We start from the raw sequence: 72,089 nt of genomic DNA on the forward strand, positions 1-72,089 counted from the left end.
GCAGAAATGTTTCAGTTTCTCATCTTGGAAATCTAAAATTGGCAATGCAGTCGACTACATTAATTATCAACTAGCAACTTCCCCCTGTGGGTTTCTCCACTTTGAAGATTCCTCCACAACAGAGAGCAGATTTAACCATTCAGCAGACGAACAATCCAATGATCTGATCACAATGCCACACGCTGTCTGATGGCAAAGAGAGATAATATCATAAATACAAAACCGCCTCATGGGAAAAATCCAGAGGAAGAAATGTGGACAACTAGTCCGACTCTTCTCCAGTGATTGGAACATATTTTTTTTCTCCCTTTGCTCTGAGACAGAGCGCTGTTTTAATCCTCTGCTCCTATTGTTAGGCTGTGTGTGGGACTTGTACGGGGAAATGACTTTTTGATGGCGGTGGTGGGGACAGTGAGCTTTGCCAGAGAAGGTTTCAGAAGTTAATGGCCCGGTTTCTATGTTGACAGTAAAACCTTGGCTGGAACACCAGGCTGCTGGCTCTAAGGGTTATCTATTTCAGTGGTTTTGAAGATTACGTCTTAAAGGAAAAAGGACAAACCACAATATCAAGAGCAAGGGAGATTGTTAAAAGGAAAAGGTTTAATCAAAACTTACACAAGATGTAATTCTCATACATCTAAAGCTGATTTATATAGGCAGAAAATAATGGTTTGGAATCATTTGTCATCTTCATCAGAGAAGTGTATAAGCTGTAATCATCTCAGTAGCAAGGCTTATTCTCAGTGTCCACTTCAACAAGAGTTCAAGTGCTACAAGAAACTACTTGTTTTGAATTGTACAGTCAAATAGAACCTGTTGGTCAGTATAATAATATTATCATAACCTAATGTAACCTGATATGACACTCGTGTACACAACACTATCCTTACTGTAAAGAGGCAGGGATAAGGGAGGCGAGAGCAGCATTGTCAGTCAGCTGAGCCAGCCGTCCCTTTTTATCTAATAGAGCGCGAGAACACTGAGGGTGAACTTCACAGTGCTGAGAAGGATTCAGACAGGACAGGCAGGCAGGCAGGCCTCAGGCACGCTGGCTGGACTGTCGTGTGTGTGTGTGTGTGTGTGTGTGTGTGTGTGTGTGTGTGTGTGTGTGTGTGTGTGTGTGTGTGTGTGTGTGTGTGTGTGTGTGTGTGTGGGGCGTAGGGTGACCCTGCCTTTCCCAGACATGTTATGGGGGCAATGGGGGGGTGAGTATCCGTCTTCAGCCAATCTCACACCTATCTTAATTAATCACTAAATGTCATTGTGGAGTGTGAAATGATCAGACAGTGGAGGCAGTGAAAGAAGAAGCAACAAGGGCATATGTATGCAGTGTGTGTGTGTGTGTGTGTGTGTGTGTGTGTGTGTGTGTGTGTGTGTGTGTGTGTGTGTGTGTGTGTGTGTGTGTGTGTGTGTGTGTGTGTGTGTGTGTGTGTGTGTGTGTGTGCGTGCGTGCGTGTGTGTGTGCGTGTGATCTGCTGCACTAGAAAGAGAGTGAGACCCACTAGCTAGCTGCAGCCAGGTCAGGTTACTGCTATGTCGTTGGCCTTTGAGCTGATAATCCTGCAATGACTGGCATTTCCCCACCACCTCACCTCAGCCTTCTCACACTTGTCAGCTGTGGCCACCAGCAGGCTGATAGGGCCTGTCAATTAGCAGATAATGGTAGGAGGGCCTGGATGTCAGAGAGCCGGGGATCCCAGCAGAGATACATCAGACATTCGTCTCTTTACCCTGGGCTATGATGTTTTGTTAGTGAGGAAGCTCTGAGGGGGAAAACAGCCGTGAGGACTGAGGAAACTTGACAAAGACTGGCACATTTGTCAGGGGCTCCCTATAGCTCCTCTTAATTCAAAGAGACATCGCAGCCCAACTCTGTATGAGGACATCAACGAGACCAGAGACATCGCAGCCCAACTCTGTCTGAGGACATCAACGAGACCAGAGACATCGCAGCCCAACTCTGTATGTGGACATCAACGAGACCAGAGACATCGCAGCCCAACTCTGTATGAGGACATCAACGAGACCAGAGACATCGCAGCCCAACTCTGTATGAGGACATCAACGAGACCAGAGACATCACAGCCCAACTCTGTATGAGGACATCAACGAGACCAGAGACATCGCAGCCCAACTCTGTATGAGGACATCAACGAGACCAGAGACATCGCAGCCCAACTCTGTATGAGGACATCAACGAGACCAGAGACATCGCAGCCCAACTCTGTATGAGGACATCAACGAGACCAGAGACATCGCAGCCCAACTCTGTATGAGGACATCAACGAGACCAGAGAGATGGCGGCCGATGAGGGATGAGACAATATGCAGAGCATAAACTCCAGAGTTACGAAATTTTGAAATACGTCCTGTCAACACAACCTGTCAGCCTTTCTTATGCATTGTTTCAGGAAGCTGCTGCGAACGTCATTCAAATTTTCCGAAATTGCGGCAACGTCAGTGCCCTCATTCACTCTTAAAAATTCTGAAAGGAACTCTAACTCTTCACTTCTAGGACACAATATCCTCAGGGGTTTCGTTTTGGTATAACCTCTGTATGGTTATGGTTATGGTTAGGGTTAAAACAGAAAAACTATGCAGCCTAATGTACTAGAAATGAGAGCAAATTGTCACGCCCTGACTCTGGGGACTCGTATTTGTTGAGTCAGGGTGTGTATTTTCTGTGTGGTATGTTCTATGTTGTATTTTCTACGTTTAGATCTAGATCGTCTAGATCTATGTTGGCCAGTGTGGTTCCCAATCAGAGGCAGCTGTCGCTCGTTGTCTCTGATTGGGGACCATACTTAGGTAGCCTATTGGCACTAGTGGGTTGTGGGATCTTGTTCCGTGTTAGGTATGTTGTTTGTGTACCTTGGACTTCACGTTTCGTAGTTGTTTATTCGAGTCAAATAAACATGTATGCTTATCACGCTGCGCCTTGGTCTGACCCGTTCATCAACGATCGTGACACAAATGTCTTTAGTCGTCCTCTCAAACAACATTCTTGACTTTGAGCTCTACTCCGGCTAAACATTCTCAGTTATGTTACGTTAGCTGACCAAAGTCACAGTTAGGTTTCTTTGACAACATTGTTCTGCAGAGATGCTTTGCCTCTTCCCCAATCACCATTTCATAACAGCATTATCAACTTTTTTAAAATAACACTAATTACCTTTTTCTTTGGGCAACAGAGACAAATACTCCCCTGGATATGATTAGTCATATCAACACACATCACTTCAACCTGAGTGAGACTGAGCCATGTCCAACATTACCTTTAAATTCAAACCAGACTACCAGCACTGCCAAATCTGCTTATTGGACTGCCAACACCAGAGGAGTTTTGCAGAAATACTAATGTCACATTCAATCAATCATTATTAGGTGTAGCGGTATTAGTGCTTTGAGCTTTGGGAAAAGCAACATATACCTTATTAAAAATGTGCCTCGTCTTTGGCTGCCAAAATACTTTTGTCTTGTGATATCACCCCAGTTCACTATGCTCCTCCTGGACTAGTTTGGTCAATGCCACTTTACAAAAAAGCAATGTCTCCCTCTAAGGGTATGCATGTAACATAACAGTCTACATATTGCCCTCAGCATCAGTATCAGACATACACATAGCATATTACAGATACTTGTATGTGTTTGTGAACACTTCCACATCAACAAATAAAGTAAGATACACACCTTGCCACCTTTCTAGCTAACACCATTCATATTTTTATTACATTATAAAAACGAACAAGTTGTAAAATACATGATAAAAACGAACAAGTTGTAAAAGACATGCCAAACACATGATTTAAAACTATACATCATTGGGGAATTGACGTCATCGGTTCATTGGGTTGAATTGGTGCATGGGTGCATTGCAAAATGTGACATCAGCTATAACTGGCCTAGAGCATGGTCTGGCCTGGGGCCACAGGTGTAAATGTAGTCAGGTCTACAGCGTGTTCTCTGCTCAGGTAAGCCAATAATACATGCTCTCTAAACAGAACAGGTCAAATAAAGATGGTGAATAAATAAATCATTAAACATCACTAGTTACTACATTTGTTCTTTGTTTATTTCCCAGTAAACACAACAGTTTGATTGAGTAAGACAGCTGAACTAATCTCATGAGGCATATATAATTTATATTCTTCAATATTCAATGGCTATATATAATTAATTTTAAATACCAAAAATTGATGTATCAATCATAGATTGCCCCTTTAAACAACATGTTGCCATGTTTTAAATGAGGAAAAACAAAGCAAGATTATTGTTAATCCTAAATACACTAGTCCTGAGTGGCTTAGTAAGCATTGATGATGCTAAAATATTAACTAATACATTTGCTTAAAAATGTGGATGAACTAGATGTAGGCTATGTTTGCTGCTATTGTTAATTTATTGGTGGTGATTTCATTTTTAAATGAACTGTTTGTTATGACTGTATTTTCTTTCTGCTTGAATTTTGTATTTCTTTCATTTCTGTTATTCAGGGCTCATCTGTAAAAGAGACATTGGTCTCAGTATGACTCCCTGATCAAATAAAGACTCAATAAATACAATTAAAATAAATCTGAGGTTCCAACAATATTTCTGGCTGCTCTAACTGAATATTGTACTTCTGACTGAAACGATTCTTAAAAATTGCTCTACCATCTTTTGTTCTCATCAATCATTCTTCTCTTGTCTTCTGTTATGCATGGACTGGGAAATGTGGGTAAGACTTTAAATTACAGTGCCCTTATTACAGTGTAATTATTCCTGGTACTACAGTGTAACAAGTATTGCACTTACCCATTATTACACTTTAATACTGTACGATAGGATTGGTTAGGTAGGGTTACTGCTGTAAGTAACATTGTAACACATTGTAGCAATGAGTAATTACAACACTTATTACACTGTAAATACACAGTAGTTACAAAGTAATAAGGTCACTTATCTTCTCATGTCCCAAAGTCCTTGGACAGTTGCATTACTTTTGTGTGATGCACCAGGGGGCGGCAGAGGCTTTATGTGTGTTTTATATCCCTCAGAAACTACAGACAGTCCCCTACACCAGTGTTTCCCAACTCCATTCCTCCAGTTCCCTCACCAGTAAACATTGTTGTTGCCCGAACAAGCACACCTGATCCAACTCGTCAACTAATCATCAGGCCATCAACGAATTGAATCAAGTTAGTTTTTCTGGGGCTACAACAAAAATGTTTGCTGTTGGGGGTACTCGAGGACTGGAGTTGGGAAACACTGACCTACACACCTACGCATCATTCTGAAGATGTTCACCACTGCTACTCTTTGGAAATACCGACACAAAGCAAACAACAGCAGTATAAAAAACCCACAGCAATACAGAAATTAGCACTACATGTTGATATGTGAATTACCATTAGTGAAGACTGACCCCTTTATTGATCCTCCCCACTACAGTTGCATGCTAGTCACACAGTGGAGGCTGGTGAGAGGAGCTATAGGAGGATGGGCTCATTGTAATAGTTGGAATGAAATAAATGGAACGGAGTCAAACATGAGGTTTCCATATGGTTGATGTGTTTGATACCGTTCCATTTATTCCATTCCAGCCATTACAATGAGCCAGTCCTCCTAAAGCTCCTCAGATCAGCCTCCTCTGTCCTCACAGTGGGCTACTGACTCGAGCCATCCTCTGCTTGACAAAGATCAAAGTTAAGTGCTAGGAGTAGGAAAATGACCCCTGGTTTTGAGCTGAAGTTAATTGAACCCTTTTCCAGGGGTTCCAGTTAAAAATGCATGACCTTCTTGTCTGCCGTATATAGTCACATGAGAACATTTTCATTGAGGAGGAGAAGAAGACCAACTGCGAGAGACTGAGGTGAGGTTTACATGTATAACAGGAGATCATCCTAGACAACAGTTTGGCCAGACCATGTTGTTATTATGACAGAATATGAGAATGACTACAAGAGGTAGACCTGTCTAAGGCAGGATGATGATGAGGTGAGAGGCCTCTGGTTTGTGGCACGGAGTAGCGACCAATTATGACAATGTTCAGTGTTGAATCGGAAGAGTGAAGACATTATCATTCATTGTGAAAAAGATCTCATGCTTTGAGTTGTTGCAGACTCTGGCCCTTACCTTCAAGACATTTCTCTCTGACACAAAACTATGATAAATACACCTACTGTACATTAAACAAAGCCAAAGATTTGCTGTCCACCAGTTCTTGTGTTCAAACTGAGTCTGTCAATCAGGCAAATCACCAGCTCTCTTCCTTTTGAGGCAAGTAGCGGACAGACAGTCTTTAACTGCAGTGCTGTTTTGTCATTTGGTGTGGAGCTTCCAACATTTCCATGAGGAATGTGTCAACGGGTGTATCCCCTATCAGTTTGAAGAAGAACAGGTGCTCCAGAAACTTGAGGCCAATGGAACGTAGGGCTGGCAATCGAAGTAACAGTTTGGCAAATCTGTATAAGACAAGAACATGTAAAGATTGATTATGATGATAACAAAACTATTATACATCTGGCTGAATTGACATATGTCACTAAGTACCGTAGAAGTAGGTTCATCAAATATTTGGTGATGACCAAACAATGACCAGTACCTTCCTGGTTGGTCGGGGTATTTGTGTTTACAGTATGCCTCCAGTGAAGCATACACCCCTTCTCTGAGTGCCTCAACCTCCCCTGGGTTTGACAAGCCTTTGGAGTCTACACATATGTAAACAGAACAGAATGTGTTACTGGTGACAAGGTCACCAACTCTGTGTTCCATATCACTTTTAGACCAACACACAACACACATTAAAAGTCCTGTGTAATAAAAATGTCTGCCCAGGAGAGGGCAGTAGTAAACTACTTAACAGTGTACTGGTCCAACCCAAACAATGGTTTAACTTTGCAAACTGATGTTAGCTTTAAGGTTTGGTTGAAAATAAGCACACTGAGCGTGTAGCGTCTGAGGTCAATGACGTGGACTTTGAAGGCAAATATTACCAGACTTATGAACAGTCTTATGTAGAGAGAAACCAGCAAGAAAATGGTAAATTAAGATGTTTGTTTGACAATAGCCTATGAATGAATTCATCAGAGAAACTAAACTGAGTTAACATAGGCTTCTGTTTATATGAATCCAAACCATTTGAGGTTTAAGTCATTGAGATCAAGTACCGAACTGAGTACTTAAGTACCGAACTGAATACAGTATCTTAGAAAAAGGTTGCCTTTCACACACATTTTAATGAAGGCCTATACAGTGCATTCAGAAAGTATTCAGACCCCTTGACTTTTTCCACATTTTGTTACATTACAGCCTTATTCTAAAATTGATTTTAAAAAATGTTCCCCCTCATCAATCGACACACAATACCCTATAATGACAAAGCAAAAACATGTTTTTAGAAATGTGTGCAAATTTATAAAAAATAAAAACATAACTATTCAGACCCTTTACTCAGTACTTTGTTGAAGCACCTTTGGCAGCGATTACAGCCTTGAGTCTTCCTGGGTATGACTCTACAAGCTTGGCACACCTGTATTTGGGGAGTTTCTCCCATTATTCTCCGCAGATCCTCTCAAGCTCTGTCAGGTTGGTTGGGGAGCGTTGCTGCACAGCTATTTCCAGGTCTCTCCAGAGATGTTAGATCGGGTTCAAGTCCGGGCTCTGACTGGGCCACTCAAGGACATTCAGCGACTTGTCCTGAAGCCACTCCTGCGTTGTCTTGGCTGTGTGCTTAGGGTCGTTGTCCTGTTGGAAGGTGAACCTTCGCCCCAGTCTGAGGTCCTGAGCGCTCTGGAGCAGATTTTCATCAAGGATCTCTGTCCTTTGCTCCGTTCATCTTTCCCTCCATCCTGACTAGTCTCCCAGTCCCTGCCGCTGAAAAACATCCCCACAGCATGATGCTGCCACCACCATGCTTCACCGTAGGGATGGTGCCAGGTTTCCTCCAGATGTGACGCTTGGCATTCAGGCCAAAGAGTTCAATCTTGGTTTCATCAGACCAGAGAATCTTGTTTCTCATGGTCTGAGAGTCCTTTAGGTGCCTTTAGGCAAACTCCAAGTGTGCTGACATTTGCCATTTACTTGGTGGAATGCTGCAAAGATGGTTGTCCTTCTGGAAGGTTCTCCCATCTCCACAGAGGAACTCTGGAGCTCTGTCAGAGTGACCATCGGGTTCTTGGTCACCTTCCTGACCAAGGCCCTTCTCCCCCGATTGCTCAGTTTGGTCGGGCGGCCAGCTCTAGGAAGAGTCTTGGTGGTTCCAAACTTCTTCCATTTAAGAATGATGGAGGTCACTGTGTTCTTGGGGACCTTCAATGCTGCAGAAATGTTGTTGTACCCTTCCCCAGATCTGTGCCTCGACACAATCCTGTCTCAGAGCTCTACGGACAATTCCTTCGACATCATGTCTTGTTTTTTGCTCTGACATGCACTGTCAATTGTGGGACCTTATATAGACAGGTGTGTGCCTTTACAAATCATGTCCAATCAATGCACCTGAGCTCAATTTCGAGTCTCATAGCAAAGGGTCTGAATACTTATGTCAATAAGGTATTTCTGTTTTTAATTTTTAATACATTTGCAAAAATAACATCCACATCAGTCTGCAGCATGCATGCAGGCACACATACACACACATTCTCACACACACACACTCACACCCTCTCTCACACACACACACACACTCACTCACACACACACACTCTCTCACACACACACACACACACACACTCACACACACACACACACACACTCACACAGGCACAAACACATAAGCACGCAAACACCTGCCCGGGGCTACTGGGTTTGAATCAGAGAGAGCCTGGTTTATACTATGATGTGGGTGTGGTGAATTAACAGTAAATATAACCCTGCTCTATTCACCTCATTTTATATAGTGCTTTCTATATTTTATATTGTGCTTTATATATTTTATATAGTGCTCAGTAACACAAGTCATACTGTCTTCAAATTCCTCCTCTTCACATTTACAAATGAATATGCATTGGACAGGTATATACTACATCATTATTACTATGTAAACAACACAAAGCAACCTTGACAAAGAATAGGCCTGAAATAAGAGTCTTTGTCCTTGACAAAGAATAGGCCTGAAATAAGAGTATTTGTCCCATTCATGTACAGTCCAGCTTGATGAGTTGCTAGCCAGGATGGAGTGTGTGATGTACAGCAGACCTACCTGGGTTGAAGAGAATGATGGCTCGAAGGCACCCTAACTCAGACCTGTCCATCTGCATGTCTCGCATTTTACACACCAGCTCAGTCAGCACTCTGTGCAGGTAAAACAAGCTACTTTAATACACTTCCAACATTCCTCTGATAGCCTTGGATGTATCTCTGTTTAGAATTCATGAGCCCAACAACTCTTCAGAGTTAAATATTCAAAGATTAATTCATCATTCTGCGAGCATCACAAATGCACAAAATGTTGCATGTCAGATTAAATCTTAGGGAAATATTCATCATCCTACATCAAACCTTCTCAAAAGGGTTGGATTATAAAGCATGCAGGCATAATTAGGACAGATTTTGCGATAGAAAGGCAATGAGCAATGAGCATGTAATGCACTTGAAAAACCCACAGTACATTTAGCAGGAATGTGGAGTAAAATTGGGTTTGTTAACAGTAACACTTTAAATCTTACTTTAACTGTAATATTATGATAGTACTCAATCCACTATAGGGTATATTATTCAAGTATCCAATGGTACCAATGAATGGACTAATTATGATGATATGGATCTGTGGGCCAGGCTGTTATTGGTTACCTGTCAAAGATGGCCCCCACTCCTGCACTGTGGGCGCTGTTCCGATGCACGTGGAGGCCGGTGGCCAGCAGAATGCTGTCGTTCACAGTGATGGAGCGATGGGAGAAAGAGGCTATGAGGAGCTCATTCCACCCTGAGGGGTAGAGAGGGAAACCTCTAACTGGGTCGTATTCATTAAGGCATGCAATGGGAAACGTAACAAAACATTTTACAACGGAAAATGTAAATGAGCATTTCATGTTGGACAAGTTCAAACATCGCCTCATTGTTTGGGTCCGTTTGGTGCCTAATGAATACTGCCCTGTATAAACAACAAGAAATCAAGTAAAAGACGAGTAGATCCCAGTTGACAGAGCTGCTCTGTTTGGATTAATTATTTCCCCTCACAGGTTTGACCACAGCAGATGAGATCAGACGATACCTGCTCTTAGGAGGATGACCTGGTCATTCAGGGCCAGCTCTGAGAAGTGGGGGATCATCTTGGCCCACTCCACCAAGGAAAAGAGCTGCTTGTCTGTTGCCTGGCATATATTGGTCACAGGGTCGTTGGGCTGGGGAGACAGAGTGGAGGTCAGGGGGTCAAGAGGTCATCAGAGACCTGAGCTGGAGGGATTCAATGAGCTTGGGTTAAATATGGCCTCTACCAAGAGCACTTTTCTGTGCTGGTTTCTAAAGCACATTGAAAGACATTCAGCTTGTGTCTCAGCTATACTTCCCCCCTAGGCAGTTGTCATAAGATGGGGGAATGAGGTTGTTGTGCCAGTATGTAATATACAGTGTAGGCTACTCTACAGTCATAGAGTATAGTAAGTGATCAGTAATAAGTTATGTTGTGTGCAGTGAGCTCACTGAGTTGGTGGGCAGGCCCAGGCTCCCCTCAATGTATGTGTTGGTCTTTGGCTCCACAGCGAGCTCCGCCTCCTCAATCCTCTCCACAGGCATGTCCTCGTTAGCACAACCTAACGAGTCCGCCTCGCTCTCGCTCCTCTCCTTGGCTCGCTGGCGCTCCTCCTGCACAGCTGGGGTCAAAGCATTGGGATGTAGCTGCTGTTTTAGCCAGCCCCTTACAACACTGTCCAGGGCCAGCTCAGAGAAGTAGGGAATGCTCTTAGCCTACTCCACCAAGGTGAAGAGCTCCTTTTATAGCATGACATTTGATATGAATGGCCTTATGAAGAGTTTATGAAAGGTAAGCTTTAAAAGTTATATTTTGTTTACAATGGTGTCTCAGTATATGAAACTATTGGCTAAGATCCAATCAAACATTAAACATGATAAATAGTACAATAAGCAGGAAAAGCACCCCTATTCTACACAGTAAGTTAATTTCTTCACCAGCCATGCCCTGAGGGTAGATACAGGAACTGTACTGACAGACACTGTACCCATAAACACTGTGGTGACAGATGCTGTACCCTAGACACTGTGGTGACAGATGCTGTACCCTAGACACTGTGGTGACAGACGCTGTACCCTAGACACTGTGGTGACAGACGCTGTACCCTAGACACTGTGCTGACAGACGCTGTACCATAGACACTGTGGTGACAGATGCTGTACCCTAGACACTGTGCTGACAGACGCTGTACCCTAGACACTGTGGTGACAGAGGCTGTATCCTAGACACTGTGGTGACAGACGCTGTACCATAGACACTGTGCTGACAGACGCTGTACCCTAGACACTGTGCTGACAGACGCTGTACCATAGACACTGTGCTGACAGACGCTGTACCCTAGACACTGTGCTGACAGACGCTGTACCCTAGACACTGTGCTGACAGACGCTGTACCCTAGACACTGTGGTGACAGACGCTGTACCATAGACACTGTGGTGACAGACGCTGTACCCTAGACACTGTGCTGACAGACGCTGTATCCTAGACACTGTGGTGACAGACGCTGTAACCTAGACACGGTGGTGACAGACGCTGTACCCTAGACACTGTGCTGACAGACGCTGTACCCTAGACACTGTGCTGACAGACGCTGTATCCTAGACACTGTGGTGACAGACGCTGTAACCTAGACACGGTGGTGACAGACGCTGTACCCTAGACACTGTGGTAGCACAGCAGAGGGGTATCCTATGAAGCAAGCTAAAGCTAAGTAGCTTAAGTTAGCTTGACATTCCAACTCAGGCTTCATCCGTACTACGACGGTGGATATTGCTAGTCTGCCTGCCGCTAACTCTAACAGGCTTGTAACTGTGCGTGCATGTCACATGTGGCTAGTCGAACGCCAAACTCTTCATTGAGACAATGCTGAAACATCAATCCATGGGCAAGTCAGAGCCACATTTTCATTTGTGCCAAAATCAAAATGAAGAAAAGTTATCCTGCAAATTCAGCAGGCTATGGTGTGAAATAGGCTTTCAGAAAGCTTTTTATTGTATTACTTATCTTTGGTTTTGCTTATCAATGCATGAGCACCTTCTTTTCCCACTCCTATCGATAAAATAATTTAATCATAATTATAAAAAATGTATTTGTCATATAAACGTGTCCGTGAAGTTTCAAATGCATTCTTTCATTACTAAATAATGTGATAGGTATTTTCACTTTTTAAACATTTTTAACACACAAAAATGCATTTGATTAATAAAATATTTAATCAGTCTTCTTCCTCAAATTAAGGGGATAATGACGCAATCTTTGCGAGAGGGAGGGAATCTGATTTCATTGGTCCTCAACTTGTGGCTCAGACACTTCATTCAGGATAAATGGAGTTAGCCCTGAGTTAGCCTTCCCTGGATCAAGTTAGTTCTGAAGGATTTGTGGCATAGAAATGTACCTGACAAAAATGTACCTGACTGGTTATCCCGAGTTGAACTCAGAGTTGACCAAAGTTACCTCGCTAACTCCTCAAACCTGCTTCGTAGGATACCCTTTTGGTTGGTACATTGTCGAGGAGGTCAGTCATGTGTGTTTGCGATCAGAGGACCACTGGTTTGAGCGCAATAAGGGGACAGAGAAAGTGGAGGAAGCAAAGCTGTTAGCAGCACACTGACTGATGTTGGTTTCACATTTGTGTCTGTCTGTGCTCACTCTCTCAGGTCATTGCCTGGAGCATACCTTCTCTCTTCATGCCAATGGCCAGACACTTCTGGTATCGGCAGTACTGGCAGCGGTTGCGCTGGCGCTTGTCAATCAGACAGTCCTTGTTGTCTCGACAGGTATACGTCAGCTCCTTCCTCACTGTTCTCTTGAAGAAGCCCTTGCAACCTTCACAGCTATATACTCCATAGTGTTTACCTGCCAGAACAATACATACAAAGGTTTAGTTAGGTCTTCCCTTAGTGCTTGTACAGTAGAATGACAAGGATCAGCAGTCTGACATGAGAGGGATCCCCCAGCCTGTAGGGCCCTGTATTGGGGACCAGGGAGACATTGTGGGGCTGTTGTGGGGACGTTTGGGGTGCTGACCTGAGGCGCGGTCTCCACAGATGGCACAGATGTGTTTGTTAAGGGAGAGACAGGTGCCTGTGGGCTGAGCAGGAACCTTTAGCACTCTGTTATGGCCCAGTGGGGGTTTGATGTCCTCTGTGCTGCTAATGCTGCTGTTACTGGAGATCACTGGGAAGCTGAGCTGTAAACAAACAACAAAGACAGACAGACAGGAGGATTAGACCGTCAGAGTGGAGACAAAGACGCTCATCTCTCTCATTCTTCGCACACATAAACACACACATGCACGGACACACACACACACACACACACACAGCTGACACGCAGCCACACACACACAGACTTGAGATCTTGTACCACAGTGATGGACAGATATGAAGTACCCTTTAGACAGAACTGTGTTGTGGTGATTCACATTGCATCCTCACGTTGCCAATGTCCTAATTTTAGACTGGATAATATTTTATTCTTATTTTGTCTAACCCCTACAGGTAGAAAGAACAACTGCGTACATAAACCTGACTCAAATCTTTGTAATGAGGGTGTATTCATGCCTCCTCTTAGACGCCAAATATGGACATTTGTTTTCGGGAGTCTTGGATTTCAGGGGAGGTTGGAAACATTGAAGTACTTTGTGTTTGTATGTGTATACACTGAAAATCTAATGAAAACGTAGATAAAAGATCATCGGCAGAGGCAGAGTGTTATAAAAACTGAAAGCGTGTCTGTTGTTTCTTTTATATGGACCACATGGAGGAGGTTGTCTTCTGGGGCCTAGTCAGAGATAATAATATGCCATTTAGCAGACACTTTTATCCAAAGCGACTTACAGTCATGTGTGCATACATTTTATTAACGTATTGGTGGTCCCGGGGATCGAACCCAATACCCTGGCGTTACAAGCACCATGCTCTACCAATTTAGCTACAGAGGAGATACATGTTGACCTCTCCATCTGGCTGCCTTGGAAAAGCTAGTTAACTAACTCCTCTGGTGTAGTGGTGGAGGTAGACTGAGACTGCCTCTGAAATGACACTCTATTCCCTATTTAGTGCACTACCTTTGACCAGGGTCCATAATGCACTATATTTCGGACGCACCCAAAGGCTGAGACTGGGACTGCAGGGTCTTTCTAAATTCACTGTACTGTATACACTAGACTGTATGCCTCATCACAAGGCAGATCAACAGCCCTGCTTGTGGTTTATATAATAACTACTCATCCCTCCTCGGAAAGTTTCTTAACTTCACCTTCACACATTGGGATGAGGAGGGATCACCATGGGCCACTATAGTGTTCCAATTTAAATTTGGACATACACCACATGGTCAAGCTGCTGCTGCTTTCAACTGTCTCTTGTTTCCCCTCTGATAGGCGTCTGCTAAGCCCATTTAGGTGGCTAATAAAGAGCATTCGACCCATGTGGCAGACTCAGATCATAGGTGACACCATGGGGTCAGGGGTCAAAGCCACTGACAGAGATAATGAGTCTGTATGAGATACAGACCAGACGGCTCACAGAGCTCGCTTTACTAGCTGTCACGTTCGTTCATAGACGGGTCAGACCAAGGCGCAGCGTGATATGCATACATGTTTATTTAAACTTAATAAACACTCGACAAAACAATAAACGAAACGTGAAGTCCAAGGTAGACACAAACAACATACCTTATACAGAACAAGATCCCACAACACCTAATTGTCAATAGGCTGCCTAAGTATGCTCCCCAATCAGAGACAACGAGCGACAGCTGCCTCTGATTGGGAAACACACCCGGCCAAACATAGATCTAGACATACTAGATAGAAAACATAGAACTACACAACATAGAAAATCACACCCTGACTCAACAAATAAGAGTCCCCAGAGTCAGGGCGTGACACTAGCTGACGAGGAAGCCAAAAAGGCCAAATCTGAAGATTTAATATACACACCCTCTAAATTTAGAAGCCAAATTGGACACACAGTAAAAATGTCCCGAAAAAATATGTCCATTGTTTCCGTGCATACCAACTCCAATTTGAATTAACCACATGGTTTGTTATATTAGTGGCAGTGATGAGAAAATACCTTTGGAAAGCCCCATGGTTGAGGATCTAAATGAGTCCTTTAGATGTCACATAAATGTATATAATTAGGCCTATATGATATTATATGATGATAACAGCAAATATAACAGTAAATACAACACATAGGGGAGACTGGGGTTGGTTGTCACTTTTTACTCTTGTATGTATTTCTCACCACCACTATATCTTACAATATTGTTTTCAATATTAGGAGAAAGACCAACGTCTTGGGTAGAAATGAGGACCCTTTTTTATCCTCATATCGTATTCCAACATGGAGTTATAAGCCATCAAACACACTCTGTCCACCAGCCCCATCGCAGGGTTGGTTGTCACACAGCATGGGGTTGGTTGTCACACAGTATGGGGTTGGTTGTCACACAGTATGGGGTTGGTTGTCACAGTCACACAGTATGGGGTTGGTTGTCACACAGCATGGGGTTGGTTGTCACAGTCACACAGTATGGGGTTGGTTGTCACACAGCATGGGGTTGGTTGTCACAGTCACACAGTATGGGGTTGGTTGTCACACAGCATGGGGTTGGTTGTCACACAGTAGGGGGTTGGTTGTCACAGTCACGCAGTATGGGGTTGGTTGTCACACAGCATGGGTTGGTTGTCACACAGCATGGGGTTGGTTGTCGAACGGCATGGGGTTGGTTGTCACACGGCATGGGGTTCGTTGTCACAAAGTATGGGGTTGGTTGTCACACAACATGGGGTTGGTTGTAACAGTCACATAGCATGGGGTTGGTTGTCACACAGCATGGGGTTGGTTGTCACACAGTATGGGGTTGGTTGTCACAATGTGTGCTAGTAGCTTATTCCTTTTATAACAGGAAATGAAGCAATAAAGCACACAGTCTAAGAAATAGCCTTTCTTTGATCAAACCATATTCCTAATAAAATTCAACATTTTATGCCATAAGAATTACATATGACATTTTTTGTAAATTGGTGTGTGTATGCGTGTGTTTGCACATGCATGTGTGTGTGTGGGTGTGTAACAGAAAAAATGTGTGTGTGAGGGGGAGGCAACAAAGGGAGCTCTTTATAGCACAAAGCACAAAAGAGCTGGGGATTTATTGTATAGTGGCAGTGGCAATGTCCCCGAACAATATGGTTACAATGGGTTGGAGTGTGACAAGGGCATTTCCATGTAAAAGACCCCATTTATTTATTTTTATTTTTATTTAACCTTTATTTAACCAGCTAAGCCAGTTGAGAACATGTTCTCATTTACAACTGCGACCTGGCCAAGATAAAGCAAAGCAGTGCGATAAAAACAACAACAACACAGAGTTACATATGGGATAAACAAAACGTACAGTCAAAAACATAATGGAAAATCTATATACAGTGTGTGCAAATGTAGTAAGTTATGGAGGTAAGGCAATAAATAGGCCATAGTGCAAAATAATTACAATTTAGTATTAACACTGGAGTGATAGATGTGCAGAAAGTGATGTGCAAATAGAGATACTGGGGTGCAAATGAGGAAAATAAATAACAATATGGGGATGAGGTAGTTGGGTGGGCTAATTACAAATGGGCTGTGTACAGGTGCAGTGATCGGTAAGCTGCTCTGACAACTGATGCTTAAAGGTAGTGAGGGAGATAAGAGTCTCCAGCTTCAGTGATTTTTGTAGTTCGTTCCAGTCATTGACAGCAGAGAACTGGAAGGAATGGCGGCCAAAGGAGGTGTTGGCTTTGGGGATGACCAGTGAGATATACCTGCTGGAGCGCATACTACAGGTGGGTGTTGCTATGGTGACCAATGAGCTAAGATAAGGCGGGGATTTGCCTAGCAGTGATTTATAGATGACCTGGAGCCAGTGGGTTTGGCGACAAATATGTAGTGAGGGCCAGCCAACGAGAGCGTACAGGTCACAATGGTGGGTAGTATATGGGGCTTTGGTGACAAAACGGATGGCACTGTGATAGACTACATCCAATTTGCTGAGTAGAGTGTTGGAGGCTATTTTGTAAATGACATCGCCGAAGTCAACGATCGGTAGGATAGTCAGTTTTACGAGGGCATGTTTGGCAGCATGAGTGAAGGAGGCTTTGTTGCAAAATAGGAAGCCGATTCCGGCGCTGTTTTTTGTGCCCCCAGGTGGTAAGGGTAGGTAACAACACATCTGCCACACTGATCCTCAACACGGGGGCCCCTCAGGGGTGCGTGCTCAGTCCCCTCCTGTACTCTCTGTTCACCCATGACTGCATGGCCAGGCACGACTCCAACACCATCATTAAGTTTGCCGACGACACAACAGTGGTAGGCCTGATCACCGACAACGATGAGACAGCCTATAGGGAGGAGGTCAGAGATCTGGCCGTGTGGTGCCAGGACAACAACCTCTCCCTCAACGTGACCAAGACAAAGGAGATGATTGTGGACTACAGGAAAAAAAAGAGGACTGAGCACGCCCCCATTCTCATCGACGGGGCTGTAGTGGAACAGGTTGAGAGCTTCAAGTTCCTTGGTGTCCACATCACCAACGAACTATCATGGTCCAAACACACCAAGACAGTCGTGAAGAGGGCACGACAAAGCCTATTCCCCCTCAGGAGACTAAAAAGATTTGGCATGGGTCCTCAGATCCTCAAAAAATTCTACAGCTGCACCATCGAGAGCATCCTGACTGGTTGCATCACCGCCTGGTATGGCAACTGCTTGGCCTCTGACCGCAAGGCACTACAGAGGGTAGTGCGTACGGCCCAGTACATCACTGGGGCAAAGCTCCCTGCCATCCAGGACCTCTATACCAGGCGGTGTCAGAGGAAGGCCCTCAAAATTGTCAAAGACTCCAGTCACCCTAGTCATAGACTGTTCTCTCTGCTACCGCACGGCAAGCGGTACCGGAGTGCCAAGTCTAGGTCCAAAAGACTTCTCAACAGCTTCTACCCCCAAGCCATAAGACTCCTGAACAGCTAATCATGGCTACCCGGACTATTTGCACTGCCCCCCCACCCCATCCTTTTTACGCTGCTGCTACTCTGTTAAGTATTTATGCATAGTCACTTTAACTCTACCCACATGTACATATTACCTCAACTAGCCGGTGCCCCCGCACATTGACTATGCAACGGTACCCCCCTGTATATATAGCCTCCCTACTGTCACTTTATTCTATTGTATATATAGCCTCCCTACTGTCACTTTATTTTTTACTTCTGCTCTTTTTTTTCTCAACACTTTTTTGTTGTTGTTTTATTCTTACTTTTTTGTTTAAAATAAATGCACTGTTGGTTAAGGGCTGTAAGTAAGCATTTCACTGTAATGTCTGCACCTGTTGTATTCGGCGCATGTGACCAATAAAATTTGATTTGATTTGATTTGATTTGAGATTTAACTTTGGATTGGAGATGCTTAATGTGAGTCTGGAAGGAGAGTTTACGGTCTAACCAGACACCTAGGTATTTGTAGTTGTCCACATATTCTAAGTCAGAACCGCCGAGAGTAGTGATTCTAGTCGGGCGGGCTGGTGTAAGCAGCGTTCGATTGAAGAGCATGCATTTAGTTTTACTAGTGTTTAAGAGCAGTTGGAGGCTATGGAAGGAGTGCTGTATGGCATTGAAGCTCGTTGGGAGGTTTGTTAACACAGTGTCCAATGAAGGGCCAGATGTACAGTGAGGGAAAAAAAGTATTTGATCCCCTGCTGATTTTGTACGTTTGCCCACTGACAAAGACATGATCAGTCTATAATTTTAATGGTAGGTTTATTTGAACAGTGAGAGACAGAATAACAACAAAAAAATCCAGAAAAACGCATGTCAAAAATGTTATAGATTGATTTGCATTTTAATGAGGGAAATAAATATTTGACCCCTCTGCAAAACATGACTTAGTACTTGGTGGCAAAACCCTTGTTGGCAATCATAGAGGTCAGACGTTTCTTGTAGTTGGCCACAAAGGTTTGCACACATCTCAGGAGGGATTTTTTCCCACTCCTCTTTGCAGATCTTTTCCAAGTCATTAAGGTTTCGAGGCTGACGTTTGGCAACTCGAATCTTCAGCTCCCTTCACAGATTTTCTATGAGATTAAGGTCTGGAGACTGGCTAGGCCACTCCAGGACATTAATGTGCTTCTTCTTGAGCCACTCCTTTGTTGCCTTGGCCTAGTGTTTTGGGTCATTGTCATGCTGGAATACCCATCCACGACCCATTTTCAATGCCCTGGCTGAGGAAGGAGGTTCTCACCCAAGATTTGACGGTACATGGCCCCGTCAATCGTCCCTTTGATGCGGTGAAGTTGTCCTGTCCCCTTAGCAGAAAAACACCCCCAAAGCATAATGTTTCCACCTCCATGTTTGACGGTGGGGATGGTGTTCTTGGGGTCATAGGCAGCATTCTTCCTCCTCCAAACACGGCGAGTTGAGTTGATGCAAAAGAGCTCGATTTTGGTCTCATCTGACCACAACACTTTCACCCAGTTCTCCTCTGAATCATTCAGATGTTCATTGGCAAACTTCAGACGGGCCTGTATATGTGCTTTCTTGAGCAGGGGGACCTTGCGGGCACTGCAGGATTTCAGTCCTTCACGGCATAGTGTGTTACCAATTGTTTTCTTGATGACTATGGTCCCAGCTGCCTTGAGATCATTGACAAGATCCTCCCGTGTAGTTCTGGGCTGATTCCTCACCGTTCTCATGATCATTGCAACTCCACGAGGTGAGATCTTGCATGGAGCCCCAGGCCGAGGGAGATTGACAGCTATTTTGTGTTTCTTCCATTTGCGAATAATCGCACCAATGTAATGAATACTCGGACAGAGTGGTAAGATCCAATCGCAGAATAGCGATGCTTTATTAGAGGACAGACAAGGGAATAGCTTAATCGTGGTCGGGCGGGCTGTGGTCAAAACCGGGCCAGGCATAGACAGGCAGAGGTACCAAGGGAGCGGGCTTAGTCGTAGTCGAGGGCACAGGCACAGGATCAGAGAACGGTAATCACTGGGGTAGACAAGCAGAGGATTAAGCAATACGGGGAGTCAAACAACAAGGCACAGGTCGGATACACGGGTAATCAAAAACAACAAACTCTCTCTCTCTCTCTCTCTCTCTCTCGGAACAAAACGCTTAGCAAGTCACAATGGAACAATACCTCGCACCGACTGAACTTCTGAGCACACCTTAAATCCTACACTAATTACTGACAGGTGTGCTCAGAACTCAGGTGAACCAGATCGAGTCTGATGACTCCCCCTCTCTGTAGATCGGGGACTCTGTCTAGACCCAGCCAACCCCCGATCCCTTACAACCAACTGTTGTCACCTTCTCACCAAGCTGCTTGGCGATGGTCTTGTAGCTCATTCCAGCCTTGTGTAGGTCTACAATCTTGTCCCTGACATCCTTGGAGAGCTCTTTGGTCTTGGCCATGGTGGAGAGTTTGGAATCTGATTGATTGATTGCTTCTGTGGACAGGTGTCTTTTATACAGGTAACAAACTGAGATTAGGAGCACTCCCTTTAAGAGTGTGCTCCTAATCTCAGCTCGTTACCTGTATAAAAGACACCTGGGAGCTAGACATCTTTCTGATTGAGAGGGGGTCAAATACTTATTTCCCTCATTAAAATGCAAATTAAATTTATAACATTTTTGACATGCGTTTTTCTGGATTTTGTTGTTGTTATTCTGTCTCTCACTGTTCAAATAAACCTACCATTAAAATTATAACCTGATCATTTCTTTGTCAGTGGGCAAACGTACAAAATCAGCAGGGGATCAAATACTTTTTTCCCTCACTGTATACAAAATGGTGTCGTCTGCATAGAGGTGGATCTGAGAGTCACCAGCAGCAAGAGCGACATCATTGATATACACAGAGAATAGAGTCGGCCCGAGAATTGAACCCTGTGGCACCCCCATTGAGACTGCCAGAGGTCCAGACAACAGGCCCTCCGATTTGACACATTGAACTCTATCTGAGAAGTAGTTGGTGAACCAGGCGAGGCAGTCATTTGAGAAACCAAGGCTATATAGTCTGCCAATAAGAATGCAGTGATTGACGGAGTCGAAAGCCTTGGCCAGGTCGATGAAGACTGCTGCACAGTACTGTCTTTTATCGATCGCGATTATAATATAGTTTAGGACCTTGTGCGTGGCTGAGGTGCACCAATGACCAGCTCGGAAACCAGATTGCATAGCGGAGAAGGTACGGTGGGATTCAAAATGGTCGGTGATCTGTTTGTTAACTTGGCTTTCAAATACTTTCGAAAGGCAGGGCAGGATTGATATAGGTCTGTAACAGTTTGGATCTAGAGTGTCACCCCCTTTGAAGAGGGGGATGACCGCAGCAGCTTTCCAATCTCTGGGGATCTCAGATGATTTCAAAAAAGAGAGGTTGAACAGGCTGGTAATAGGGGTTGCGACAATTTCGGCTGCTAATTTTAGAAAGAAAGGGTCCAGATTGTCTAGCCCAGCTGATTTGCAGGGGTCCAGATTTTGCAGCTCTTTCAGAACATCAGCTATCTGAATTTGGGTGAAGGAGAAGCGGGGGGGGACAAGGGCAAGTTGCAGCGGAGGGTGCAGAGCTGGTGGCCGGGGTAGAGGTAGCCAGGTGGAAAGCATGGCCAGCCATAGCAAAATGCTTGTTGAAATTTTCAATTATCGTAGATTTATCGGTACTGACAGTGTTTCCTAGCCTCAGTGCAGTGGGCAGCTGGGAGGAGGTGCTATTATTCTCCATGGACTTTACAGTGTCCCAAAACTTTTTGGAGTTAGTGCTACAGGATGCAAATTTCTGTTTGAAAAAGCTAGCCTTCGCTTTCCTAACTGATTGTGTATATTGGTTCCTGACTTCCCTGAAAAGTTGCATATCGCGGGGGCTGTTCTTTGCTAATGCAGTACGCCACAGGATGTTTTTGTGCTGGTCAAGGGCAGTCAAGTCTGGGGTGAACCAGGGGCTATATCTGTTCTTAGTTCTGCATTTTTTGAATGGTGCATGCTTATTTAAGATGGAGAGGAAAGCACTTTTAAAGAACAACCAGGCATCCTCTACTGACGGAATGAGGTCAATATCCATCCAGGATACCAGGGCCAGGTCAATTAGAAAGGCCTGCTCACTGAAGTGTTTTAGGGAGCGTTTGACAGTGATGAGGGGTGGTCGTTTGACCGCGGACCCATTACGGACGCAGGCAATGAGGCAGTGATCGCTGAGATCCTGGTTGAAGACAGCAGAGGTGTATTTAGAGGGTAAAATAGTCAGGATGATATCTATGAGGGTGCCCATGTTAACGGATTTAGGGTTGTACCTGGTAGGTTCCTTGATAATGTGTGTGAGATTGAGGGCATCTAGTTTAGATTGTAGGACGGCCGGGGTGTTAAGCATATCCCAGTTTAGGTCAGCAAGCAATACAAACTCTGAGGATAGATGGGGGGAAATCAATTCACATATGGTGTCCAGGGCACTGCTGGGGGCTGAGGGGGTTCTGTAGCAAGCGGCAACAGTGAGATACTTATTTCTGGAAAAGTGGATTTTTAGAAGTAGAAGATCAAACTGTTTGGGCACAGACCTGGATAGTATGATAGAGCTCTGCAGGCTATCTCTACAGTATATTGCTGAGGCAGGTTGAGCGGGACTGGGGGCTCTACAGTGAAAAAGTACAGTAAGAACTAACCGAAACAGCAATAGGCAAGGCATATTGACATGGGAGAGAGGCATAAAGCAATCACAGGTGTTATTCGAGAGAGCTAAGACAACAGCTGGTAATGGCGACGAAAGTTTGAGCTGAGGCTAAACAAATAAACAGGATGGGGTACCGTATAAAGGAACAGTCCAGCAGGCATCTGCTGTGTAGCTGAGTGATCATAAGGTTCAGTGAACAGCAATAGGTGAGTCCGGGAGCAGTTCAGTGACTGCTACAGCACAGGCGAGCAGGAGGCACGGCTGTTGATTGCGTGTGCTAGCGGGCCGGGGATAGCAGATGGATCTTCATGGTCGTCGCAACGGGAAGCCTGTTGAAACCACATCAGACGATTACGTCGGCAGACCAGTCGTGATGGATCGGCGGGGCTCTGTGTCAACACTAGGGGGTCCCGTCCGGTTGACAGAAAGGTAGATAGCCAGGAGATGGGCCTGGCTCGAGGCTTGCTCAAGGCTAACTGGGGCTTGCTTCTGGACAGCGGTGATTGGCCAACAACAACAACAGCCATTCGGTTGCAGCTAGCTAGTTGCGATGATCCGGTGTTAAGGTCCAGTGATTCAGTGATTCCGGCAGAAAATCCGATATGCTATGGCTCGATAGCGCGATGTGGAGACTGGCCGATAATCGTCCAGGCTAGAGCTGGCTGGTAGGTAGTGCAGGCCATGGACAATGGTGAAGACTGCTAACGGTGGCTAATAGCAAGTAGCACGAACACACTGCTACGCCATCTTGGATTCCCCATGAGCACTAACATAGGCGCACATACAATTTGGTAATAATTGAAGTTAAATGACAAACATTGGCATTTTCCATAACACCTGCAAGAAGAAGTCCTCTGTTTAAATAAGTATCATAAGAAATGTGTCACACCCTGGCTCTGGGACTCTATATGTTGAGCCAGGGTGTGTTCATTCTATGTGTTAGATTTCTATGTTGGTAGTTCTAGTTGTGTTTATTTCTATGTTGGCTAGAGTGACTCCCAATCAGAGGCAACGAGTGTCAGCTGTCGTTGGTTGTCTCTGATTGGGAGCCATATTTAACTGTCTGTTTTCCCTTTGTGTTTGTGGGTTCTTGTTCCAGTTGGTCATTGTTACCTAGGACGTTACGAGTCGTTTTGTTGTTTTGCATCGTGTGTGCACTTTAACTATTAAAGTATGTTCGCTCAACACGCTGCGCCTTGGTCCTCCTCTATGTATGACGATCGTGACAGAAAAACCCCACCATACAAGGACCAAGCAGCGTGTCCAGGAGCAGGCAGACTGGACATGGGAGGAAGCGCCGGGAAAGGAGATGGAGAGGTTGGCGATGGCCCAGGTGGGCAAAGTATGGTCCTGGGAGGACATGCTCGGGGGAAAAGGACCATGGGCTAGGATTAAGGCCCTGGCGAGAGAGGAGCAGCGGCGTCAGCAGTGTCATCGTCGGACGGACGAGAGGCAACCCCAAAAATTTTTTAGGGGGGGGCACACGGCATGGGCGGCTGGGCAGCAGGAGGCTGCCACAGGGCGATTTGGAGAGGAGGCCACCGGGTTAGGGGGGCCAGAAGGCAGGTTGGCGGAGCCTGGATGGAGAGCGGAACCAACTTCCCGTACTCAGGCATGGCAGCATGGGACGGGGCAGGTTCCGCGGTATGCGGAGCGGCGTACTGTGCCACGAGTGGTCCGGCATAGTCCTGTACGTCCTGTGCGAGCACCCCGCACGTGTCGTGCGAAGGTGGGTATGCAGCCAGGACGGAGTGTGCTGGCTCAACGCTCGTGGTCTCCAATGCCTCTCCGCGGTCCCGGATATCCTGCTCCAGTGTCACGTGCTGTTATGCCAGTACGGGTACACAGCCCTGTACGTCCTGTGCGGATGCCTCAAACAGAGTGTGTGAAGGTAGGCATTCAGCCGGGACGGGTTGTGGCCGCTCTTCACTCCAGGTCTCCTATCCGTCTCCACAGCCCGGTTCGGCCTGTCCCTGCTCCACGCACCAAGCCTACGGTGTGCGTCGCCAGCCCAGTCCGGCCTGTCCCTGCTCCACGCACCAAGCCTACGGTGTGCGTCGCCAGCCCGGTCCGGCCTGTTCCTGCTCCACGCACCAAGCCTACGGTGCGCGTCGCCAGCCCGGCCCGGCCTGTTCCTGCCACTCGCACCAAGCCTACGGTGCGCGTCGCCAGCCTGGCCCGGCCTGTTCCTGCCACTCGCACCAAGTCAGGGGTGCGAGTCGTCAGCCTGGTCCAGCCCGTTCCTGCTACTCGCACCAAGCCAGGGGTGCGAGTCGTCAGTCCGGTGAGGCCCGTTCCGGCTCCACGCACCAAGCCAGGGGTGCGAGTCGTCAGTCCGGTGAGGCCCGTTCCGGCTCCACGCACCAAGCCAGGGGTGCGAGTCGTCAGTCCGGTGAGGCCCGTTCCGGCTCCACGCACCAAGCCAGGGGTGCGCATCGTCAGCCCGGTCCGGCTCGTGGCTGCTCCACGCACCAAGCCAGGGGTGCGCATCGTCAGTCCGGTGAGGCCCGTTCCGGCTCCACGCACCAAGCCAGGGGTGCGCATCGTCAGCCCGGTCCGGCCCGTTGCTGCTCCACGCACCAAGCCAGGGGTGCGCATCGTCAGCCCGGTCCGGTCCTTTCCTGCCTCACGCACCAAGCCAGGGGTGTGCGTCGTCAGTCCGGCACAACCCGTGCCTGGGTCACCGGTGCCTAATCAGGTACCGGTCAACTGCTCCACAACGGAGCTGAAGCTAACCGCTCCTGCTACGTCCAGTTCAGCTCCAGCCAGCGGGGCCAGACCGGACCAGGGGCGCTATGGGGGGTTTATTGGAGGGTGGTGGGCAAGGCCGGAGCCAGAACCGCCGCCGAGGAGGTATGCCCACCCAGCCCTCCCCTGTTTTGCTCTAGTTGAGGCGCGGTCGCAGTCCGCGCCTTTAGGGGGGGGGGGTACTGTCACACCCTGGCTCTGGGACTCTATATGTTGAGCCAGGGTGTGTTCATTCTATGTGTTAGATTTCTATGTTGGTAGTTCTAGTTGTGTTTATTTCTATGTTGGCTAGAGTGACTCCCAATCAGAGGCAACGAGTGTCAGCTGTCGTTGGTTGTCTCTGATTGGGAGCCATATTTAACTGTCTGTTTTCCCTTTGTGTTTGTGGGTTCTTGTTCCAGTTGGTCATTGTTACCTAGGACGTTACGAGTCGTTTTGTTGTTTTGCATCGTGTGTGCACTTTAACTATTAAAGTATGTTCGCTCAACACGCTGCGCCTTGGTCCTCCTCTATGTATGACGATCGTGACAAAATGTTTTACTATTGAAAGCTTCCAGGCCTTTAATAAGTAACAGTGAAGTACAACCTGCTGATAACCTTCCTATTTGCACAAGCAGAGAATGCCATCAGAATACTATATGGTGCTAACAACGTAATGCTATGCATTAGCACAGTATAGCACAGAGAGCTCTGTGTAATGCGACAGTACAGTACTGCATCAGCTTAAGTGGATAAAGACATCTAAATGTAGCTCTCCTTTCTGTTCAACTATTCTTCAAAAGGAATAACTCAGGGTTTAGTTGATTACACTGATGAAAAATAGGAAATAACCGTCTAGAAACAAAAGGCCTTTTTATCCAGTTTGTCAAGCCCATTACTATGTCATATGAATTTGCATTCCACAAAGCCTCTTGAGACCTTTTCAGATATAAATGGGCAACCCTGGCATTTCTCAGTTTCACATAAATTCAAGGTTACCCAGGCCTCAGCTTGTGGGTCGTGAAAAAGGTTATCCTCACATTTGGCCATCCTTTTACACAATGCACATGTTGCCATCCCGAATCCTTACAGACGAGCTTGTATAGAGTTTCATTTGGCAACATTTGGTTTTACAGAATTTATCATGGAAACCTAGCAAGCCAGCCATACACCAAGTCAACTCTTCACAGGACCCCAACTAAGGAAGGAAAACCATGTCCAAGGAGCAGGTGGTTGAGTGTGGTGTCTGGGGGTCGTAGGTTGCGTTGGAGGCCTTACCTGTGGGCTGAAACCCATGTTGGAGGAGGTAGAGTGGTGTCCCGCTGGGCGGCTGCTGACGGAGTGTGGAGGGCCTGAGTAGCTCACCGAGGACGGGATGAGCAGAGATGGGTGCAGGGGGTGAGCACCCATTCCCCTATGGACGTGGTGTGAGCGGAGCGATGGTGAGGACAGCTGACCGGAGGGGTCTGTGAGAGAGAGGGAGGACAGGAACAAGGTTGATGTACGCCTGATACACACATCTCCAACATATTTTCATCAGTGTCGCTAAATTCAAAGCAGCCCTCTTTGTGTGGTCAGGCTGGTGAACCAACATTTAATTCATAATTATATTGTATAACAGCCATGAATCCACTCATATTATTTGATCCCATGAAAACACATGGCTCAAATGGTTTCTGTATTTGACATCTGGTCTGAAATGTATATTCAAAACCTTACGTTGCTGATACGCAAGGGGGGAAACTAGCGTAAAGTGTGTTCTGAACTGGTTGTGTTAAATCATTCTAAAGTCTTCTGTAGGATTTTCCCCCCATATATCCAACAACAGAATAGGAGACTGTCCAAATCAACTAGCCTTCTGTACAGGATAGTATTACCAGCCACAGATAGACTGAACTATGTGGTATGAGACAGCTTCTGAGAAAAGTGGAACAAAAACTAAAAGAGGACATGTATGGACAGGGCTACACTTTCAACATGGTATTATCTGTGTGGTGTGAAATGTTTGCAGTTTATAATATGATATCTGTGTGAGACTGACTAACAAAAATAAGTTCCCAAAAAATTTAATAATAATATTAATTGGTTTATTTTATTGTATTTATCCAAGAACCTTCAATAGGATATCTGAGTGAGACTGACTACTAAAATCAATGGGGGCCCCCATGCCGGTAATTCGACCATGATGACAAGATAGATAGATAGCTGGCTACTAAACAAACTTGGGCTAATTGACTGACTATCAGTGACTGACATAACAAGAGAAACACTGCTGATGCACAACCAAATTTTGAAATTGCACCTTGTGGATTCTATTATTCCAACTCGCAACAGCAAGTTGAGATCCCGACTGAGTCATGGCATAAGAAACTTCTGATAGGCTAATTGACATTATTTGAGTCAATTGGAGGTGTACCTGTGGATGTATTTCAAGGCCTACCTTTAAACTCAGTGCCTCTTTGCTTGACATCATGGGAAAATCAAAAGATATCAGCCAAGACCTCAGAAAAAAAATTGTAGACCTCCACAAGTCTGGTTCATCCTTCGGAGCAATTTCCAAACGCCTGACGGTACCACGTTCATCTGTACAAACAATAGTACGCATTATAAACACCATGGGACCACGCAGCCGTAATACCGCTCAGGAGGGAGACGTGTTCTGTTTCCTAGAGATGAACGTAATTTGGTGCGAAAAGTGCAAATCAATCCCAGAACAACAGCAAAGGACCTTGTGAAGATGCTGGAGGAAACAGGTACAAAAGTATCTATATCAACAGTAAAACAAGTCCTATATCGACATAACCTGAAAGGCCGCTCAGCAAGGAAGAAGCCACTGCTCCAAAACCGCCATAAAAAAGCCAGACTACGGTTTGCAACTGCACATGGAGACAAAGATCGTACTTTTTGGAGAAATGTCCTCTGGTCCTGTGGTCGTCATCGGGTGAGGTTGTGTCTCTCTCTGGCGGGAGGTAAGCTTGGCTTATATGGCTTATATACATAGTTTGGGCTTTGTCGAGTAAAGCTTAAACTATGTATTTAGATTGTAGTTAGATATTGTAGGTAGTTATCGTGGGTTGTGTATGTAATTATTGTAGGTTAGTATTGTATTCGGCTGAGCCCGGTGAAGCACGAAGCTAGCTAACCCACTACCTGGACTAGCTAGCGGGTAGCTACTGGTAACTATTAGCAACTGTGGATACAGTGGGGAAAAAAAGTATTTAGTCAGCCACCAATTGTGCAAGTTCTCCCACTTAAAAAGATGAGAGAGGCCTGTAATTTTCATCATAGGTACACGTCAACTATGACAGACAAAATGAGAAAGAATAATCCAGAAAATCACATTGTAGGATTTTTAATGAATTTATTTGCAAATTATGGTGGAAAATAAGTATTTGGTCAATAACAAAAGTTTCTCAATACTTTGTTATATACCCTTTGTTGGCAATGACACAGGTCAAACATTTTCTGTAAGTCTTCACAAGGTTTTCACACACTGTTGCTGGCCCAATTTTGGCCCATTCCTCCATGCAGATCTCCTCTAGAGCAGTGATGTTTTGGGGCTGTCGCTGGGCAACACGGACTTTCAACTCCCTCCAAAGATTTTCTATGGGGTTGAGATCTGGAGACTGGCTAGGCCACTCCAGGACCTTGAAATGCTTCTTACAAAGCCACTCCTTCGTTGCCCGGGCGGTGTGTTTGGGATCATTGTCATGCTGAAAGACCCAGCCACGTTTCATCTTCAATGCCCTTGCTGATGGAAGGAGGTTTTCACTTAAAAATTCACGATACATGGCCCCATTCATTCTTTCCTTTACACGGATCAGTCGTCCTGGTCCCTTTGCAGAAAAACAGCCCCAAAGCATGATGTTTCCACCCCCATGCTTCACAGTAGGTATGGTGTTCTTTGGATGCAACTCAGCATTCTTTGTCCTCCAAACACGACGAGTTGAGTTTTTACCAAAAAATTATATTTTGGTTTCATCTGACCATATGACATTCTCCCAATCCTCTTCTGGATCATCCAAATGCACTCTAGCACACTTCAGACGGGCCTGGACATGTACTGGCTTAAGCAGGGGGACACGTCTGGCGCAGCAGGATTTGAGTCCCTGGTGGCATAGTGTGTTACTGATGGTAGGCTTTGTTACTTTGGTCCCAGCTCTCTGCAGGTCATTCACTAGGTCCCCCCGTGTGGTTCTGGGATTTTTGCTGACCGTTCTTGTGATCATTTTGACCCCACGGGGTGAGATCTTGCGTGGAGCCTCAGATCGAGGGAGATTATCAGTGGTCTTGTATGTCTTCCATTTCCTAATAATTGCTCCCACAGTTGATTTCTTCAAACCAAGCTGCTTACCTATTGCAGATTCAGTCTTCCCAGCCTGTTGCAGGTCTACAATTTTGTTTCTGGTGTCCTTTGACAGCTCTTTGGTCTTGGCCATAGTGGAGTTTGGAGTGTGACTGTTTGAGGTTGTGGACAGGTGTCTTTTATACTGATAACAAGTTCAAACAGGTGCCATTAATACAGGTAACGAGTGGAGGACAGAGGAGCCTCTTAAAGAAGAAGTTACAGGTCTGTGAGAGCCAGAAATCTTGCTTGTTTGTAGGTGACCAAATACTTATTTTCCACCATAATTTGCAAATAAATTCATAAAAAATCCTACAATGTGATTTTCTGGATTTTGTTTTCTAAATTTGTCTGTCATAGTTGACGTGTACCTATGATGAAAATTACAGGCCTCTCTCATCTTTTTAAGTGGGAGAACTTGCACAATTGGTGGCTGACTAAATACTTTTTTTCCCCACTGTAGTTGTTTCACGCCTGAGAGTACCTGTAATTACGCCAGCTAGCTGCCTACAATAATTACATACAATAATGCCTACCATTCAGCAGTTTTTCTAACCTCATTTTCTGAAGTGTTAACGTTAGGTAGTAAGTGGCTACTGTGCTTGAAATGTAGCTAGATTGTTGCTACCTGGATAGCTACTAAACAGTAGCTGGAACAACCTAGCGAACAGACGCGAACTGGCTGAGTCAATTCAGTGGCTAGCTTTGCACTTGGCTAGCTAACAGTAGCTGCTAGGGGTAAGTTATAACCTACATTTGTGTTTTGTTTTTACATACTGGTAGCCAGAGTCGTTCAAGGAATTCGGGACATGGGTGACTAGTTAACGTTAGCTTGGCTCTCTCTGTGTGTTCGTGCCGTGGGAGGAGGGGTTTCTTCGTTGGCAGAAAGCAATGGCTAGCTAGTATGCTAACTATTCTAGCTAACTAACTGGCTGAATAAGTTGACGACGGACTCGCTCATGTTGTCGGGACTAACCCACAACGTTACACACGGACACGAATGATCTGCTTGGCGTGTTGACACACTGGTGGTTTGTTGTGGCCGAGTATTGGTGCTAAACTGTGTTGTTGGAGTCCGGCATGCTAGTTGGCTGTGGCGTCATGTGACTAAGTGCCCTGGACGGTTTTCACGGAAGAATACTGTACCAAGTTAGCTAGCTGAATAAACTAAGTTAGTCTATTCCTAGAAAACATTGAACCGCTGTAGTTTACAACAATTATAGTTTCTGAGGTGGAAGTTGGGAGAGTTATATTTGGGTGTTTCAGTGAAACGTAAGTGAGGGAGGCCCCGCTCTCTCGCTTTCCCAGATGTTTAGTTCATTTCATTCCGATCTCCTTTGCATTATTGTAGCCATTTTCTGTAGCCTGTCAACTATGCCTCTGTCTATCCCTGTTCTCTCCTCTCCGCACAGGCTATACAAACGCCTCACACCACGTGGCTGCTGCCTCTCTAACCTGGTGGTCCCTGCACGCACCACCCACGTGGAGTTCCAGGTCTCCGGCAGCCTCTGGAACTGCCGTTCTGCGGCCAACAAGGCAGAGTTTATCTCAGCCTATGCTACCCTCCAGTCCCCCGACTTCTTGGCGCTGACGGAAACATGGATTACCACTGAAAACACTGCTACTCCTACTGCTCTCTCCTCGTCTGACCATGTGTTCTCGCATACCCTGAGAGCATCTGGTCAGCGGGGTGGTGGCTCAGGAATCCTCATCTCTCCCAAGTGGACATTCTCTCTTTTCCCCTGACCCATCTGTCTATATCCTCATTTGAATTCCATGCTGTCACAGTCACTAGCCCATTCAAGCTTAACATCCTTGTCATTTATCGCCCTCCAAGTTCCCTTGGAGAGTTCATCAATGAGCTTGACGCCTTGATAAGTTCCTTTCCTGAGGATGGCTCACCCCTCACAGTTCTGGGTGACTTCAACCTCCCTACGTCTACCTTTGACTCATTCTCTCTGCCTCCTTCTTTCCACTCCTCTCCTCTTTTGACCTCACCCTCTCACCGTCCCCCCCTACTCACAAGGCAGGCAATACGCTTGACCTCATCTTTACTAGATGCTGTTCTTCTACTAATCTCACTGCAACTCCCCTCCATGTCTCCGACCACTACTTTGTATCCTTTTCTCTCTCGCACTCCTCCAACACTACTCACTCTGCCCCTACTCAGATGGTAGTGCGCCATCGCAACCTTTGCTCTCTCTCTCCCGCTACTCTCTCCTCTTCCATCCTATCATCTCTTCCCTCTGCTCAATCCTTCTCCCGCCAATCTCCTGATTCTACCTCCTCAACCCTCCTCTCCTCCCTTTCTGCATCCTTTGACTCTCTATGTCCCCTATCCTCCCGGCCGGCTCGGTCCTCGCCTCCTGCTCCGTGTCTTGATGACTCATTACGAGCTCACAGAACAGGGCTCCGGGCAGCCGAGCGGAAATGGAGGAAAACTAGACTCCCTGCGGACCTGGCATCTTTTCACTCCCTCCTCTCTACATTTTCTTCCTCTGTTTCTGCTGCTAAAACCACTTTCTACCACTCTAAATTCCAAGCATCTGCCTCTAACCCAAGGAAGCTCTTTGCCACCTTCTCCTCCCTGCTGAATCCTCCTCCTCCTCCCCCCACTCCCTCTCTGTGGATGACTTCGTCAACCAATTTAAAAAGAAGTTTGACGACATCCGATCCTCGTTTGTTAAGTCAAATGACACTGCTGGTCCTGCTCACACTGCCCTACCCTATGCTTTGACTTCTTTCTCCCCTCTCTCTCCAGATGAAATCTTGCGACTTGTGATGGCCGGCCGCCCAACAACCTGCCCGCTTGACCCTATCCCCTCCTCTCTTCTCCAGACCATCTCCGGTGACCTTCTCCCTTACCTCACCTCGCTCATCAACACATCCTTGACCGCTGGCTATGTCCCTTCCGTCTTCAAGAGAGCGAGAGTTGCACCCCTTCTCAAAAAACCAACACTCGATCCCTCTGATGTCAACAACTACAGACCAGTATCCCTTCTTTCTTTTCTCTCCAAAACTCTTGAGCGTGCCGTCTTTAGCCAACTCTCTTGCTATCTCTCTCAGAATGACCTTCTTGATCCAAACCAGTCAGGTTTCAAGACTGGTCATTCAACTGAGACTGCTCTTCTCTGTGTCACGGAGGCTCTCCGCACTGCTAAAGCTAACTCTCTCTCCTCTGCTCTTGTCCTGCCTTTGATACTGTGAACCATCAGATCCTCCTCTCCACCCTCTCCGAGTTGGGCATCTCCGGCGCGGCTCACTCTTGGATTGCGTCCTACCTGACCGGTCGCTCCTACCAAGTGGCGTGGCGAGAATCTGTCTCCGCACCACGTGCTCTCACCACTGGTGTCCCCCAAGGCTCAGTTCTAGGCCCTCTCCTATTCTCGCTATACACCAAGTCACTTGGCTCTGTCATATCCTCACATGGCCTCTCCTATCATTGCTATGCAGACGACACACAACTAATCTTCTCCTTTCCCCTTCTGATAACCAGGTGGTGAATCGCATCTCTGCATGTCTGGCAGACATATCAGTGTGGATGACGGATCACCACCTCAAGCTGAACCTCGGCAAGACGGAGCTGCTCTTCCTCCCGGGGAAGGACTGCCCGTTCTATGATCTCACCATCACGGTTGACAACTCCATTGTGTCCTCCTCCCAGAGTGCGAAGAGCCTTGGCGTGACCCTGGACAACACCCTGTCGTTCTCCGCTAACATCAAGGCGGTGACCCGATCCTGTAGGTTCATGCTCTACAACATTCGGAGAGTACGACCCTGCCTTACACAGGAAGCGGCACAGGTCCTAATCCAGGCACTTGTCATCTCCCGTCTGGATTACTGCAACTCGCTGTTGGCTGGGCGCCCTGCCTGTGCCATTAAACCCCTACAACTCATCCAGAATGCCACAGCCCGTCTGGTGTTCAACCTTCCCAAGTTCTCTCACGTCACCCCGCTCCTCCGCACACTCCACTGGCTTCCAGTTGAAGCTCGCATCTGCTACAAGACCATCGTGCTTGCCTACGGAGCTGTGAGGGGAACGGCACCTCCGTACCTTCAGGCTCTGATCAGTCCCTACACCCAAACGAGGGCATTGCGTTCATCCACCTCTGGCCTGCTGGCCCCCCTACCTCTGCGGAAGCACAGTTCCCGCTCAGCCCAGTCAAAACTGTTCGCTGCTCTGGCACCCCAATGGTGGAACAAGCTCCCTCACGACGCCAGGACAACGGAGTCACTCACCACCTTCCGGAGACACTTGAAACCACACCTCTTAAGGAATAGCTGGGATAGGATAAAGTAACCCTTCTACATTTACATTTACGTCATTTAGCAGACGCTCTTATCCAGAGCGACTTACAAATTGGTGCATTCACCTTATAGCCAGTGGGATACCCACTTTACAATGTTTTTTTTGGGGGGGTGGGGTAAGGGGGGGGTAGAAGGATTACTTCTACCCCCCGTTACCCCACCACACCCCCCCCCAAAATGTGTAAGTCGCTCTGGATAAGAGCGTCTGCTAAATGATGTAAATGTAAATGTAATGTAAATGTCTGATGAAACAAAAATTGAACTGTTTGGCCATAATGACCATTGTTATGTTTGGAGGAAAAAGGGGGTAGCTTGCAAGCTGAAGAACACGATCCCAACCGTGAAGCACGGGGGTGGCAGCATCATGGTGTGGTGGTGCTTTGCTGCAGGAGGGACTGGTGCACTTCACAAAATAGATGGCATCATGAGGAAGGAAAATTATGTGGATATATTGAAGCAACATCTCAAGACATCTGTCAGGAAGGTAAAGTTTGGTCGCAAATGGATCTTCCAAATGGACAATGACCCCAAGCATACTTCCAAAGTTGTGGCAAAATGGCTAAAGGACAACAAAGTCAAGGTATTGGAGTGGCCATCACAAAGCCCTGACCTCAATCCTATAGAAATTCTGTGGGCAGAACTTAAAAAGTGTGTGTGAGCAAGGAGGCCTACAAACCGGACTCAGTTACACTAGCTCTGTCAGGAGGAATGGGTCAACATTCACACAACTTATTGTGGGAAGCTTGTGGAAGGCTACCTGAAACGTTTGACCCAAGTTAAACAATTTAAAGGCAATGCTACCAAATACTAATTGAGTGTATGTAAACTTCTGACCCACTGGGAATGTGATGAAAGAAATAAAATCTGAAATAAATCATTCTCTCTACTATTATTCTGACATTTCACATTCTTAAAATAAGGTGGTGATCCTAACTGACCTAAGACAGGGAATTTTTACTAGGATTAAATGTAAAGAATTGTGAAAAACAGAGTTTAAATTTATTTGACTAAGGTGTATGTAAACTTCCAACTTGAACTGTATATACATTTGTGTGTGTAATCATACAACAACAAATATTATTGACACATTTATTACATACACTCGCACTATGAGGGAGTATCAATTTGGCCTGTAGTTAATAAAACCACAATTTGTACTGCAAAAACAAACCAATCCAAACCAATTGATATTACAATCTATCAAATAGAAACGTCAACAAGAGGGCAATCCCTATAGGCTCTGTTACATTTGTTAAATCCATGGCACAAATGCAATACACACCAACATTAAAAAATACACAAGCTTTACAAAACCAATAAAAAATGGGTAGACAAATAGCAAACAGCATAAATGTCATTTGTGTCAACATGGACTTTGGCCACATAAATCGCTGTGGTAAGAGAGTTTACAAGCTAGAGTGTCCATTGTACTTTTTAGTTAGAGTGTTATGTGACTGGGAGTGTCCTTCTGTGAGAATTCTGTGGTTGGTTTGAGTTGTCCAGCTTGGCATGGTGCCCATGTGTGACAGACAGGTTTGGGCTGGGTTTCCCACCCTCACTACATTCCCCAGTTATTCATTGTGGGAGATGTGGAGCTGGATCTGTGAGACCCTGTGAATGCCTAGCAGTGCAGGAACTGGATCCTATTCTCCATCTCTGTATTCATTCCCCTATGGCACTGCCCTGGCTCTATGCCAGCATCACAGCTGGCTTCAAATAGCATTAGTTTCCTTCTCAAATACTTCAGTTACGCTTGCCTGACAAAATGGAACCAATGGAAAAGTCCCAAAAGTGCAAAGACTGCACATCTGGCACTTACAGGTAGGCTCAATCAAACTCTCAACCAATTTGAAAAATACTACTACTATTTGAACTCAGGTCTGTCCAGCATAGGCCTGCCTGCACTCAGCACTACTCTATGTAGGCACAGGTAAATAAAAATAAGTTATTACATACACTGGATAGGTGCAGTGCAATTTTACAGGCTCAGCCATAGTAGTACAGCACCCCTGGAGCAAATTGGGGTTAAGTGCCTTGCTCAAGGGCACATCAACAGATTTTTCACATTATCAGCTTGGGTATTCAAACCAAACACATTTTGGTTACTGGCACAACGCTCTAACCGCTAGGCTACCAGGACATGCACACACACATAAACCTGGGTAGGCAAACAGAGAGTCAGGGTTGGAAGGCAATGGTGGGACCAACTGTAAGTTAAACTAAAACCTTCATATAATTGGAACAACTGCAACATATCTAATGACCACTATTTGAGAGAAATTGCACTACAATACAGATTCAATGCTGTGATTGTCTAATACTACTTTCCTCTAACATTGATGTCATTAGAGATACAGTATAATATGGGCAGATGGATCCCATGGCTTCCGAGTGGCGCAGTGGTCTAAGGCACTGCATCTCAGTCCTTGAGGTGTCACTACAGACCCCCTGGTTCAATTCCAGGCTGTATCACAACCGGCCGTGATTGGGAGTCCCATAGGGCGGCGCACAATTGGCCCACCGTCGTCTGGGTTTGGCCGGTGTAGGCCGTCATTGTAAATAAGAATTTGTTCTTAACTGACTTGCCTAGTTAAATAAAGAATAAATAAAATGGCAACTATGCATTCTGGATCACCAGTAAATAAAATGTAGTCACTGAGTCCACAGATTTGATTTAGTTATTTATGCCAAGTCTTGTTATTTTAATGTTTACACTATGTTGAGGAATTTATGACTTCATTTCAATGTGCATCCAGGACTTCGGGCTATGCGCTATTCTAGGAGGGATGAAGGGAAGGAGAGTGCTGTCTTCTTTAGTATAGTCTAGGCTGGGATTCAAACAAACCGTAATACGCCGACATCCCACTGGACATTACTTTTAAAGTAATGATGTGGGGAAAATCGATACGGTTACATATCGGGATATTATTTTTGCGATATACCGTATCGTATCGAATTGTTTTGACAATATCACAATATTATTTTTGCGCTAGTTTGCTGTACCTGCACCAAAACTCCAGTATTTTTCCTTTATAGATTGCTCTCTACCTTCTTTTTAAATAGGGGGCCAATTTGTTTTCAGCACTTTTATTTCCATTCTGTTTTCTAATGGCTCTCTCTATTTCCCTCTGCAGCAGACATTTGGTGAGCAATATGTTCGGAACATCGAATCGCAATACAAACACAGTATCTAATCGCAATACATATAGAATTGTGAGAATCGCAATAGATATCGTATTGGTACCTAAGTATCATAATAATATCATATTGTGAGATCCCTGGCAATTCCCAGCCCTATTTTAAAGGCAATTTCCCTGATGTGTGTGTTCAATAAGCTTAAAATGAAAGAAAATCCCTATAGAAAGCATTCATTCCTGTCTCCCAGTGTACAGCTCAGTACAGTATCTGAACATCTTCTAGCTCATGTGATGTCAAGAACATTTTAGTATTTTATGAGGATCCTCAGTAGCTGTTGCTGTAGCAGCAGCTACTCTTCCTGGGGTCCACAACATAAGCCTGTGGCAACCATCAAACAACATTTGAAGGGAGTTGTGAGGGAAATCTACTAAATGTTCGCATTACTGTCATTGTTACTAACTTCCGGTCAGTCCAAATGTATTTTCACTAGGCCACTCTGTGGGTGTGATGTGGGAGAGTGTCCTTAACACCTGCCTCCATTATACGGACATGGAGTCACATACTGTATTTACACCCATACAATCACACCTACACCTAGCAGAAGAAAAAACCTACTTTCAAAACCATACAGTAGTCTTTAGTACTGCCACTATAGTGCCACTAATCTACACTGAACAAAAATATAAACGCAACATGTAAAGTGTTGGTATCCATGTTTCATGAGCTGAAATAAAAGATCCCAGAAATGTTCCATACGCACAAAAAGCAGATTTCTCTAAAATGTTGTGCACAAATTTGTTTAAATCCCTGTTAGTGAGCATTTCTCATTTTCCAAGATAATCCATCCACCTGACAGGTGTGGCATATCAAGAAGCTGATTAAACGGCATGATCATTACATAGGTGCACCTTGTGCTGGGGACCATAAAAGGCCACTCTAAAATGTGCAGTTTTGTGACACAACACAATTACACATATGTCTCAAGTTTTGAGGGAGTGTGCAATTGGAAAGCTTACTGCAGGAATGTCCACCAGAGCTGTTGCCAGAGATTTTCTCTACCATAAGCCGCCTCCAACGTCATTCTAGAGAATTTGGCAGTACACTCTTAGAAAAAAAGGTGCTATCTAGAAGCTAAAAGGGTTATTCGGCTGTGCCCATAGGAGAACCCTTTGAAGAACCCATTTTGGTTCTACGTAGAACCCCTTTGGTTCCAATTATAACTTTTTTGGGTTCCACATAGAACCCTTTCCGCAGAGGGTTCTACCTGGAACCAAAAAGGGTTATCCCTGGAACCAAAAAGGGTTCTCCTATGGGGACAACCAAAGAACCCTTTAGGAATAATTTTTTCTAAGAATGTACGTCCAACCGGCCTCACAACCGTAGACCACTTGTAACCACGCCAGCCCAGGACCTCCACATCCGGCATCTTCACCTGCGGGATCGTCTGAGACCAGCCACCCGGAGAGCTGATGAAACTGCGGGTTTGCACAACCGAATAATTTCTGCACAAACTGTTAGAAACCGTCTAAGGGAAGCTCATCTGCGTGCTCGTCGTCCTCACCAGGGTCTTTACCTGACTGCAGTTAGGCGTTGTAACCGACTTCAATGGGAAAATGCTCACCTTCGATGGCCATTGGCACGCTGGAGAAGTGTGCTCTTCATGGATGAATCCCAATTTCAACTGTACTGGGCAGATGGCGTGTGGGCGAACAGTTTGCTGATGTCAACGTTGTGAACATAGTGCCCCATGGTGGCGGTGGGGTTATGGTATGGGCAGGCATAAGCTACGGACAATGAACACAATTGTATTTTATCGATGGCAATTTCCTGAGGCCCATTGTCGTGCCATTCATCTGCCACCATGACCTCATGTTTCAGCATGATAGTGCACGGCCCTATGTCGCAAGGATCTGTACACAATTCCTGGAAGCTGAAAATGTCCCAGTTCTTCCATGGCCTGCACACTCACCAGACAGTCACACACTCACCAGTCACCCGTTGAGCATGTTTGGGATGCTCTGGATAGACGTATACGACAGCGTGTTCCAGTTCCCACCAATATCCAGCAACTTCGCATAGCCATTGAAGAGGAGTGGGACAACATTCCACAGACCACAATCAACAACCTGATCAACTCTATGCGAAGGAGATGTGTCGCACTGAATAAGGCAAATGGCGGTCACACCAGATACTGACTCGTTTTCTGATCAATGCCCCTACCTATTTTTTTTTAAGGTATCTGTGACCAACAGATGCATATCTGTATTCCCAGTCATGTGAAATCCATAGATTAGGGCCTAATCAATGTATTTCAATTGACTGATTTCCTTATAGGAACTGTAACTCAGTAAAATCTTTGAAATTGTTGCATGTTGCGTTGATATTTTTGTTCAGTGTAGGTCTATAGGAGGAGGTCAACAACACACATCCATAGAGAGGGGAATTCCAATTAACGCACACTTGATGCTGCCAGCTTGTTAATGAGCAAGTGGGGCGGCTGGCATTGCATCACAGATCCAAAACAACACATAGCATCCATACTGACTGTCCTATGCAGCCCCCTGCCATCACAGGATTGGCGCTGAGCCTCAGCCCGGTCTGTGATCTGTGATGGTAACCATGGCCATGGCTTCAAATCTGACCTCCTCTCCTCCCATCCTCCCAATCTCTCTTTTTCTCTCCTCTCATCCCATCCTCCCTCTCAAGTCCTCTCCTCTCCTCTCATCCCATCCTTCCTCTCAAGTCCTCTCCTCTCCTCTCATCCCATCCTCCCTCTCAAGTCCTCTCCTCTCCTCTCATCCCATCCTCCCTCTCAAGTCCTCTCCTCTCCTCTCATCCCATCCTCCCTCTCAAGTCCTCTCCTCTCCTCTCATCCCATCCTCCCTCTCAAGTCCTCTCCTCTCCTTTCCTCCCCATCCTCCCTCTCAAGTCCTCTCCTCTCCTTTCCTCAACTGTGCTTTCTGGCAGTTGCTAAAATACATTTGCAATAACATACACAAACAGATATACTGTATACACATCCACAGATTGAAACACATCCCTGTTGAAAACAGATATAAATCAACTATCCGTTTTTAAGCAGTTATTCTGATTGAGTCGTGGGAACCGGGAGGACAACATTTAGAAATATATACCATACAACATAATACCTCAAATTATGAAAGCAAGTAATTAAAGAGGCAGTGCAGTTAAAATCATGATTTGTCCATAAAAAAAATTATAAAAATGTTTTGGGCCCACATCATGCCATCACAATGTGATCTGATTATATTAGACCAATATCTGTTCATCTGGGTAAGGGGTGTGCTCTAGACCATCCTATCAGCCAATCAGGGCTGTGTATGTAAATATCTTCAAATTTGTTTCCTAATGACCACACGATCAGACTGGGCATTTCAAAGGCCAAAGGAGGCTCAGGGAAATAAATGCAAAAAAAATATTTTTGAGTTATTTTCATTAAACAAACACACACAGTGATTTATTACAATTACAAAGACTGCATGGGGGTTTTAATGATCTGTTCAACAACAACAAAATAATCGCCCCAAAAGGACATGGGCATGGCAGAAATGTGTTTATCCTAAATTTGTTTATCCAGAAGTTTGAATAAACAACCTATTTCGTAGAATAATTTACTAAAAGGGAGAGATGGCAGCCAGTGAATGGGTTTGGAAAGAGATATCATTTGAGTGGAGAGATTGAGCTTAACTGTGACATGATTCATCCCTAATGACTCCTAGGACTACCTGAAAATGTTGCAAAACTAAAAAAAGTTGTGTGCCCTAATGAACATGAGTCTGATAAAGATCTGGGATAGATACAGTTTAGGCTTCTCCACTGCACTGGCATCTCTCCAACCATCCTCTGCTGTAAGCAGCACAGACAGACACTACTACACGAAACTGGACCCCCTGACATCACCATAGCAGTCTAAAGAGGGACGTTGTACTGTAATTGTTGTTGTACCCACATAATTCAATAGAACATCTATTGTTATATGCCGCCTATACCACATACACTTGTCTCTGTGTTTCCCCTAGGAAACGTTAGCGTGGGGGACGGGGACGGGGGACGGGGGGGGGGGGGGCAATGCTGCGGTTTTAGAGGTCCTCTTTGCCGCAGAGACAAAATGCTCATTTTTTAAAGCTAATTTCCTGCAATTCTACACATTTTGCCATAGGGCGGAGAGAACATTTTACAGTTTTAAAGCTAGTTTCCTGCAATTCTACACATTTTGTCATGGGGCTGAGAGAAAAATGTCAATTTCAAAGCTAATTTCCTGCAATTCTACACATTTTGCCATGGGGCTGAGAGACAATTTGCAGTTTTAAACACATTTTGCCATCTGAGTGACTCAAACATTATAACTAAATCAATGGGGGCCCAATGTGTCACGTTCGTTGTATAAAGGATCGGACCAAGGTGCAGCGTGGTATGCGTACATAGTCATTTATTTTAATAAACACAGACAAAATAACAAAATCCAACAGAACGTGAAGTTAAAGAGGCTAAACATCAAACAAGCCAAACAGAAACAAGATCCCACAACTAAGGTAGGCAACATGGCTGCCTAAGTATGATCCCCAATCAGAGACAACGACCGACAGCTGCCTCTGATTGGGAACCATACCCGGCCAACATAGAAATATATAAACTAGATTTCACACCCTGACCAACTCAACTAGAGAGCTCAATGTCAGGGCGTGACACAATGCCATGCCATGTTTTGAATTTTAGATTCTCCCTGACTGTCTCGTTTTTATTTTGGTGATTGTTAGTTCTCAAAGATGATCTTATTTAAAAATATATAACTCCATTATCTTTTCTACATACTTTATATCTGGTTTTAGTCATTTAAGTTTACACTGAAAACTATTTACCATCCTGAAAATTATATATCAACAAATAAGAATAATGATAATTATTTATTTTTTATTTTTGCAGTGGCGGCCACGATTTAGCAGCGGCGGTGAGCCTCTGCTAAATGCATATAGCCGAAACAACGTGTCTCCCAAAATCACTTTTCTCCCTCTCCTGTAAAGATTTGTTTCTCTAAGAAAACATGTGTAGCTTTCTACATGTGAAGGCATGTACAAAGCTATCCCCGCTCTGCCAGTCTGCTTTCACTATAGCCCAGGCAGCGGCACTCATCATCAGGAAAACATAAGCCCAGTGCTGGAAAGAAACCCTCTTCCATTGGCTGCCTCTCCCATCCAATCATAGGTCAGCCCAGACATTCCACAGGATAATCTCTTCCATTCGCCAATTCTGCTTTACCCAGTACTGAAACATTGCATTAAACCTTCTGGTTTGTGCAGACCTTTCTCACGTATAGTTTTTATACATGTGCATGTAATGTAGTCTCCTCTCCCTGCGGCTTTGTTTGGTTTCAGGCGACAAAAGTATTTCCAGGTTTGGATTGCTGCACTATTCTCAGTCCTCAGAGATAGAATAGTCTCCAGACTATGTGTGAGACATGCCAACCCACCACATCACAGAGAAGTGTGAAAGTCTTGTGCATGCCCTCTGGAGGTTCCCATCCTTCTATTCTTTATTCTCAACCGCAGATAGGATGTTATCATTGGGACTTTCCATAGCAACTGAACACCTCCGTAACCATAACAAGGTAATAGAAGCGTTGCAGTTTGTACACCCTGTTTAAACACAGTTCAACAAACCAATGATTAGATTAAACTCTAATCAAGGCTCATGACTAGTTTTTATCTGTTATTTAGATGTCAGATAGGTATTTATGTTGATGAAAATGTTTTACTGAATCAACATTCTACCAGTTGCATATGATAGATAATTACTGGATTTTTTCACACCAGATGGGAACTGTGAGGGCTGTGGAAGAGAACTCAGTTCAGGCTGTGTTGTAACATCCCACTGGGCACAGACGTCAATTCAACATCTATTCCACGTTGGTTCAATGTAATTTCATATAAATTGATTCAACCAGTGCCCATTGGGATGTCTAGAGAGGAACATTTTATTCGTAGTTGACACAGTTTTCAGGCAAAGACAATAAATGTTTTCCACCAAGAGGTTGAATATTGAAAATATATAGGTAGTTGATACCACCACGCTTCACTAGAATACCCTGCCAGTCATGTGTTTTGTGTTGTTTTTCTGGAAAATTGTATTGATTTCATTTTAACAGTGCATTCATTGATAGTTCCATGTAAAGTAATTGAATGATTACGTTTCCAGTCATGTTTACATAGTCATTATTAACCATTTACAATAAGAAACCAAATATGCCCAATGCAGACACCCTTTAACATTATATCATATACATGTATATAAAACAATAACCGCCATGTGCAAGATCTGAGTTGATATGGGTGAGACAAACAGAAAGTGTATAAGTGATGCACAGGTGTGTTCCTGCTAGGGGGTTTATCACAGGTGTGTTCCTGCTAGGGGGATTATCACAGGTGTGTTCCTGCTAGGGGGATTATCACAGGTGTGTTCCTGCTAGGGGGTTTATCACAGGTGTGTTCCTGCTAGGGGGATTATCACAGGTGTGTTCCTGCTAGGGGGTTTATCACAGGTGTGTTCCTGCTAGGGGGATTATCACAGGTGTGTTCCTGCTAGGGGGATTATCACAGGTGTGTTCCTGCTAGGGGGATTATCACAGGTGTGTTCCTGCTAGGGGGTTTATCACAGGTGTGTTCCTGCTAGGGGGATTATCACAGGTGTGTTCCTGCTAGGGGGTTTATCACAGGTGTGTTCCTGCTAGGGGGATTATCACAGGTGTGTTCCTGCTAGGGGGATTATCACAGGTGTGTTCCTGCCGCTAGGGGGGTTACCTATGGGTCTCCTGTGCTGGTGAAGCAGGCAAATGCCTGTGAAGCACGAGCATGCTGTGGGCAAGCTGCCCGCCTCCCCCGGGTGCCATCGCTGAGGAGGCGGGGCCACCGAGCACTGGCTCTTGAGGAAGCCTGTAGGGGCACATCACATGGGAAAGGACTATTAAACCCAGTGGATGATGAACTCTCTTTAGAACACAGCAGAGCTCACATGCACAACGAAAACAGAAATCTCATAACAGCTGATGAGTTCTTAAAGTGGAAGGGAAAGTTCAATCAGGCATAAGCCAGTTATATTTAAAATCAAATCAAATGTTATTTGCCACATGCGCCGAATACAACAGGTGTAGACCTTACAGTGAAATGCAAATAGTCCGGGTAACCATGATTAGCTGTTCAAGAGTCTTATGGCTTGGGGGTAGAAGCTGTTAAGATGCCTTTTGGACCTACACTTGGCGCTACGGTACTGATTGCCGTGCGGTAGCAGAGAGAATAGTCTATGACTAGGGTGGCTGGAGTCTTTGACAATTTTTAGGGCCTTCCTCTGACACCACCTGGTATAGAGGTCCTGGACGGCAGGAAGCTTGGCCCCAGTGATGTACTGGGCCGTACGCACTACCCTCTGTAGTGCCTTGCGGTCGGAGGCCGAGCAGTTGCCATACCAGGCGGTGATGCAACCAGTCAGGATGCTCTCGATGGTGCAGCTGTATAACTTTTTGAGGATCTGAGGACCCATGCCAAATCTTTTCTGTCTCCTGAGAGGGAATAGGCTTTGTCATGCCCTCTTCGCGACTGTCTTGGTGTGTTTGGACCATGATAGTTTGTTGGTAATGTGGACACCAAGGAACTTGAACCTGTTCGTCGATGAGAATGGGGGCGTGCGCAGTCCACTTTTTTTTCCTGTAGTCCACAATCATCTCCTTTGTCTTGATCACGTTCAGGGAGAGGTTGTTATCCTGGCCAGGTCTCTGGCCTCCTCCCTATAGGCTGTCCTTTTCAAGTAACATCCTTCAGTCCATGCATTGAGAATATAACAAGAACAAAGCACTGTGGGTACAGTAAAACAAAAAGAAAAGGTAAAAAAGGTAACCTTTTTATTGGGTTCTAGGGATTGGAAGCACTTCAGAGATGTTCTTATCAATGATGGGTATGCTACTGAAATGGCCTCTAGACGCACAAGGAAAACACTCTAAGTAAAACATTCTGTTTAATTTTATGGATTTCAGTAACGCTTCCTTCTTTTAAAGGGCCAGGTTTACGAGACCTCTGCTTGTGTTGTGGCTTTCTGGGAACAGAATCCTCCTGCCTGGACTTGTATTTGGTTTCCAAGGTAATCAGGCCAGGGGGTCAGAGTTCAGCAGTGCAGTTCAATACATCAAGAAAGTCATAAAAATCTGCCCTTAACAGGCTCTGGACAAGTCCTTTAGAGTATGGATGGAGGGACAGACCTACAGCAGTGTCATCTATTGTCGTTGTGTGACCATTTCATAAGAAGTCACCTTCAAGTGCCTTTTGTTGAGCTGAAGGCTACATTAGAGAAGAGTGGAAGCAGAACTCTCCAACACTTCCATTTCACAAGATTCCATTCTCTAAGTGACCTATTGTGTTGTGTTATGTGTTGTAGGAAGGCTTTTTGAGAGTTCAGATGTATTGAGCTTTACTTAGTAAAGTGTTGACAAGCCGAGTTTAGATTCAGGATTTTTGGATGACCTCGTCAGAAAAATTGTGAGAAACTATGTTAGCTCGTTGCACCGATATTCTGGTTTGAAGGCCTAATCAGAAAGAAGTGACAATGAGTATGCCCATAAAAAATCTTTAAACAATTATCGTATAGAAAATAAAAAGTAGCTTTGGCACAGTAAAGATGGAGTGCATGCAAAACTGGTGATGCTGACAATACATCTCTTTGAACGTACCAGGTCATGCACCAGCTTTAAACCTACACTATCTACACTTTTAGACAAAAGGGTTCCCAAAGGGTTCTTCGGCTGTCCCCATAGGAGAACCCTTTTTGGTTCCAGGTAGAACCCTTTTTGGTTCCAGGTAGAACCTTATTGTGTTCCATGTAAAACCGTTTCCCCAGAGGATTCTTCATGGAAACCAAAAGAGTTCTACCTGGAACCAAAAAGGGTTCTACCTGGAACCAAAAAGGGTTCTTCAAAGGCTTCTCCTATGGGGACAGCCAAAGATAGCTTTTCAGTTCTAGATAGCACCTTTTTTTCTTATGTATAGCCACTACCTCCCGCACTATATCCAAGCTGTGAAATCTGAGCTGAGGCAGCATGGGAGAGAAGACAGTGGAAAGGGAGAGAAGAAAACTAAACGTAGCTTGCAAAAATGGTGTGTGCATGTGTGCTTGCGCGTGCGTGTGTGTTTGCATGCGTGCCTGTACCCCACAGCATGTGATCCAGGCAGGGGAACTTTTGACCCCAGGTTCAACTTCATGGTCAGGGTTTATTCCTCAACTCATTATTCGAGTCAGCTCTGCTCTGAATAGCCCCTCCCTCTCTGTCTTCCTCAGGGCCCGACCCGTATACACAAGGCATCTCGGGGAAGGAGTGTTGATCTAGGATCAGGTTCCACCCAGTACATATAATCTTATTCATTATGATATAAAAGGCAAAACTGAACCTAGGTTTGGGTCATGCCTTATGTAAGACACAAGTCTCTCAATACTACAGAGACAATGTTCTCTTCTAAACAGTTTTTTGTTGCCAAACAACAATAATCAAATTAAGACACAAAGTTCCTTTGACATAGACTGAGACACGGAATAATTTAAAACACAGTGTTCAAACTTCCCTCTCTCCTGATCCTCTCATTAATGCATTTCATGGCCAAAACATTTCCCCTACAGCTGCCTTCTAGTACAATATTAGGGAGCAGCTGTTAGCTCATTTACAGTAATACAGCTCATTTACAGTAATACAGCTCATTTGCAGTAATACAGCTTATTTACAGTTAATACGTAGCAAAGCAGCTTACACCATTGGATAAGAAATCTGCCTCATGAGAGTATATCAATTTGACTGTCTTTGGTAAATACGGAACAATAACAATAATTCTAAAACAGGAACACAAGCAATTGCACACACACACACACACACACACACATGCAAACACACACACAGAGCTGATTGTTGTACAGTGCGTATTCCCTGAGCCAGATTCCAACACTGGCTGAACCTCAGGTGCGCCAGTAGAAATACTAAGCTCTGAGCTCATGATCTTGACAAGGGATCTCAGAGCATACCCAATCACCACAGTAGGTGCTTTCATCCTGAGGCCATTACAGAAGAACAGCCAGGTTAATATCTGTCGGCTGAGGCTGGCTGGTCCTCACTCACTTTTACCAGAGATGGAGAAAACCATCTAGACTGTGCAGTCAGTAACTGACAGAGAAACGCTTACTGCACTGATGTCAGACACATCTATCACCTCAACTAGCTGTTAAACTGTCTCTTGTTCATAGGTTGACATTGCACAAGCAAAATGCAGTGAGCAGTGAGCAAAAAAAATCAGAATATTGCAAATAGACAGGAAGGCAAGTTCCAATGTGAGTTCCCAATACTGCCACTTGCAATCCACTTGCAATATCATGATCATCACATACATTGTGCAGTTTTCCAGTAAACTACATGACAAAATACGTCCATGATAAAACACAACTCAGATATCTTATCTCAAGCTCTTATTTTGAAATGACCAGCAAACCATCCATCATCTGTAGTTTCCCTCTGAGTATACTGTAGCCTACAGTGCAATGAGGAGCATGCTGCTGGTGCTGGCATTGTTTTTGTAGACGGACTGGCCTGGGACTTGGGGTTGTCTGTGAAACATTGACGTAAAGCAATTAAGTTCCCCTTTAAACCTCAACAAAATAAAAGACACAGCTGCAGACCTTCACAATGGACCAAACTTCAGTTCAGACACAGACCTGCCATGCTGTAAAACAGAATTGTTCTCTTTAAATGGTGGGGTCTTGACTGACTAAATACCCCCTTCCAGGTTGATCTCACAAATGGGAGCCTCCTTTTTTAAAATCAACAACCATGGACTTGGGAGGATATGGACTAGGTGTATGGCCTCCTGGTGGAAATCTAGCTAATGCTCTCGCAGCCTGTAAAAGTTAAATTGCTATAACATGGAGTCCATCTAGGAATGGTCTTCCATGTAGGCAACACTGTGAAAGATCAGCTCTGTCCAGTCAACTGGGACGAGGGTTCAAGAAAAACATCTGACACACACAAACAGCTGAATTAATAGACACAAAAGAGAATAGTGGAGAGCAAACAATATTGTACTTGTAGAATGTAGAAGAAGTTCATATTTTGTGGGAAATAGTATAGCCTAGTGTATACTGTTTCTAAAATGATGGCAGGGGAGTGAACAACTCTCAACAACAGCAGCAACAACAAAAAACTTCTCACCAGAGGGGTCTGTCAAAAAGCAGGATCAGAATGCCAGCTAATAACCTTCCTAAATATTCTGAATTAAATATATATATATATATATAACTATTGAGAATTTTCTTTGAAAATTAATGAGAATACATTATAACAGGGTACATTTTTCTGAACGGATTATCTAAATAAAGGTAGCCTGAAAAAAATAGATGCTGATCATTGTTAGCTTAAGTAATATACAGTTTGCCAAATCTTCATATTCACAATCATATTCACGCGTAATTATTGGACGTCCTGTATTGAGATGTCTTCTGTCACGCCTGTATTACTTAAACGTTTCAATGTGTCCTCTATGTTGTAATCATCATCAGCTGTTCTTACCATCATGTATTACAAATTGGTTTCAAAGTATCTCGCATAAAAGTTTCTCCTTGAATGATAATCGACTCGCCTTTTAGGCTACTTTCTCTAGATCATGTTGACTGATGTTTTCAAATATGCCACAACAACAGTGTTCCAGAAGTATTTCCAAAGGAAGAGTGGCAATTACAAATTGTAATGTCACATTTTATATCGGATGAAACTTACCAAAAGAAAGGAAAGGTTTGGTATCCATGTTAGCTCATACCAGCGGATCTTCCCAACAGCAATATCAGCCTATCACAGATCAAGAAACCAAACGTATGATCTAGACAGTGAAAGTGACAGTCTAGCCTTGGTCGAAATCCAGCGATGTCACCGCCGACTTCGTGAAATCAGGACGTGCATTCAGATTCACAATACCTTCCGCCTGCTATCATTGCTCCTGTGCTTAGAACAACCTATGATGGGGACCTTCCAAGGGGGATTCCCAGTACGGCTTCAAAAATCAGCGACGGCCTATTGTTGTACTCTCTCCGAGTTAGTTTTCCACGCTGTATTCACTCATGAAAAAATGCATCACTGTAAAAGATGGATAGGACAAATGATGACAAAAAGAAATACAACCAGACTCTATGGGTTAGGTAGTTTAAGGTAGGCTCTCTCACAGTATAACAATTACATTGTATTATAAACTGGGTGGTTCGAGCCCTAAATGCTGATTGGCCGAAAGCTCTGGTATATCAGACTGTATACCACGGGTATGACAAAACTTTTATTTTAACTGCTCTAATTAAGTTGGTATATAATAGCAATAAGGAACCTCGGGGGTTTGTGGTATATTGCCAATATCCCACGGCTAAGGGCTGTATCCAGTTACTCCGCGCTGCGTGGTGCCTAAGAACAGCCATTAGCCATGGTATATTGGCCATATACCACACCCCCTCGTGCCTTATTGCTTAATCATAGTACAATAACTTTATTGTCCTCTACACACAATATTGAGTAGGCTATGTACATTCACGTAGGACTAGTATATAACAAAAAATAAATAATGTTTTACAATTATATTTAACTTCGCAAGAGGAAAGAATGTTGCATTGTTGTTTTAAATACCGTTGGCTAGTATATCATTTTAGAGGTTATATGTTTTTAAAATGCTCAATGTTCAATAAACTTAGGGACAGCCTATACTTTCTTGGTGAAGTGTTTCCAGTGAATACGAACTAGAAAAGCATTTGGTAAAACAACAGGCTGAGAGCTGAGAGAGTGAGATCTGAGCTTGCCAACAAGACTGCCATAAATCTCCACACTTCCTTCCCCTGTCTCCCACTTCAAGGAAAACCCTCCTCTTTCCCCCCAGACCTGCACCCCTCCCTCCCCCCTCCCTCCCTAGATCTGCTCCCCTCCCTCACTCCCTAGACCTGCTCCCCTCCCTCCCTCCCTCACTCCCTAAACCAGCTTCCCTCCCTCCCTCGCTCACCCCTAGACCTGCACCCCTCCCTCCCTAGATCTGCTCCCCTCCCTCACTCCCTCACTCCCTAGACCTGCACCCCTCCCTCCCTCCCTCCCTCCCTCCCTCCCTCCCTCCCTCCCTCCCTCCCTCCCACCCTAGATCTGCTCTCTCCCTCACTCCCTAGACCTGCTTCCCTCCCTCCCTCACCCCTAGACCTGCTTCACCCCCTCCCTCCCTAGATCTGCTCCCCTCCCTCACTCCCTAGACCTGCTTCCCTCCCTCCCTCACCCCTAGACCTGCTTCCCTCCCTGCTTCCCTCCCTCACCCCTAGACCTTCTCCCCTCCCTACCTCCCTCACTCCATATACCTGCTTCCCTCCCTCCCTCCCTCACCCCTAGACCTTCTCCCCTCCCTACCTCCCTCACTCCAAAGACCTGCTTCCCTCCCTCCCTCGCTCCCTCGCTCCCTCACCCCTAGACCTGCTTCCCTCCCTCCCTCGCTCCCTCACCCCTAGACCTGCTCCCCTCCCTCCTTCCCTCACCCCTAGACCTTCTCCCCTCCCTACGTCCCTCACTCCAAAGACCTGCTTCCCTCCCTCCCTCGCTCCCTCGATCCCTCACCCCTAGACCTGCTTCCCTCCCTCCCTCGCTCCCTCACCCCTAGACCTGCTCCCCTCCCTCCCTCACTCCTTCACCTCCACCACATCAAAAAATAACAACCTCATCTTGTCCTCATCCTTTGTTCATTGCTGTCATGTTGGACATCTTGGAGAAGGCACAAGTCATAATTGCTCAGTGCTTGATGCAACAATTTTACACCTGGCATACCTCTCCTAACCCTAACATTAACCCTAACCTTAACCCCATACACTAAATCTAACCCTTAATTAAACCTAAAATAGGGAAACAAGTCCACACACACACACACAAAATAACTGTAGCCATCAGCTAGTCATCAGCTGACTCAAATAGAGTTGTTCAAGCAAAGACATTCTCAAGATGTCAAACGTCAAGGTTAACAGAACGACACCATATGGACAGAACTCAGCAATAACTCACAAATCTGTGGCACTCTATACAATACTTTGTAGAAATACTACAAATACACATCAGCAAACCATTCACAAGGAAAACACTAGCACAACAGTCTAAACTGATTTCCATATTTTATACAAATGAACCATTCAATAAGCAGACATAGTCATACTACTCACCCCTCAGAGCTCAGAACACCTGCTGTATGTCACATTACCTCAACCACAAAGTGAATAAGGAGACACCAGAAGTAATGATTGGTAACATCATGAGCTGGCTTTGTTATGGTCTCATCACACATCACACGACTGTGTGTCCGTCTCAGTCTCCCTAATTAGTGCCCCTCTGGAAAGTTAACTGGGGAGACTTTGGAGGTCACCAGCAGGCTAACTCCATGGTGGGGTTGGGGTTGGGGTTGGGTCACAGTCAAGTCAACTCTAAAGCAGGCACCCCACTAGCATGAGGCCTGGAGTTGGCCTTTAGTGACCTGGCAGGGTGCAGTAAGCTCACCAGTAATGGAGACACATGGCTAAAAAGGGAAAGGCCATGAGTGGTACTGTTCTTTTGTAGGTGGCACTGTCAATGTGTCTATGTCTTGTGAGACATCAGGAATTCAGACATAATGGGTAACGTTCTCCATAAGAATGAAGGAACCCTGCAAACTGTCTTGCTGCATCCAAGGTTTTCTAAGAGAAAAATAGCCTTGGCCAGGTCACTGTCTGACCTAACTTAGACCTTCTGGTCCTTAACATTTGGAACTTTGGGTTGTTTCTTTTTGGTTAAGACATTAGTTATGTCCAGCAGTAACTCAGTATCTGTTCCGAATGCAAGATTCATTTCATTTTCTACAGTGGGATGTAAAGTAGAGCAGAAACATGTTAAACAGCTTCCCCTCACTGTGTTTATGAAATACACATACACCAGCCTTATTTGGACAGGGAAGCTAAAACTTTTAATTTGGCTAGATACTCCAGCATTTTGGATTTGAGATCAAATGTTTTACATGAGGTGACAGTACAGAATGTTATATTTTATTTGAAGGTATTTTCATACATATTTGTTTTACCATTTAGAAATGAATGCACGTTATGTATCTAGTCCCCCTGTTTGAAGGTGTCATAAATATTTGGACAAATTCACTTAACCTTTTGTCAAAAGTTTAGTATTTGAACCCATATTCCTAGCACACAATGACTACGACAAGCTTGTGACTCTACAAACTTGTTGGATGCATTTGCAGTTTGTTTTGGTTGTGTTTCGGATTATGTTGTCCCCAATAGAAATGAATGGTAAATAATGTATTGAGTCACTTTTATTGTAAATGGGGAATATAATATGTTTCTGTACACTTCTACATTAATGTGGACGCTACCATGGTTCCTTCAGATATCCACCACAACCATACTACACAGTCATTTCACACACATACTATCCTATGATGTCATCACACAGCCAGTTATGTCAGAACCAACCCTGTATGGCTTTCTGAACTAAATTAACCCCACTGTGAGTCCTCTAATCCATTACTGTGAAATCTGTTAGTTGAGGAGCTATGTGCTGCTGACTGTGTCAACTCTGTCAGTGGCACTGTGCATAATTAAAGCTAGCTGAATGAAGGGACTTTTCATTCCCTCTCCCTGCCTGCCATAATCAGATGAATGTTTCCCTGTGATGATGAACGACACACTGTGATGGAGGACTAGCCAGGCAGGAATCCCTAGGGAGGTATAGGCTTTAAGAGCCAAAACTTAGGCTTTAATGTCATGCGCCAAAGGTTTTATATAATTTCAGCCAGTAGTTTTGAAATTTGTGCTCACGAGCCGAAACGGGTCCCCGAAAATTGTGCACAATCAAATCAAATCATATTTTATTTATCACCTGCGCCAAATACAACTGTTATAGACTTTACAGTGAAATGCTTGCTTATAAATGATTGTGTACTACGTAATCCGTTTCGTATGATATGTTAAGAATTCCAATTTGGCTTTGTTACGAATTTGTAAGTGCTTAAGTCACCTCAGCATTGAATAACACTAGACTTGCAACTTTCCTATAGCTCTGCAGTCTATGATCACAGTTTCTGTCTTTTGGGTATATGAAATAATATAATGGATGATAAAACGTGTTTTTCTAGTCTTTTACACTCCCTTTTTGAGCACAGACTAGTGCCCAAAACATTTCATTTAGGAATACACAAGCGAAGGCAGCAGTATCACTCGTAGGCTTTCACTGAAACCGTCCAGCACACCAAACAACTAAGGTATGATTAGTGTCCTCTGTGTATTCCAAAAGCCGTTAACAAAGCAATCCCAATGTAAGTAGACATGTCTAGGCATGTAATTATTTCTCTGAGAGGCAGAAGTAATATTCTGTCAAGACAAACCTCAGACTAATCGCCCTACTACTGTACTAGTTTGGTTATCTTAAGAAGGTGCACTTTGGGGTTTAATCAAATATCAAAGGAGTGTGAACTGTCATAATGTCATAACTGTCATAATCACAATTTCGCAATTGAAAACAGTTTAAAAGTATTATTTTTCTCCACGCATTCTTTTTTATTTACATTATGACTCTTGGATGAGTCTGTTTTAGACTGAGGATTTGCACACCTACCATATTCATGCTGTTCTCTGTTTCCTGAATGTATAGAAATAAGCATTATTCTGAGATCGAAATAGACAACGCCACGGCTGGTGTTTCCCTGGTGGTTTGGATGCTTGCGCTTTGCAAGAATGGATCTTTTTCATAACATTGAGAGGAAACAACCAGGAGTAGCACTCAGTCTGCTTTCCTTTACTGACTTTTAAAGACTAAAAAAATCTAGAATAAACCTGAGTGAAAGACCAGATGTGGATTACAGATGTAGGATCTTAATTTGACCACTATTGTCACAGTGAAATAATCCTGCAACAGAATTTTAATGTTTAGTCCATAATGTTGCTTGATCGGTGGTTAGGCTATTAGCTGGACAAAAGTAGGCTACATGAAAAACGCGATACTGTTAATATAACCGTGTGTTAGTGTGGGTTTTCAGTGAATTGATCTTAATCACAAAGTTCATCTGCATTTCCTGCTGTGCAGGAAAATTCTCAGCAACAAAAGAGTGATCAAATTAAAATCCTACACCTGTAGGTTCACTCAACACAAAACATAGTGTAGTCACTTTAAACCACTAGACTAATAGGGATAGGAAAACCCACCATTCCTGGGGTCAGTCTCTAGGCTGACCAAATACTCAGATTACTGAAAATCGATGGATGCTTGCCTTTCCTCTGATCCCAACAGTTTCTTGGGCATATCAAATACACTTGAACTCTCTTCATTTCCTTGGTTCAAGCTTCTGAAGTTTAATTCTGCCAATGCACACCAATGCCATTTTCACACTATCCTGCTGACCCGAGCAGGGTTGTGCTGGCTCTGATCATTTGTTTTCACGTGACCCTTTCTAGCACGGTTACAGCAACTATGGTGCTCGGATCGGCTGAGTGTGAAAAACGTAAGTGACCAGCAGGTTGAACAAGCAGCTTTCTGCTTACATTCATTTTCCTAACTGTAAATGCTAAACACATTCAGAAAAAAACAAATCAATAATTTTGCTATAATTAGAAAAGCACTGTCAACTGTTGAATATTCTAAAGTAGACAGCGCTCAACCAACAAGAGTTGAGGTGCTGCCATGATCACAAGAAGATCAAGAGAAATAAGTGCCTTGATGTCAGCCCAACCATCATGGAACAATGACTTGAATTGGCATGTCCGTTCTAGTAATTCTATCTCAATGATAATGTTACATCATGGAGGTAATCAGGCCTGCTGGGATCATACTCTGCTGTGCAGTAGTCTGCTGACTAGATGCCATACAGGTAAGACTAGAAGTGACTTTTTTGTAACAGGTTAGGAAATCTTAAGCAGCAGGTTGGGAGAATTAACATAGCAAGTTAGGAGAATTAGGTTAAGGTTAGGAAAAGGGTTAGGGTCAGAGTTAGCTAAAATGCTCTCCTAACCTGCTACGGAAAATCCCTTCCGGTCGTAGCTGTACTCCATCTAGTCACAACCGCTGATCAAGACACCAGTCCCTGCTGTAGTGACAGGCAGTCCAATACTGAATGGACTTTTGTTCTACAAATCCTTAATGACTGTACTGTATGTATCAATTAGTCTGCTGAACGAAATCTAAATCCTTGTCAGATGTAACCAAATAAGGGTAGGATCCGAGAATATAAGAACTCCCATTATGCGAGAAATGTGGTATTGACATTGTTTGACAGTGGCAAATTAAATTGGCCTCCGGAGTACATTGGTTGCTCAAGGGAAGGCATGTGCACCACAAGAAGTGGTGGTGAGGTACAGGGGCGCAACTTTCACTGGGGACGGGGGGGGACATTGCATTTTTGTTCCCCCCAGTTTTATCATTGGAATGTGATACAAAATGAGGCAACGGGGCGCTTTAGGACCATGCAGACGCCTCCGAGCGGTCAGGTAGGCTATTTGGAGTGTTTATCCGACAGGACAAAACATTTATAATAATTAATAAATAATGTCCCCCCCCCCCCCAGTTCTAAAACCAAAGTTCTGCCCCTGGTGAGGTATACAAATTATGCTGGCCAAGTGTTTGTTTGTTTATTTGTGTGGTGGCCTCCATGCCTGTTGATGCCCTTATTTAAGTTGACATAAAAGGTGCGCCTGTTCCTAAGCGTAATTGCAGAAGGTCAGGCCTCCCCATCCATGAGGCAAGTAATGATTCCGGGTTTCTATGCTCATTGCTTTTTTCAGACACTGTTTCACACATTATGAAACTGTCCTCCTGAAGCTGTGAATTGTTTTGCCTACAGAACAGTGTGTATGTGTGTGTGTGTGTGTGTGTGTGTGTGTGTGTGTGTGTGTGTGTGTGTGTGTGTGTGTGTGTGTGTGTGCGCGTGTGTATGCATGTGTGTGTGTGTGTGTGCGTGTGTATACGTGTGTGGAGCCTTGACTTCAGCTTGATTAGGAGTGACAGCTCCTGTGGTTCCTGCCTGTTTGACTCATGTGTCTGAAGCCTGGGGCTGTGATTATCTCAGGCCCGGCTACATAAAAGGCCTCTCCCTCCCAGCAGTGTGAACGCAGACACTCCTGTAATCTACATCAACATCTAGATAGCCTGATTGGTACAGTAATCGCTTCATCCAATCCCTACCTCATTTTCTCTTTACTGTTATTTCTGACTAGTCAATTAGATCTTGTCTAGATTAGTTCATTTATTTTGTGTGTGTCAGTGACCGACCAAAGTAGGGGAAAGTACAGTATGGTTGTCAAGGTGCAGGTGGCAGTTTGCCATAATCAGCTTTTTTATATCCAGCCTTTTGTTGTCATTTAGCCTAAAAAAGGTAGACTTTAATATCTTACAACTTGTAACTTTTAGTAAATATGGGTAAAATGTAGAACAGATACACTGAGATCTCATTGTATCTTCACAGCACAATACAATGTACCTTTCATCCATATGATAGACTGTCATTGCTGTAGTACTGAACTAAACTACAATGGCAATACCCACGCTTTACCAACGGTGAGGCTGATCCAGTCCATTTACCAAGTCCTACACAGCATTACGGTAAAACCTGTAAAATATACCCACGATAATCCCCTCGCCCCATGTCCACTCTTTCCCAGCCCACAAAACCTAAACTTGATACAGTATTAAGCTGTCAGTTATTTGAGTGGCGCCACAGTCTTGGAATAGGGCTCCAATAAAACAAAGAAAACAATTAGGGCCTGGGCATTACAGTAATCACATAGTGGCTGGGCTTGAACTGCTGCCCCAGCATAAAACCTGTTGCAGATCCCTGGGAAATAGAGACTTGAAGTTCACAATAACACACCTACGTCATTTTTGTGACCCTCCCTATTGATACCTTTTCCACATGTTTCTGTGATTTATATTATGGCTGCTCGGGCTCCCAGAGTGCTCTGGGGTCTGCCTGCCTGCCTGCCTGCCTGCTGCAGACAGGTTTGGCTCTGTGCTCGCCACTACCTCCCTTCTTCTCACACGGTTCCTTCACGCCTCTCCCGTAACTCAAATAAACCATGAATGAACACCTTGCCTGTCTGCGTCTGAAATGGCACCCTGTTCCCTATACAGTATAGTGCACTACTTCTAACCAGGGCCCATAGGGCTTTGGTGGAAAGTAGTGCATTGTATAGGGCAGGACTGCCCAACCCTTTTCCTAGAGAGCTACCGTCCTGTAGGTTTTTGCTCCAACCCTAATCTAGCACACCTGATTCTAATAATTAGCAGGTTGATGAGATGAATCAGGTTAGTAACACCTGGGGTTGGAGCGAAAACCTACAGGAGGGTAGCGCTCCAGGAACAGGGTTGGGCAACCCTGGTATAGGGCATGATTCCCTAATAGGCAGCCCGTGGGCCAAATTCAATTTTATTTGGCCCCCAAAGCTTTCTGAAAAAAAATTACAGTTGGACATAAAAGACTGTAAAATCATCAATAAATCAGCTCTTTTAATTTAGGAAATCTGTTCCCAAGCATTCCCATGCATTAATAGAGAGGCATAGGCCTATGTGATCTTATCCCAATCAAATCAAGGTTTGAAATAATTATATTTTTGTCAAATACTATATCTGTTCGAGATTCTTGCGGTCAATTTGCAGTGTACAAATTATTTATAGCTATGTTCCAGCCCCCCGACCATCCGCTCAAGGAAAAATCTGCTCCCTAATTTCTAATGGAATATCAGGAACTAATACTATGTTGAATACATACTGTATAGCTCAGTTTTTTACCTTTATTTAACTAGGCAAGTCAGTTAAGAACAAATTCTTCTTTTCAATGACGGCCTACACCGGCCAAACCCGGATGACACTGGGCCAATTGTGCGCCGCCCTATGGGACTCCCAATCACGGCCGGTTGTGATACAGCCTGGAATCAAACCAGGGGGTCTGTAGTGACGCCTCAAGCACTGAGATGCAGTGCCTTAGACCACTGCGCCACTCGGGAGCCCAATCAGTCTTTCAAAAGACTCAGAATTTAGATTTTCACAATTTAAAGCTGTCCCAAACCGCACTGTGCTGGTTTGGATATTTTTCTTTCACATAGTCCTTTCCAGCACAGTTTCAGAAAATGTGTCTGGATAGTATGTACACTATATATACAAAAGTATGTGGACACCCCTTCAAATTAGTGGATTCGTCTTTTTCAGCCACCCCCGTTGCTGACAGGTGTATAAATTCGAGCACACAGCCACGCAATCTCCATAGACAAACATTGGCAGTAGAATGGCCTTACTGAAGAGCTCAGTGACTTTCAACGTGGCACCGTCATAGGATGCCACCTTTCTAACAAGTCAGTTCGTCAAATTTCTGCCCTGCTATTGCTGTCCCGGTCAACAGTAAGTGCTGTTAATGCAAAGTGGAAATGTCTAGGAGCAACAACGGCTCAGCCGGGATGTGTGTGGCCACACAAGCTCACAGAACGGGACCGCTGTCTGTCCTCAGTTGCAACACTCACTACCAACCCTGGTATAGGGCATGGTTCCCTAATAGGCGGCCCGTGGGCCAAATTCGATTTTATTTGGCCCCCCAAGCTTTCTGAAAAAAAATTACAACATTTCGTTGTTGGACATAAAAGACTGTAAAATCATCAATAAATCAGCTCTTTTAATTTAGGAAATCTGTTCCCAAGCATTCCCATGCATTAATAGAGAGGCATAGGCCTATGTGATCTTATCCCAATCTAATCAAGGTTTGAAATAATTATATTTTTGTCAAATACTATATCTGTTTGAGTTTCTTGCGGTCAATTTGCAGTGTACAAATTATTTATAACTATGTTCCAGCCCCCCGACCATCCGCTCAAGGAAAAATCTGCCCACGGCTGAATGAAATTGGGGACCCTGGTATAGGGAATAGGGTTGCATTTCGGACGCACCCCGTCTTCACCTCCTCGCAGACCTGCCTGACCATCATTAATGTGGAAACCACTTAGTGAATAAGGTCCCCCCATTTAGAAACTGTTTTAACACTACAGCATACAATGACATTCTAGACGATTCTGTGTTTCCAACTTTGTGGCAACAGTTTGTGGAAGGCCCTTTCCTGTTTCAGCATGACAATGCCCCTGTGCACAAAGGAAGGTCCATACAGAAATGGTTTGTAAAGATCGGTGTGGAAGAACTTGACTAGCCCGCACAAAGCCCTGACCTCAACCCCATCGAACACCTTTGGGATAAATTGGAACGCTGACTGCGAGCCAGGCCTAATCGCCCAACATCAGTGCTTTACCTCACTAATGCTCTTGTGGCTGAATGGAAGCAAGTCCCCACAGCAATGTTCCAACATCTAGTGGAAAGCATTCCCAGAAGAGTGGAGGCTGTTATAGCAGCAAAGAGGGGACCAACTCCATATTAATGCCTATGATTTTGGAATGAGATGTTCGACGAGCAGGTGTCCTCATACTTTTGGTCATACAGTGTATGTCAAACAATTAGAAGATGCTGCCCTCTATTGGAGACACAGAGTATAGGTGGAAACACAGGGATATGATGATTAGCATCTGCATACCTAACTGGCTGACCAAATAGGCCTAAGTCTTAAACAATAAAAATGAACAACGTCATCTAAGAAATCATGTACTTCATGCCGAGAGAAACATAATGTTTAGCCCTTTCAACATTACATTTTTCTCCAAGACATCTCCCAATCTCCATTCCACTCTGTCTCCCCTCCCCAACCCCTACCTCATGACCCCTCTCCCCCAACATATGACCCCCTCTGAATACAACATATCTACACATCATTACTGACACCGATATTCACAACAAAAACCCTTCTTTGACTAACTACCTTCCTCATCTCATTGTATCCTTGTAAGGGAAATAACAATATTCACAGGCTTGCCGATCTTTAAACATTGTATCCTCATCCACTATTTATTTACATTTACATTTATGTCATTTAGCAGACGCTCTTATCCAGAGCGACTTACAATTTATCCGTGCAGGTGCCTCTCATTGATCATTCTCCTCCAATGGCTTTTCTCTAGGACAGAGGTTTCCATCCTTTTTCAGTTACTGTACCACCAAATGAATGTTGCTCTTCTCCGGAGTACCCCTGACGTGCATTTTACCAGTAGGCCTATGGTCTAATGAGTCTTCTCAAATACCCCCTGTGGATAGGCCAAGTACCCCCAGGGGTCCTAGTACCCCTGGCTGGGAACCACTGATCTAGGACACAGCCACAGGATTGGCCAGTAGGGCTGAAGTGGGCCCTAGTCAGTGTGTTTCTGCTCACTGACTCTCTTTCACACTTGCAGCCAGAATATGTGCAGCAGGGTAGGCACCGAGCACAACCAGTGTAATGTCGTTCTGCTCCAGTGAGGGGTGCTGTTGCAGAGGTCCGAGCCACAGCAGTGGATCAGCACCCCAGGTAGCTCCTGTTGTTGGCAGTGTCGAGACGTGGCACAACCACTGGTCAGCACGATGCCCAGGGCACCTGCAGTGGTAACACGCACACACACGCACACACACACACACACACACACAAACACAAACACAAATAATAAACTGAAAAAGACAGATATTTGAGACAAGCAGGGGACACACTGAACTGAGGACTGGGCACTGAGGAGGAGAGATAGTGGATAGGTAGAAGGAGACGGAAGGGATTCTATAAGCATATTATGAGAGAGCAGCTGCCCGGACAGGGATGAGAGAGTTACTGTGCAGGATTAGACCTGGGACTCAGGGAGCAATCCCCTCAAATCTCTCCAGCAATGCTTCCTGCTTAACACAGTCCAGGAGTTATCATATCACAGCCCCTTACTTATCCATGACCCCAGGTCTCCCTGGAACAATCTCAATCAGATGGAGACCTTCTGTGTCACTGCAATCTGGTTATCATGGTCTCTGTTATTGTCCTTGACCCAGATTAAGATTATTTGACCCAGATTAAGACAGTTTGACCAAGATTAATATTCCTTGACCCAGATTAAGATTAATTGACCAGGATTAAGATACCTTGACCCAGATTAAGATTCCTTGACCCAAATTAAGATTCCTTGACAGAGGAGAGATATAGAATGTAATTCTTCTACTATTTGAACCCAGGTCTGGAACTCTATGCATGTAGGGTGTATCCTAAATGAACACATGATAGTGAATGGCCGTGGGGTAAAGCATGTAAGGGTGAGGGAGAGATCGAGAGGAGAGGGGGAGGAGGAGTGTACTCACTGCTTTCTGTCCTAATGCAGAAGCGGTACTTGAAGCCTTTGTGGGAGTGGGAGCAAGTGATGACTTCTGGGCTGGAGCAGCCCACGTCCACGATCCTCTGACCCTGGAGGATGTTACAGCCATAGCACTGCAGCGCCTCGCCTTCCACAACACACAGTGAACATTAGTACAACATTGTAATAACATGCTGCCAGAAAATTATCCTGAGTTCAGCAAGGATAACACTAACAATCCCCTTGTGAGAACATTTGAACTCATGGATTTCATGTTGCATCACTCCTGTGTTGAAGGTTATATGACTCCAGACTGGACTGTGCTTCCCACTTCTCAACAGACGCTGATGTCAGTCAGGCTGAGAACGTTCATAACAACGAATAACATGAATACAGATCTGGAGTAAATAAGCTACTCCATCATTACATCATATTTTCTCTGTCTCACAGATTTTGTATATTGTTTCCATAAGGTTTTGCAATAGCCTGGTGCCATTTTCTTTCAAAGGTTAAATTTGAATCAATAGCACTGTTTATATAAGCACCACACTAGAATATTATTAACATTAAGGCTGGGCCAAAATGTTGTAAATGACAGAAATAAATAAAGTTAAGAGGAAGGATTTTTAACTCAACAAGCCTGAGGATGGCAGTGAGAAAGGATGTAGGTATGTGTAAATACTGTATTCACAATAAAAAGCGGTATTGTTATATATAAAATAAGAAATTATTTATATATAAAATATGACTTTTAATTTTCAGTCATAGATCATAGCTTTAAAATGAATTGTAACATCAATACTAAGATCAATGCAGCCTTTCTTATGTTCTCAATGTTGCTCACTCTCTTTTGCTCATACACACACGTGCACACACACACATGCACACGCACCCACCACACTCACACACACACACTACAAACTCAAGACGCTCTACACACTTGCTGGTACACACTTACCATGTGAAAATATTAGAGGCAGTGTTAACAAACAGTACAGTCCAAATCCATGCACTAGCCCGGTTTGTGGAGTCATGGGTGCTGTCCTGTCAATGGTTAGACAGAACTGTGAGCTGAGTGGCGAGAGAGAGAGAGCGAGAGCGAGAGCGAGAGTGAGAGCGAGAGAGAGAGAGAGAGAGAGAGAGAGAGAGAGAGAGAGAGAGAGAGAGAGAGAGAGAGAGAGACCCTGCTCACCCGTAATACCCTGGAGAGTAAGTCTCTCTAGTAAGTCTCTCTGGATACTTAAGACATAAACCACCTCTCTCAGAAAACACACACACAACCCCCCCCCCCCTCCCCCCCCCACACACACACACACAATCCAATATCCAAAGCCTCCAGCAGGAGAAGAGAAACAAAGAGGATTAAAAAAACTGAAGAGCCTTTCTTGTATAGTCCAGCCCGCTGTACCTCATGATGAAGGCAGGTCATTTGAAGAGATTGGGTCTGCCTCCTCCTCATCTCCCCCTGCTCACAGCAAAACACTTCTGTCACACAAACCGTATTCAATCAGCTGGAACAAGAGCAAGAAAAATGATTACATTGTCATTGATTCACAGTGTCTTATAAATGTGATCACAATTTCAGTGTCCAGCCTCCAGCCTGTACAGATGATTGATTTGTACTGTAGTCCTTCTTTGGGTCAAGTTTGTGTTGCTATGTGATAGTATCCTCTAGCCTAGCTCTTGAGCAAATTGGTCTAATTAAGATTTTTAAGGGCAGCAATATTGGCATTGATACGTTGAAGCAAGCACCTTTTTCTCTCCATTCGGAAACAACTTCTAGTCTTCCTCTAAAGGTCTCTATAGTGTGAACATGATGATGTCTCTCTCTATCTACAGCTTTACTCTGGAAATGACCGGAATAACCCCCATACATCCCCACTGTGAATCTGACCAGCACTCTCCCCCTCACCCAGTCAGATGGTTAGAGAATGCCATGACTGTAGTTGTAATCGGAGTAGTTGCATACCATGACATGCCAGTGAGTGGAGCTGGGCTTGTTGCATTGCACTGGGTGGTGTGTAATGGTAGATCTAATTGGAGTGGCTATGGAACTAGCATTGATGTTCACATCCACATTTTCATTCATAGTTACATGGTCAAGTAATGCTGTTTTTATTGTGAGAGCTCTGGTGAGTAAGAGTTCCAATGTACAGGTAAATATTACATTATGGCGGATACATTGGAAACTGGATACTTGAACTTGAAGCATACATGTGACCTAGAGACTACCAGCTATTTTGGAAATGTGGAAAACCAATCATATTCAAAAATGTGACACAACTGTTAAATTCCTCTACCATGTAGGCTATACAGTCAGGGCCAAAATTATTGGCACCCTTGATAAAGATGAGCAACAAATACTGTATAAAATAAATAATACAAATACTGAGCTATATTGTATGATAAAAAAAAAAGAACATTAGATTATTTTATACTAATACAATTGAAAAAAAGAAAGAGATTTAGTTAACAAGGGTCCCAGGACCAGTGGAAGCAAAATAGCCAAATAACATCAAAGATCCACCAACATATTTTATAGTAGGTATGGGGGTTCTTTTCTGCATATGATTTCTCTTTTCCACGCCAAACCCACCACTCTATTTTCATGTCATCTGACCATTGCACCGGTTCCAATCCAAGTGCCAATACCATTTAGCAAACTCCAGGCATTTACATGTGTTGGATGACATGAACATAGAGCTCTTTGGCCACACACACCAGAGGTGGGTTTGGCATTGAAAAGAGGAATCTTACACAGAAAATAAATTACTCAGGTAACATTCTTGAGATGTTTGCTTTGAGAGAGAAATTGAAACCAGAAGGCAAGGAATCGTTTCAGTAGGCGAACATCGATTAAAGGGAGTCTTTCCCTGCCTGAAATGAGCTCCTGTCTAATCTATATTTCACACAGTAGCACTGCATGAGGTTTGAAATTCCCTCTTTAGATGTGGAGGTCAGACTACTTCAGCACCACACTGAGACTGATACTTGATGTGTCAGTTTGGTGTGATATGGAGGAGACAGGGATAGAGACAGAGACAAGGACAGGGAACAGGGACAGGGGCAGGGACAGGGTCGGAGACGGGGACAGGGATAGGGGCAGGGACAGTGGCAGAGGCAGAGAAAAGCACTGGGACAGAGGACAGGGACAGAGGACAGAGGACAGGGACAGATGACACAGGACAGGGACAGTGGCAGGAACAGAGGACAGAGGACAGAGGACAGAGGACAGAGGACAGGGACAGAGGACAGGGACAGAGGACAGAGGACAGAGGACAGAGGACAGGAACAGAGGACAGGGACAGGGACACAGGACAGGGACAGGGACAGGGACAGGGACCATAGTGAAGTAATCTATTCACTCATAAATTGAAAATATTTTCTGAGTCTGTTTTTCCAACACGAGTGAAAATAAAACTTGAACTGCCGTGAAACTTTAGGACAAGCTGCATTAGATTTGAGCTTTGTTCTGGTGCTGTCAAGAAGGAGAATGTCTGACACTGCCTGCTGTGAGCGCCTCTGTACAACACAACATTGTTGTCCTAGTTTTTCTTCCTAACTCCAGAAAAAAGATCCCACGGAGAGCAGAATTACTGAGTCATCCTGTTGGGAAACATGACAAACAACAACACAAAGACAATAAGCTCTCTCATTCTGCTCCTGCCTGCTTACTAAACACCAAAAAGCCCAATTTGTATGGCTCTCCTGAAACATATACTCAGTTAATATGCAGTAAAATGACCGTTCCATCCATTTGTGTCTACAGGCAAATACCTTTCCCAGGGATTTCTTTGGTGAAATGATCCAGAATAAATGGAGGCAGTACCATCAACTATCCAGAAGAGGTCAGATATGACATGTCTAAATTCGGAGCTGTTTGTGGCTGCAGTGTTTTTTGACTAGCAACGGGCACACACACACAAACACACACACACACACTTCTTCACTTCTGTGTTGGTCAAAGTGATGACTCAAAGGTGAAATCATCTGACTGCATACAAATCCGTTTTTTCCCCCACATTGCCTCTGTTGTGCAATAGGACTATTCTATCACTAATTGAATTGTTATGTTCATCACTTAGACGTTTGTAAGAGGTGGTTTTCTAAATCATGGACCGACTTCACATTAGGATGTCCTAATACCTATGTATTTACATTGTAGCTAGTGCAGCATACAGAATTACAGTGTAGGTACTGTATAATGTATTGCACTAAATTGTACTACGTTATAATATAAAGTATTGTACTACATTGTGGGTTCGATTCCCACGGACGGCCAGTATGAAAATAATGTATGCACTCACTAACTGTAAGTCGCTCTGGATAAGAGCGTCTGCTAAATGACTAAAATGTTTAAAAAATTGTACTTACCGGTCAGTCATAATGTAAGTTACCTAATTTATGTTCCTCTAAATGCCTCTGTTAACCTACTGTCCGCAGTAATCATGTGTCTATGAACCTGAGTTATATTTTTAGCACTGAGATGGTTTGCCCTAGTAGGAAGCCCACTGTGAGCAGTTCACCCTGCACTATCAATTATAAATATCACTGTCATGTCTACTTCTGATAAACCTCCGGATAAAAAAAAATGCTAAAAATAGCCCACATTAACATATGTAGCCTAAGAAACAAGGTTAATGATATCGATAACTTGCTAGAAACAGAAAGCATTGATATACTGGCTATTTCTGAAACTCACTTAGATAATGACTTTGATGATACAGTGGTAGCAATATATGTTTATAATATCTACAGAAGAGACAGAATTGCCAATGGATGAGGTATTGCTGTTTATATTTGGAGTCATAGGGGACTCCCGAGTGGCGCAGTGGTCTAAGGCACTGCATCACAGTGCTAGCTGTGCCACTAGAGATCCTGGTTCAAATCCAGGCTCTGTCGTAGCTGGCCGCGACCGGGAGACCCATGGGGCGGTGCACAATTTGTCCAGGGTAGGGGAGGGAATGGCCGGCAGGGATGTAGCTCAGTTGGTAGAGCATGGTGTTTGCAACGCCAGGGTTGTGGGTTCGATTCCCATGGGGGGGCCAGTATGAAAAATATAAAATAATGTATGCACAAACTGTAAGTTGCTCTGGATAAGAGCGTCTGCTAAATGACTAAAATGTAAAAAAATATTCCTGCAGGATCTCATGTCAAATGCTGTTGAAGTGATATGGCTACAGGTTCACCTGCCTCACCCAAAGCCTATTCTTGTGGGAAGTTGCTATAGACCACAAAGTGCTAATAGTCAGTATCTGGATAATATTTGTTAAATGCTTGATAATGTATGTGATATCAACAGAGAGGTATATTTTCTGGCTGACCTAAATATTGACTGACTTTCTTTTTTTCTTCTTATTTTAAGAAAAACTGTAACCAGTGCCTGTAACCTGGTTCAGGTTATCATTCAACCTACCAGGGTACTTACAAACAGCACAGGATTGAAATCATCCATATGTAGTGATCACATCTTCACTAATGCTGCAGAAATCTGCTCCAAAGCGGTATCCAAATCCATTGGATATAGTGATCATACTATAGTAGCCATATCTAGGAAAACCATAGTTCCTTAGGCTGGGCCTAAAATAGTGTATAAGAGATCATAGATGAGGTTTTGTAGTGATTCCTATGTTGAAGATGTAGAAACTATTTGCAGGTCTGTGTGTGTAATGAGGAGAAACCAGACACTGCACTTGACACATTTATGAAATTGCTTATTCGAGTTTCGAATAAGCATGCACACATTAAGAAATTGAGTGTAAAAACTGTTGAATCCCCGTGGATTGATGAGGAATTGAAAAAATTTATGGTTGAGAGGGACGAGTCAAAAGTAATGGCAAATAAGTCTGGCTGCATAGCTGATCATCAAACGTACTGTAAATTGAGAAATCATGTGACTAAACAAATCAAAAAGGAAGAGAAACTGTACTATGAAACAAAGATAAATGATATATAGAATGATAGTAAAAAGTTTTGGAGCACCCTAAATGAAATTTTGGGCAAAAAGGCAAACTCAGCTCAGTTCATTATTGAATCAGATGGCTCATTCATCACAAAACCCACTGATATTGCCAATTACTTTAATGATTTTTTCATTAGAAAGATTAGCAAACTTAGGCATGACATGCCAACAACAAACTCTGAACCTACACATCTATTTATAACTGACCAAATTATGAAAGACAAGCATCTTTTGCCCAATTTTTTTTTACATGAAGTGAGTGTGGAAGAGGTGAAAAAAGTATTGTTGTCTATCAACAATGACAAGCCACCTGTGTCTGACAACTTGGATGGAAAATTACTGAGGATGATAGTGGACTAGATTTCCACTCCTATTTGCTATCTCTTCAATCTAAGCCTACAGGAAAGTGTGTGCCCTCAGGCCTGGAGGGAAGCAAAAGTCCTTCCGCTATGCAAGAATAGCAAAGCACTCTTTACTGGATCAAACAGCCTGCTACCAGGTACAATGCTATTTCACAGTAAACAAATTAACATTGACTTTCAGCATGCTTATAGAGAAGGGCACTCAACATGTACCGCACTTACACAAATGACTGATGATTGGCTGAAAGAATAATAAGAGGATTGTGGGAGCTGTTTTGTTAGACTTTAGTGCAGCTTTTAACATTATCAATCATAATCTGCTGCTGGAAAAACGTATGTGGTATGGCTTTACATCCACTGCTATATAATGGATCAAGAGTTAGCTGTCTAACAGAACACAAAGGGTGTTCTTTAATGGAAGCCTCTCCAAAATAATCCAGGTAGAGTCCTGCATTCCCTATGGCAGTTGTCTAGGCCCCTTACCTTTTTCAATCTATACTAATGAACTGCCACTGGCACTGAGTAAAGCCTGTGTGTCTACTGTATGTATGCCGATGACTCGACATTATACACGTCAGCTACCACAGTAAGTGAAATCACTGCAACACTTAACAAAGAGCTGCAGTCAGTTTTAGAATGGGTGGCAAGTAATAAGCTAGCACTAAACATTTCAAAAACTAAAAGCATTGTATTTTGGACAAACCATTCACTAAACCCTATAAACCTCAACTAAATCTTGTAATAAATAATGTGGAAATTTAGCAAGTTGAGGAGACTAAACTGCTTGGAAAAACCCTGAATTATAAACTGTCATTGTCAAAACATGTTCATGCAACGGTAGATAAGATGGGTAGAGGTCTGTCCGTAATAAAGCGCTGCTCTGCTTTCTTGGCATCAACAAAACAAGTCCTACAGGCCCTAGTTTTGTCTCACCTGGACTAATGCCCAGTCATATGGTTAAGTGCCACAAAGAGAGATATAGGCAAATTACAGTTGGCCCAGAACAGAGCAGCACGGCTGGCCCTTAAATGCACATGGAGAGCTAACACCAGTGACATCAGCCTGGTCTCATAGACTAGACGTACCTGGGACACTCAAATGAGTATGATATGTTACGTTTGATGTGGTTACATAAAACAGATGGTTACTTAAGGCAAAAACGAAAGTAGGGTGGTTGTATAACGCGAACGCCTAGCAACCCAAAGGTTGTGAGTTTGAATCTCATCAGGGACAACTTTAGCATTTTAGCTAATTAGCAACTTTTCAAATACTTACTACTTTTTAGCTACTTTGCAACTACTTAGCAGGTTAGCTAACCCTTCCCCTAACCCTAACCCTTTTAGCTAACCCTTCCCCTAACTCTAACCTTAACCCTTTAACCTAACTCCTAAACTTAACCCTAACCTTATACCTAACCCCTAACCTATAGCCTAGCTAACGTTAGCCAGCTAGCTAACATTAGCCATCTAGCCACCTAGCTAGAATTCGTAACATATCATACATTTAGCAAATTCATAACATATTGTGTGTTTTGCAAATTAGTAACATATTGTACATTTTGCAAATTTGTAACATATAATACGAATTGAAATTTGTAAAATATCATACAAAATGGGTGATGGACAACCACAAATGAATACCATACCATATGAAACATAACATATCATACTAAACGGAGTGTCTTGGATTTACATAAAGTATAATATGAAATGCTCTGAGACCAGGTTGATGACATGCATGTCAATCTCTCCTGGCTCAAAGTAGAGGAGAAATTGACTGCATCACTACTGGTCTTTGTGAGAGGTATTGGCATGTTGAAAGCACTGTGATGTCTGTTCAAACGACTAGCACACAGCTTAGACACTCATGCATACCACACAAGACATGCCACCAGGGGTCTCTTCACAGTCCCCAAGTCCAGGAAAAACTCCCGGAAACGCACAGTACTACACAGAGCCATGACTTCATGTAACTCTATTCCACATCAAGTAACTCTTGCAAGCAGTAAAATCAGATTTGTTTTAAAAAACTGATAAAACTACACCTTATGGAACACACACACTAGCACACGCACTCTACACACACATACACTGTGGTATTGTTGTAAGTTGATGTATTTGACTTAGCAAATAAACTAGATCAACACTTTTGCAAATATGCTAAATCAACACTTGAAGGTCCGGATTCAATTCGTATAGCCGAAGTATCGCGGAAGATCTGCCTAAAAATGTACAGGTAATTTCCAATTGAACCGACATATGGAGAGTTTACCGTGAATGCAGTCTCCGCGCCGCTGGAACATTGCATTTAATTGTCAATCAAGCTATAAAGCAGATCTCCAGTGCTATGGATTGAATAGAGCCCTTATACTCTGAGATGCTTTTTGAAAATGGGCCCAGGTCTGAGCCACTCCTTCTCCTGGAGCCCTCTCCTCTCTGCTCCTTTCCTTTAATCTCCTCTCTTCCCCCTCTTCTCTCATCTCCTCTATTACACCTCTATCCTCTCCCTTCTCTTCTCCCCTCCTCTCCTACATATCTCCTCTCCTCTGATCTCCTCCTCTCCTCTCCTCCCCTCAATCCTGGAGTTGTTCTGTTGGCCAAGTGGACATGATGGAATTTTGATTCAATTTGATTCATCTTATCACATTGAATTTTAAATGGAGCACACCGTTGATTCTCTCATTTGAGGGTCAAGAAGAGGCAGCTCTTCTTATCAGTTGGACATCAGGATCGTGTTTATTAGGCACCAATCGGAAGAAAATATACTGAAACGGGGAGAGACTACCTCCACCACCTGTACCAATGTCCAATGAGAAATGTTAATTTTCTCTTTTCAAGCAAAAAGTTTTAAAACATTCTCAGTGACCTACATGTCCCGTGCCCTACACGATTGCAGTGTATACCAAATCGCGAGATTTGCAGACTCCTCATTGATAACAGTCCAATCTGTGAAAGGAAGAGACTCTGTCCTTGTACTGATCACAGTTGAACATCCACATTTTGTATTTTCACACCCAATTACCACCGAAGAGTAGCTGTCTCCCTCTCAAGCCCAAATCATTTGGAGGAACAAAAAAAAACACATAACTAATTTTCTTCAGTGAAAAGGGCTAGCAATCTGCCATCCCTAAAACCTTCTTAGAGATTCAATTAGCAGTTAAATCGAGGGCCCAAGATTCTGGGAAGACAGCGTTCTGCCCATTACATCAAACAAGTGCTGTAATCCTTAGTTAGCTATGTCTAGGAAAGTCGATACACGACTAAATCCCCTTCAAAATAGTCTCTCTTAAGTGTGGTGACTTCTGGGATGACCAGACATTTTGTGATGACGTGTCCATCTGATTTACACATGCATCTGTTTACAAGGACTTTACTAAGCTGCAAAATGTTATGAATGATACCTCCAAGGCAGAAGCGTTTGTACTATTCCAAGCCACCGGGGTCTGACAAATTGGATGGAAAATTACTGAGGAAAATAGCGGACGATATTGCCACTCCTATTTGCCATATCTTCAATCCAAGCCTACTAAAAAGTGTGTGCCCTCAGGCCTGGAGGGAAGCAAAAGTAATTTTGCTACCCAAGAATAGTAAAGCTGCCTTTACAGGATCAAATAGCCACCCAATCAACCTGTTACCAACCCTTAGTAAACTTTTGGAAAAAATTGGGTTTGACCAGATACAATGCTATTTTACTGTAAACCAACTGACAACAGACTTTCAGCATGCTTATACAGTGGCTTGCGAAAGTATTCACCCACCTTGGCATTTTTCCTATTTTGTTGCCTTACAACCTGGAATTAAAATTGATTTTTGGGGGTTTGTATCATTTGATTTACACAACATGCCTACCACTTTGAAGATGCAAGATATTTTTTATTGTGAAACAAACAAGAAAACTTGAGCGTGCATAACTATTCACCCCCCCCCCCCAAAGTCAATACATTGTAGAGCCACCTTTTGCAGCAATTACAGCTGCAAGTCTCTTGGGGTATGTCTCTATAAACTTGCCACATCTAGCAACTGGGATTTTTGCCCATTCTTCAAGGCAAAACTGCTCCAGCTCCTTCAAGTTGGATGGGTTCCACTGGTG

General features: G+C 44.2%; 1 protein-coding gene across 1 annotated transcript; it reads right to left on the reverse strand.

Annotated features, from left to right (window-relative positions):
- Positions 1–5,619: 5,619 nt before the first annotated feature.
- Positions 5,620–49,263, reverse strand: LOC311141268 (retinoic acid receptor RXR-alpha-B-like). The gene is made up of 11 exons (XM_084176537.1): positions 49,204–49,263; positions 44,210–44,341; positions 26,882–27,069; positions 13,194–13,356; positions 12,843–13,022; positions 10,618–10,787; positions 10,190–10,319; positions 9,769–9,901; positions 9,179–9,270; positions 6,584–6,689; positions 5,620–6,443 (listed from the first exon to the last, which is right to left on the reverse strand). Exons 1-11 carry the CDS (start codon positions 49,229–49,231, stop codon positions 6,281–6,283), a joined length of 1,485 nt encoding a protein of 494 aa, XP_084032663.1. The 5' UTR covers positions 49,232–49,263; the 3' UTR covers positions 5,620–6,280.
- Positions 49,264–72,089: the final 22,826 nt, after the last annotated feature.

This window comes from Coregonus lavaretus, assembly GCF_964263955.1.
Source record: "Coregonus lavaretus genome assembly, chromosome: 14".
Classification (NCBI taxonomy): Eukaryota; Metazoa; Chordata; class Actinopteri; order Salmoniformes; family Salmonidae; genus Coregonus; species Coregonus lavaretus.

Coding starts and splice junctions, on each gene's coding strand:
- LOC311141268 (XM_084176537.1), bottom strand. CDS start 49,231: ATGGATACCAAACCTTTCCTTTCTTTTG. Junction 9,271..9,768: donor GTGGGGGCCATCTTTGACAG/GTAACCAATAAC, acceptor TTACCTGCACAG/AGTGCTGACTGAGCTGGTGT. Junction 6,444..6,583: donor TACCCCGACCAACCAGGAAG/GTACTGGTCATT, acceptor TGTCTTATACAG/ATTTGCCAAACTGTTACTTC.